Source organism: Cantharellus anzutake (genome assembly GCF_015039405.1).
Source record: "Cantharellus anzutake strain C23 chromosome Unknown EI90scaffold_24, whole genome shotgun sequence".
Lineage (NCBI taxonomy): Eukaryota > Fungi > Basidiomycota > Agaricomycetes > Cantharellales > Hydnaceae > Cantharellus > Cantharellus anzutake.
Window position 1 is genome coordinate 1 of NW_024066974.1, and position 66,313 is coordinate 66,313.

Below are 66,313 nucleotides of genomic sequence, written 5' to 3' on the forward strand. Positions count from 1 at the left end.
CGCCCGCAATATCAATATCTGTACCTGACAGTTCCGAGGACCATCACGTAGATGTTGAAACTATTGATGATGACCCTAATGGAGATACGACTGAGGAAGAAGACATTCCTCCTACACCCGCATCTCACGATTCAGGATCATTTCGTCCTGATACGTCTCCTGTCTGGAATCCATTCGGCGTAGTGGGTACTGGGAACCGAAGGAAGACGAATAATAGTGCCAGCGCGTCGATGGTCACTCCTGGTATGCAGGTGCTGGAAAGATGGGTTTGACAGGGAAGAGCAAGCCTAAGGGTTCTAGTGACAATGGACGTGGTAGGGCTATGTTATCAGAGGTGCGGATGGAGAGCCTCTCACGAGCGAATTCGAAGTGAGCTCGTTATCAGGCACTCGTATGAGCTTGAGGATTTGTTCGAGACTGATGTTGGGCGGACTATGGACATCGATCAGAAGTCGTTGAGAGCAACCCACGTAATCATAACTTATCGATAGAGACCCATGTTCTAAGTCCTGTAATTACACTTGCTGACGGCGGTAAAGGCTTCCAACCACATGTTGTGAGTCTGGAATCAAATGTTCTGCATGCGATGATACAATACGGTACATACGATACAAAAAAAAGTGAATGAGAGGGGTGGCTGCGGGCCAAGAAAGGGCAGAGTTGTTAAATAGGTAGCAAAGAGGAAAGGAGAGCAACAACAGGGGGGGGGGGGGGCGAGAAGAAGACGAAATAATTAAGATAGCCGTACTCGAATTACAGTGCGAAGATCGTCATTACCAGGATCATTGAACTCGGGGCGCCTCTATTTGGATCTGATCCGTACTGCTGAAGACTTATCTTGGCCCCAACGCTACAAACTAAAAGCAATGTGGATATCGTGTCAAGGAAGGTGATAGAGACCTATATAGAAGTCGACATTCAGGTCTGATTAAGGTTAGGTTCTCTCGAGAGGTGGTAGGTTGTGTGTCCTTGATGCGGCACTTTCAGGGGGGATCGTGAGAGGTCGACGCCATGTCAATGCTGGAGAGAAAATGAAAGCTCCCACATACGTCTGAATAACCAATGACTCCCGCCATACAAGAGATGGAAGGTTAGACGTCGCATCGTTCTGCTCGACATTTAGCTGTTAACCTCCGTGATTTACGTCAACACCACAACGGACACATTTCTGCAGCCAACGAAAGTCAGAAGTGTTCACATTACATACATAGAGATCGAATTGACTCACTTTGTCACGGTCCAGGCTAGGCAATGTAAGTTTTTGCATTATGAGAATTCTCGTTGACGATGTCTCTAATGAATGCTTACCAAAGTCCGATGAGTCCACATGGGAAGCAACTAATGGCGAACCGGGGGAGACAGGAGATAGCAGTCATTTAGTTGCGACTCAATGAACTGGATAGGTCCTGATGATGGGGAGCTTACAAGATAGATGCCAATATCCCTGCCATCTTGTACGCAATAATGAATGACTGATCATTGTCGAGTTGAACACTGCTTAGTACTTACTCCATACGAAGTAGCATAATCATGATTACCCCGCGCGCACTTCGCTAAGACTGGCGCAAAAAAATGCAAAATGTCAAAACTTACGCCCGGGGTCTTCCCGTCTACGACCGATGGACTCACTGAGTGCTTGGTAATCTCTTCCTATTTTTACAAGATCTGCATCTGGCAAATCGAGAGGCATAGGTGGGGGGATGACCATTGGGCGCACATGCATCTCATACGCCTCGGGCTGAGTCGTGTATGTGTGTGTTGATGAACGCGGTGAAGGAGCTGTGACAGTGGACACCCTTGCCACAACCCCTGTTATGTCCGTGGGTGATGCCCGTCCTGAAGGCTCTGCCATTTCTCGCCCATACAAGGCGCTAGAGGGGGGCGGTGTAGGATAGGCGCCGAAATGGAGAGGAAGGGAGCTATTAGTTGGTGGAAGAGCAGGGAGAGAGGAGGCCGGAATTGGAGGTCTATAGGTATTCACAGAAGACGATTCAGGTTCGAGATAGGCATAGGCTGGCGGAGGAGGTTCGAGGGGAGTCGGGGTCGAACCTCCCAGCCTTCCAGGAGCCGAGGAAGAAGGCACCACAGTCAGATTCTTTTCTGGTGTGTCTATGATCATTTGAAGTCACCCAGTCAGGAGAGGGGACCAACTGGTGAGGTGTGGACTAGACCGAGAGGGTGAAAAGCAACGGGACGATGGGATGAGAACACAGCCCTAATTGGTATCGGGAATTCAATGCCGAATTGAATTGTCGGATACAAATTATCAGCGCTTACCCTTGGTCTTGACACACACATATCTGCTCCTGAACATATACCCCTTGCGTTCTCATGCGTTATCTCCCCCCACTACTACTTGATTTTCGTTATCTTGTAATTTTCCATCTTGCCTATGTACGTATATTTAGTACACATACACCATCGTTCAATATCGTTACATACGGTATTATCCACAGAATCCGAACGTACCGCCCTCATCTTCAACTCGCGGCTTCACTTTGAAACAACTTGAGTTGGTTTTGACCTCGCGAAGATGCACCCTACTTGCGGCGGAATTAAAGTGCGCTTGCGTGACTCACGATTTCTTTTTGATTCATTGTCAACTCGGTGACCGTCGTGAAGCCTCAAGTGACTCTCAACCAGGTTGCGCAGTTCTCAGCATCTGATTGGCCGTGTTGTGATTGTGATTGTGATTGGGAACTGCGGGACTGCGCCCGGGGTTTTCCCTTTGCTGTGGAACTGCGCCGCTCGTACTATGTAAAAAGTTGATCCATTTTTTCCATTTTCACGTAATTTCAACGCGATCCTTGACGTTTTACATACTCAACGTCCTTATGTAACACCGCCACTCGGGAGCGTCAACTCAATTTTTAATTACGGCAGTTATCACACAACTATGTACCTTATTTGTATATACATATGACTCATCCTGAGGTCTTTGTCTGCTTCCCGAGGTGTTCCTTATCCAGTCAACGTACGATTGTGCGCTGGGTCACAGCCTATCTCACGCTATTGCATGCTATATAGTAGATTGTCTTCAGCGAATTTTGGCGGCTTTCCCTCAAAACTCTGGTGACAGCCCCTTGTCAAAGGGCTGATTAGGGATCCGTCACCCATGCTGCGTTGACTGGTGGATGTCCACTTGGTGAAGTACCCCAAGTCACTTGCTGAAGGCTGTACATCGAGTGGTCTGAACCCCAGCTGAGCGGCAAACCACTCAGTCTGCTCGGGATGCCCCGTGACCTAAGGAGGGTTGGTGCTGTTTGGCCGGTGTGTGGGCACTCTTGATTCGTCTTTGAGTGCGCCGCTCCAGGTGTGCAGAACGAGGCTCTTGGGGATGGCTTTTTTTTTTTTTTCCTGTTTGTTATATCCTGGCGCAGTCTCCGTATGGAAACTAGCCACCATTTGCAATTTAATTTCTCAATCACATGACCGCTTTGTGCTCCAGCCCTTCGCCCCAATACATGCCATGGATGTTATCACCGCCCAGTTCATCAGCCTCAGCATCCATAACTCAGACAATCAAGAAACTATACATGGTGGACAGTTGACAGAACAACAAAAGGCATATATCCTCAAGCTCCAGAGCGTACGTTTTGTCTGAGGTAGCTGAGGTAGTCTAGATTGTGCTGATCCACATCTTGGTAATAGCACCTTACGAAAGAGCACTTGCTTGCCCACGAGCCATGGTCCGGTCATCGGATTCCTCCCGAGTACATCCAGAGCAGGTTCAGCGACCCTCCCGTCATGTTTTTTGGTATTGGCGTCCAGCTAACTACCGAGGACTTGCTTCCCATTGCCCGGACTCTCAATGCACCTATCTCTATCTGTTCCTCAGGAGATAAACTGATACAACTCCTGTCCCTCGTTAGGGACATTCGTCGCACTATTCGTAAGGGGCTCACGTCACATAGGCGAATCGAATCCTGGGAAATCATGTCACCCAGCACGAATATGACGGTAGTGATATGCATAACCGACAATAGCTTGGACAGATTGTCTCACAAGCCTCTGGATGTGGATGATGAGACCCGTCTTCGCACCATCAAGTGGGAAAAACTGCAGATCTCCGCGGAGGCTCTGCATAATCTGACGGGAAGGGAGCCGAAGTGGTACATAGGCGGTATTGGCCACAATATCGAGTGGGATTGTCGCACTGGCCATCACCTGTTTGGCCTGAAGATGTGTTGAAGCCATGAAGTCATTGCAGTGCTGGTTCCCCTTCATGATTCGTTCGCCTTTCCTTTCCTCAGGGCAGTTCGAGCGTGTTCATTCCTTCCTTCCTTAATATGGTAGTCTCTTCCTCTTGTTCTCCGTTTAGCACTCCCTTGCATTCGAGTTTCCAGCCTTTCGCAAGGCGCTCTCCGTTACGGTTACCCTAGACTGACAGAGAGCTGTTGTTGCGCTTGATTTGTTCTAGACACTTTTCTCACTGCCATCAGTTTTAAATCGAATTAATTGTTTCAACGCGTAATGGGACTCGCTAGTGGGATATGGTCGATGGCAAGTGGTGAAGCACCGTTGCGCACATTGTGCATTGAATGTCCCACCACTGAGCTCGGCGTGCTGCATGTGCTTTAGGTGGGAGCTAAGGAGAAATCTGAAACGGAGGACGCGTTCAACGTGAAGACAACATTTTGCATCATGGATAATGTACGTGTCGGTAAAACCCATCTGCACGAGTCCTTAAGTTACCCAAAATGTGGAATAAAGGAGGTCCAAGAAAGGGTCCGGTACAGGTCTGAAGGGGGAGAACGGAGGGAAGAAAATGCAATAGCAAGGAGGGTAAATCTGGCAAGTGCATAAGAACACGCGCCAATGTAGAACACCCATTTTGAAACAGAGGCGATGTAACGGTCCAGTAATCCTGAGCTTACAATGAGGACCGGGACTGCTGCAACGTACACTGCAGAAATTCGCCAGAGCATCATCTCCACACGTGTTGGGAAGGAGAAAAACCATGCAAGACAATGTATTCCGCCGAAGATTATGCCGGCGACCATAAAGATTCCGTCGACGCGCGCCTCATTACCCCTTGCTCTCGGGAAAGCAGGAGATCCTTCATCCCCCGTTTGAGAAGGCTGATTGTTATTGCTTATGGGAGCTGAAGGAGGCTGATTGCCATTGCTGATAGAAGCGGAAGGGCGGCGATTCAGGACTTCAGGAGGGGATTGATTGCCATTGGCTCCGGAAGTGGAAGGATGAGGCCCCTTTGTCACATGGATCGGGAACCGAACGTCGAGGGGTTTGTGCCGCCACAGCATGGATACCGGAACGTTTAGCACCGCGTATGCAAGGGCTGTCGCTTCAAGTTGCGATCTGTGTAGATGGCTGATCCATCGTCCTACATATTGGGCTATGAACCACACTAGTTGGATGGTCGCGAAGGACTTGGTAAACAGGTCCGACTTGCTTTTATCAAGGATTTGTCGCTTTGTCATCACGACGCGCCATTGATCCCCCGGGCCCGAATTCTCTATTATGCCACGGTACTGCTTAAACAAGGTCAAGGGATCGTCCTCGTTCTCCGGAATCACTGGTTTACATTTGGATGGGTCAAAGAACCCTCCCATAACAACAAAATACGAATGAGTCAGTGTCCATCCTTGTGAAAGATAAACAGGTCAGTAGGCCCAATGCGAATTGAAAATTGCTGATATTCGGTGCGCACCTTCAATCAACTTGCATTTTTCCGACATTCTCGACGCATTTAAGTATTCTTCCCATGCGTCATAAGTAACAATCTCCGGTGAAATCAGCGAAACTATCGCATAGCCAATACGGTCTGATCCAGTTTCCTGGGAGGCACGTCGCCGCTCCGGAACATTTGGGTGGGCGGCTAGCCATACACAAGCAAATACAGTTAGCAGGCAGCCGTACACCAGTCCCCACATGGTTCGACAGTTACGGATATGAGTACAAGCTTCGGACACATCCAACGAAGCACCAGTGATATAAAGAGGAAGGGTAGGCGCACCATAGACGCATCGTATCAGTACGAAGCCGATGAGATTCATCGCCATTTTGGGGGGGATGGAGATGAGGGCGCGTCGAAGGTGCGCGGTCTCAATCTGTGAGCTTTATAGTGTAGCGGCATTAGACGATCATGCGCCATCGCCCAACACCTTCCATGAATGGACGAGCGCTTGAAGATCAAACGCAACGTCTTTAGAGAATTGTTGTTGGGGCAGTGAGAGCTTGACGACGAAAGGCACTGCTAGAAGTACTTAGCGCGAGACGGCAAATCGCTCAGACCTAGATTGGCAAGGACAAGGACATTAATGATTAACATGTTCGGAACCCCTTTACTGTGATTGCGGAGGAGTCTTTTGACGATAAAAAGTCCACAGAGTCAATGATCGCCTGTAAGTCTCGAATAAGTGAGGACGAAAGACGAACAAAGGAGGTTGACTGCCAAACATAGTTGAATGGAATTGTAGCAGAGCGAAACGAGGGTTAGGACTTGAGAGCTTCAAAATTCAAAAGCTGCGCTAGATGAATGACGAGGGCAGTGCTGCTCCACAGCCTTTTCCAACACCCGAAAACTGCTGAGCGCCCATTGTTTGCAAATTGGACACGGGCAACAATATTGGCCGCGGGGCACCAATATAACTCCTCCACACCCCCCTTTGCCGTTCAGCATGAGGAATCAGCGTATGTATTCAGCCTGTGCCAGGTTCTACTGGAGCAACCTGGGCACGCACACCCTCAGAGTCGCGCATTTCACCCAATCCACTTGCAGACAGACTCGGCCTAGTTTGTTGTCGCCCCGTGGACTTGCTGTGCAGTGCGGGATTTTAATTACGGAGGCACCTTTGGACTTGGGGTCACTGTCTGATTTGTCCAAGAATTATTCTATTCCACAAGTGTGGAGTCTTGTCTTTACGTACGGATATAGGTCAGTTTCCGAAGAACGTGACCCATTTCCGTGATCACTTCCGTCGCGTTCCCGGAATTCGTGGTGGCTCTTCCCCTTGCAACTACACAATGGTCCTGTCAAGGTAGACTCTTGGAGGGATTCGGCCAATGTTAGGCCAATGTTGACGCAGAGGACCTGCTTTGGAAATTGAATTTCCTGACTGCGCGTCCCTATCTAATTTATGGGCCCAGCCGTAAGCGAGTCTAGCTTCGTTCTTAAGGCAGCCATTGCAGTTCATCAACTGGATCCCCCGCAACTTGGTCGAGACGGTTCTTTCGCTGTCCGAATAGGCACCGCTTTGGTTGTTTGACCTGCCTTGCAGAAACCACGGCTCGCGAAGCGCTTGCACTTCCCGGTGTCGCTACATAAAGCCCCTATATCGACACTTCATGTCCCCACTCTAATGGCAACCCCTCTCATCAGTTTTGTCCTCGCCTGGGAAAGCGTTTACGCTGCGCCAGCCTCGCCCTACTCCCCGCTTAATGCCACCGAATTCTCGTTCAACACTTCAGAGACTTGCTTTGATATCCGGCACTGCCGGACGCCATTCGGGTTGGTCTCCAGCTGCCTCTTGACCGTATTTGCGTGTGTGTGGACTGCGGTTCACCCCCATCTGCCCAGCCAGACGATAACCCTTTTTTGGCACCTTAAATCAAATCGAGCGGGCTTAATGATATTTTCTCTCGTATCTCCGGAGTTTGTTGTGTTTACGGCATGGTTAGAATTCTGCGATGCTTGGAGACTGTCGAAAAAATGCGAAACGATTCAAGGTGTGCTCTTGACATTCCATGGGACGGGACTGCCTGTTTACTTCTCTCAAGGGTGGACACTTACCCATTCTTATTTTACAATTATGGGTGGCTTTACCGACGGAGGGGATGCAATCACTGATCCATCCGACTTTGGTGATTACCCAGGAATAGTCAAGCCGGTTGGCCACGGCACTGATCGACAAGTCGCGGTGACGAAACAAGAAATCCTTGACAAAAGCAAAGGGGATTTCTTCACCAAGTCCATTGTCATCCTTCAGTTACTATGGTTCACCTGTCAGTATGTTGGGCGATGGGCGAGTCATCTGCCCAGGTCACAACTCGAAGTGATGACTCTGGCCTACACCGCCCTAACCATCATAGTTTGTGCCTTATGGTGGCATAAACCCCTCAACCTTCACTTCCCAATCCAAGTAACGAAAGAATCTCATCAACCCCCACCTACACAGGTTGATCAAATGCATCCGGCCCCCCTCGCAGCGAAGATCGTGGAAATAGACCCCCATTGGATCTTTTTAGTCACCGGACTAATCTTCGGAGGAATTCATTGTCTTGCTTGGTCATTTTCATTTCCGACAAGCGGGGAGACACAGTTGTGGCGTAATGGCGCAATAATGATAACAGTAGCCCCTCCCATTTCAACTATTTACACTTTTACTTCCCGCCGCCAACATGGGCTCGGGATACTCGGCGCGTTGAGTTACCGTATGTTCATTTACGGATCGTATTATCTGGTTGCTCGGGTTATCCTCCTTGTCGTTACATTCACCTCTTTGCGTTCGCCTCCCCCGGCTCTATACCAAACCCCGCAGTGGTCTTCTATCATTCCGCATTTTGGGTAGGGGAGTTGTAGATTTATGTGTTCCATTGCTTGGTATCATCGGAATTTTTCTTTCCCTCCGAGAAAATCCCTACCTGGGAGCTGCCCAGCAGATGTGACAACGACATCTAAATATTATTCACTCTCCTGGACGTACTTCCCCGTTGCGATCCGGAAGTAGAGGCTGGGATCCTGCCTATGTTGGGACGCGGTTCACGTTACAATGTTGCTTGCTGAGCTGCTGCTGCAGGAATACAATGTGTTAGATTACTTAGCGTCTAGTCCGCTGCTGCGCTCACCTTTTTTAGTACATTGAATTCTCCGACTGCGTGTCTCTTATCTGTGCGGCTGGCTGGAAGCTCGCCTAACTTCTTTCTTACCGTAGATATTGCAGTTTATCAACTGGAGCCCTCGCAACTTGGTTGAACTTCCCAACGACGGCTTCTCCCCTGTCTGAATAGGCGCAATTTTGATTGTTTGGCCTGCATTGCAGAAACGGCAGTTCGCCAAGCGGGTGCACTGCCTGGTGTCCCTGCACTCAGCATAAAATCCCTAGGCTGGCACTTCATGTCCCCGCTCTATGGCAACCCTTCTCACCAGTTTCTTCCTCACCTGGAAAAGCGTTTATGCTGCGCCAGCCTCTCCCTACTCCCCGCTTAATGCCACCGGATCCTCGTTCAACATTTCAGAGACCTGCGTTGATATTCGCAACTGCCGGACGCAATTCGAGCTGGTCTCTAGTTGCCTCCTGACTGTATTTGCGTGTGTGTGGACTGCGGTTCACCCCCATCTGCCCAGTCAAACAATAACCCTTTTTTGGCACCTTAATGGTATTGTCTCTCTTATCTCCGGAATTTGTTGTTTTTACAGCATGGGTGGAATTCTGCGATGCTTGGAGACTGTCGAAAAAATGCGGAATGATTGAAGGTGTGCTCTGACTTTCCGAGGGATGGGTCTATCTGTTTACTTTTCTTAAGGGTGGACACTTACCCATTCTTGTTTTACAATTATGGGCGGCTTTGCCGACGGAGGGGATGCAATCACTGATCCGTCCGACTTTGGTGATTACCCAGGAATAGTCAAGCCGGTTGGCCACGGCACTGGTCGACAAGTCGCGGTGACGAAACAAGAAATCCTTGACAAAAGTAAAGGGGATTTCTTCACCAAGTCCATTGTCATCCTTCAGTTACTATGGTTCACCTGTCAGTATGTTGAACGGTGGGCGGGCCATCTGCCCAAATCACAACTTGAAGTGATGACTGTGGCCTACGCTGTCCTAACCATCCTAGTTTGTGCCTTGTGGTGGCATAAACCCCTTAACGTTCACTTCCCAATCCAAGTAACGAGACAATCTCATCATCATCCCCTGACTCCCGAAGCCGATCAAACACGTCCGGCCCACCTTGCAGCGAAGATCATGGAAATAGACCCCCATTGGATATTTTTGGTCACTGGCACGATCTTCGGAGGAATTCACTGTCTTGCCTGGTCATTCTCGTTTCCGACAACGGGGGAGAACCGTGCATGGTGGACTTTCGCAGTAAATATAGCAGCAGGTCCCGCCATCTTGTGTGTTTCCATGACGATGGCTAAGACGAATAATATTCCCTCTTCTGCTTCCAACCGCCCACACGCGCTTGGGATGCTCAGCGCATTGAGTCACCGTCTGTTCTGACACACGTCGTGGTATCTGATTTCTCGGGTTGGTCTCCTTATCATTACATTCACCTCTTTGCGTTCGCCTCCCCCGGGCCTATATCAAACCCCAAAGTGGTCCTCTATCATTCCGCATTTTGGGTAGGGAAGTTGCGGGTCATGTGTGTCACTGTGTTTGCATTCATCAAAATCGTTCCCTTTCCTTCTGAAAAATCCCCGGCCCACACTCCACCTGGGGCACAGGTCCTTTTCCTCAATGCGATGCGTACCACTGACGTCCCATAACACTCTGTGACTCCTTACTCCCTTCGGCTTAACCACACCACTTACAATCGCACCAACCAATTCGTTCATGAATTATGGCGTACTAAGGAATGAATGTGGTGATGGATCCAAACAGCACCCACTTCGACTGCTTGCCAAACCTGTGTGTCATTCTGTGGGCCATGCGGCAGCCATGGAACGTGAATCTGCACAGCCTAAAAGCTGCCCACCTATTCTTTATCACGAGTTTGTGGCTGATACTTGAAGGTGCGATTATCGATTCATACTGAGCCGTGTGCCTATCCAATACGTGCATACAAAGGACCATGGTGGGATTCCTTGCCAGCACACATCCCGCTACAACAAACGTCCTAGAATACGTGTACGCCAAATCCACACGCAGGTGCTGGGAAAACTCCACCTAGCCATGGAAGAGCGGTGTCTACCTATCAAACGAAGAACCGAACGAGCTGCGACTGAGTGTAGCGCCAAAGTCTACAAGTGAGCAAATGTATGCAACCGAGCATATAGGTGTTCAAATTTCAATGGATAATTGATTAGAAAGTGCCGGCGGAGAACGGTCACCATGTCATCTCACTGTCCATGATGGTTCACTGCTTCCACTCGCCCCTTGAATGTATCCTTCTGTGCCACATCCACAGCGACGGTAGGTGTGACAGAAAATCAAGTGTAATTCACTCCCAAAGCCCAGATGTGCAAATAAGTAGCATCGATCAAAAGCCACTGGCGGGTGGTGCTGGCTGGTCAGGGCAGATAATGGTAATATCATTGACCGAGAGAACGCAGCATAATCGGCACGAATGAGTGACAATGCCAGTGATGAATCTCGATCCTCTGCCAAGTTACGACCTCCCGCTGCCGTCCCATACCTCGTACTCAGACACCGCCCATACCTTCGCTCCGAGATTCCATCATGGTTCCGACCTCGGACTTTGACTCCACCTTGGCTGACAAAAGACACCACCCCACCCTGACCCATTCATAGTATGCCTGACTAGTGTAGTTTGTGAGAGGAACCAGCGGTTGGGCACTAAAATTGTAGGTACAAGGCAAAGGGTGACGTTCTTGCCCCTTTACAAGCACCGTCCCAAAATAGTCACCTGAATGCTCGGAAGGTACGCATCCGAAAGCCCTGAGTAGAGCCAGGTGCAGAAAAGTAGTAGAGCCAATGATCGGAACCCCCCTTTCCGCCAAGGCTAGAAGAATAGTTGGGACAACGATGACCTATCCGGCAGTTGAGGGACATGAACAAATACCATGTAGTTTGCAAGAAAGGATGTTAAGAACCGCTGCCATTCCTTCAATCAACACAGATATGACTATCACCAATGGAGCAAAGGGGGAAATTGTCAGAATGTGGGCAGATCCACGCGAAGTCATAGAACCAATGGAGGGGGGACATAAGAAGCGAAATACCCACCGAGCTGCATGTTAGTCAATATGGAATGATATCATGGACCAGAAATAGAAGACATAGGATGTACCCCTGTTCCCGGTCACACGGACCTTCGAGAATATCATGCAAAAGGGAGAAAAAAAGAGTGTGCAATATCAACAAGTGATATCAGATTTGGCACATGCATTCACGGACTACCGCGCGCAAGGGCAGACGATCGAGTATTTATGGGCAGATATCGGAACACTACCAAGGGGAGCCTCGACACTCTATCACGGGCAAGAGGCAAGGAAAATACCTGCACAGCAGTGTCACTCTCCACCTAGTGAATTACGTAGTTTGTGCCGCTTGTGCTTACGTGGTCGACTCTTCTGTGGTTTGGACAGTCTCAATTCCCATCCTTCCGTTGTATCCTCGGCTAGGAATTGATATAACACTGTCTCTATTCCACGACAATGTAACCGCAATGCAAATTCGTTCCATTGTGTTCGAACTGCATGACACGCTGTCACCAATACCGCTTCACACCAGGGAGGTTCTTCTGCATGGGTTTTGGGGCAGTTTGGCGTTCCTAACACGATGTCTTGTACCATAACTTGCATGTACATAGCGTCCCCCTCCCCCTCGTGTACCATACTTAATTTCGTTGTACATAACTTCCGATGCTGATTCCTCTGATGTACCATTTGTTCACTGTACATATCATTCAATGCACTTCCGCGTCATCCTTCATTCTTCCGTGAATGCTGTGCAGGTCGTTGCGATGCGAAGCACGCCATGCAAAGTATTGGAGGAAGAGGACAAGCGGCTGAAAGAACTAAACAGGACGACAAAAGTCGAGTGGGAGCAAAAGATGGTGGAAGGAGGCAGCTGGGGGAGATAACGAGAGAATAACCAGATGGATAAGAGTCGAAGCACCATACCGACGGTGACTTATGTAATAGTTGGCACTTATGCAGCGTGACCCCCCGTATGGGCGACTCACCCGTTCTGGGTTCCCAATCCTAAGGCAAATGTTGCTGACTGCAAGCAGATCTATTCCTTTTCGGTCTGTATCCTTAATGACAGATTCGCCCCATCCCCATATGGGGCTTGTGAGCTTGGCCAGATAGTGGCCTGCATCACACGACGTCAGAGGGGTCGTGTTCGGGCTGCTTTGAAACGCAATAACGAGACAGTTGAAAGGTTAAAATAGGGAAATGGCGGAAGAAAGTGATGAGAGGAATGGAATGAGGACCTCTTGCATGGGCATTCAGTCCACGCTATGGAGTGCGGGAAAACCGAGGAAAATACAAATCGCTTGACACCAAAGATGCTACAGTTGAATGAAATGATTCGGAAGTCACAGGGAGCAAGATAAGCGAGGGTCAGGTGGGCACCTTGCACCTGGATGCCGCTTTGCAAAGGGAAATTCATCTTCAAAGGGGTCAGGGATGGTAACCCAGTCTCCAACTATCAACCCATCATCGGCCAGCTGCTTAATGGCTTCTTCATCTTCAGGCAACTTCATTTGCATGGGCGTGAAGTTGTCCACGTTTCGTTCTTGACATAGGTTACACGACGAACGAAAAGACATACAGATTGGCCATAGTCTTCCTTTGTCATCTAGAGGCAAAGTTGAGAAGTAGGAGGGAATGGGGAAAAGAACGATATTTACCTTGGGCCAAGCGACTTGGATAACGGTCTCAGGGCTGAACATCGCTGGGGTCCCTAAGCGTTTACGCTGGTCAAGGACTGACACGACATCCAGACGAACCACAAAAGTCCAGGGGAATCAATGACCTCTGGATGTGCCTTCCTCCACTCCTTGACAGCAGACGGAGTGATGATCCAACCAGATACTTTAAACATCTGTGCGTTGATGGCAAACAAACCACGCAAACAATCATAAGCAGAATGGTGGCTCATAATAAACAGAACCCTCAGGTCTACTCCACGACCCCGCTCCAATGGCGGCCACCTTGTTCACCATTGCATTTGCCGGAATTGCCCACGCGGCATCTATCCCGAACCTACCCGGGCCTCTTCCCCAGAATACAACCAATTTCTCGCTCAATACATCAGATGTGTGCGATAACCTTCGACATCGCCGGACGATGTGGAGTCTCGTATACGGTTGTCTCCTAACTATCTTCGCCTGCGTCCGGACCGCTGTACACCCCCAGGTGCCCCAAGCTACTTGGGACGCTTTATCATCTCGGATATTCATGGTGGCGGTTGTATTCTTTGCGCCAGAAACGACCCATTAGTGCAGCATGGAAAGAATTTCGGGCAGCTTGGAGAATATCGAAAAGTTGTCAAGGCACTGTCGAAGGTGTGCGCGCACCATACATATGTGTTCATTGCATTGAGTCAAATGAAGCCTGATCTATATTTCGTTGTTATGAATGGTTTCTTCGACACCTCCGCGCAAAAATCGGTCATTCCCGGAGAATATGACGAATCCTCTCTTTCCTCGAGTACTACCCTGGCATCATCGAGAAATCAGGGGATTGTAGAAGAGTAGTAATGACCCGGGACGAAATACTTGACAGAAGCAAAGAACCCTTTCGCTAAATTTATCGTTGTCACCCAGCTACTATGGTTTGTAGCCCATTTGCACAGGTCACGACTGGAAGCGATTATGCTTGCATATGGGGTCCTTAGCATCATTGTGTATGGTGGGACAAGCCTCTCAACATCCGTTTTCCAGCGCGTGTGACAAAGGGGGCCCGTTCCGATACTACCGGTACCGCCCCCAGCCCCGAAGCCAAGGTCGAGCAAGACACACCCCAAGCGAAGAACCAGCCAGATTCAACCCCTCCCCCAACGGAGACTATGCCATCAAAACAGCAGTACTTCGCGTTTGTCCTCTTCAGTGGGCACCATTGTTTGGCGTGGTCATTCTAATTTTCGGGGGACTGGGATAGAAATTTGTGGCGTCCAGGCGCAGTGTTTATTGCAGTGACCCCTGTGCCTTTTGTATGGGCCATAAAAGAAGCGGACAAAAGGAATCGTGTTGCCACTGTCTGCTACCTCCTTTCTTTTTCGTACGGCGCTTGCTCAGGGTAACTTGCTTACTTGACCCTTTCGAGCTTCAGTTCTCTTCTCCAAGGACAAGTCTTTCTCGGATTTCTTGGCGATGGGGGCTCAAGGCCACTTTGCTCAACTCAGATTTTCAATTTGAACAACCTCCTACTCCAACAAACGATCGCCTCCACATTATTCATATGGCCTTGTTGGTACATTTTGCAAGGAAGTTCTTTATGTGCGTCACCATCTTCCAGAAAATGAGGTGCCGCGTAAGCGAGTAAGCGAGAGTCATCCCTATCTGTGTAGGTGACCCAGATACTGAATGAATCACAGACGACTTGTGCATTGTCCCGGTTTTCCCCCGGAGTAGTGGAGAGATCTGCACCGCTTTCCATGTGAAAATAACCAGGTCAAGATAGAATTAACTCCGGGCCTCGGGAAATTTCTCCATTCTTCGTGATTTTTGGTGCAATCTGGGAACGGAACATTTTGACGTTCACGCGAATTTCTGGTCATCATCAGGCTGCCCTAGCTTATCTGGATGTGCCTGTACACGAAATTCCGCGTTGTCCAACAATCGTGGAGGTCATTGCATTCAACATAAAAGCGATACGGTAAAACCAGAGCGAAGATGATGAGAGCAATTGGGCGCAGACATCAAACATTGAAAGGCAAGCATTATATAGATGCAACGTTGACGATACAACGCTTCACCAGCCATGCAAAGCGAGCCCTGATATTCAAAAGAGTCCTTAATCGATACAACAGTAACAGAGGAGTTTTTCGTTGGCAATACCGCAGTACCGATTCTAGCTGGGAGTCTGGGGACGACAAGTCACAAGGACTATAACTCTTGTGAATCCCTCGATATGCAATCAACCAACTAGCACTAGCACTAGGACTTCCAAGCAAGAAACAAAGCAGGCCCTTCATCCTCGGATCCAGGTCACAGCAAATATCTAGTGGGTCTGAAACACATCGTATAGGCGTGTGGTGCAATCCCATAAAGGAGACACGGGGGTTAGTCAGGCAGCCACTAGGCGTGCCGCCGGCGTAGCAGTTAGGACCTGTGAGCGATGGTAGCAATGGTACGTAGAGGCCAGAGTCACTAAGCGCCCATCCGGATGCCACATGTCCAGACACTCCCTAGCGATACGGTGCCCCACATTTGTATGTCGAGAAAAGATGGAAATAAGAACGCCCACAAAGAATGTAGTGAGGCATATGTTGGAGAGGTAGCGCAGAAAAAATGAGAAACGCCACGCAAGTGACTGCCACGTGTAAGCGCTATCCGCGTCATCCACTCGCATACCCAGCAGAGCCTCTTAGAGCCAAAGCCAGCTAGCCGCATTGGGCGATGGGGCAGCCTCTGGGCCACAACAAGGTGAGTTCTCATCCCAGAGGTCCTTGCCCCCATAGTCACCTGAATGTTCCAAAGGCACGCATCCGAAAGCCCGGAGTAGAGTCAACTGAAGACTGCTTCCTTGCAGTGCCCATCGAGTGGGGATGCGGAGCACAGAAAAGAATAGACATTCCGCCAATGATCGAAACCTCTTTTTCCACCGAGGTTAGGAAAATAGTTGAGACAACGATGACCTATCCGGCACTGGTCGAGGGACATGAACATATAGCGACGAACTTACCATGCCTAAGAGAAAGCCTAAGTGAGGGAAGGGAGCGTCAAACGCGTGCAAGGTGACCATCCACATGGAAGCGACTCGCTAGTCTAAAGCTGAGCCTCCCAACGATGCTCGCCGAAAGTAGAAGACAGCCACCGGTGAACGCCTTCAAGTGTTAACGTAGCATGAGGCTCGAAACTCTGAGTGCGCTGTTGGATATTGGAGTGCGTACGTGATGGAAAGCCAGCAGCATTTGGAGGTCGAGGACCTGTTGAAGTCCACTCCCACCATCCCAAACCCAAGGGTGGGAGCGTATGTGGCAATCGGGAGGGGCAGCACCGCATAATCACCGTATGTGTGGGTGAGGAGAAGATAGGGGAGTGGGACGGTGTGATCGGAGTGCAAACGAGAGAAATATAGTAGGCACACGAGCCAGCGAGCCAGGCGGAATGCAAGGGACCCAAATGAGAGGCTATGACGTTGTGATGCCACCGGGTATGGATATGTAGACACCCCTTGGATACTAGCGTGTGACATAAGAACATAGAGGGGGCCATGGCGAACACCCACGCAAATTGTGGATTCACAACGTGCGTTAGAATCTCTGTCTACGGTGTTTACAACATGGATCCGTTTCCTGCTGATCAGAGCCTCCCCGTGAAGAAATAGTTAGCCTTGTGAAAGTGCCGCAAGAATCCAAAGAGGTAAGCAACATCTTCTCCTCAAGCAATTGCTGAAAGATCACCAAAATGGACGGAGAGTACTTATGATCTTTCAGTTCTGGTGTGAACATCCGGTTGGCTTTACAAGTTGAGCGATAGCGATCATTGGATATCATGTCGTCGCGAGGGAGAGCAGATGATCAGCGGCGCAGGAACTGTACTGCCACCACCATACCACACCCTAATTAGGCTTCATTCGGTATGAAGAAACAGGTTTCTTTAGCCTGTTTCTTCCAGTTTTTCAATTCAATATTTCTTTCTCATTTTTTCTACCTAAAGAAACACGCAATTTTTGTATTAAGAAACAGGAAGAAATAGACCAAAGAAACCTGTTTCCCCATACCGAACGAAGCCTAACGTCCTCCCCGTGTTCTGTTCTGAAGCCACATCCGCTCCAATGGCCGCCACCTTGTTTACCATTGCATTTACCGGAATTGCCCACGCGGCATCTATCCCGAACCTACCCGGGCCTCTGCCCCAGAACACAACCAACCTCTCGCTCAATACATCAGATGCGTGCGATAACCTTCGACATTGCCGCACGATGTGGAGTCTCATATACGGTTGTCTCCTGACCATCTTCGCCTGCGTCTGGACCGCTGTGCACCCCAAGGTGCCCGAGGCTGCTTGGGACGCTCAATCATCTCGGATATCCATGCAGTCGCTGCATTCCTTGCGCCAGAAATGACCCTTAGTGCAGCATGGAAAGAATTTCGAGCAGCTTGGAGAATATCGAAAAGTTGTCAAGGCACTGTCGAAGGTGTGCGCGCACTCATACATATGTGCTCATTGCATTGATTCTGATCTGTTCATTTTCGCACAAGGATGGACTCATACACACTCATATTTTGTTGTTATGAATGGTTTCTTCGACACCTCCGAGCAAAAATCGGTCATTCCCGGAAAAGATGACGAACCCTCTACTTTCCTCGAGCAATACCCTGGCATCATCGAGAAATCAGGGGATCACAGAAGAGCAGTAACGACCAGGGACGAAATACTCGACAGAAGTAAAGGAGACCCTTTCGCTAAATCTATCGTTGTCGCCCAGCTACTGTGGTTTATCGCCCAATATGTCGGACGATGGGCGGCTCATTTGCACAGGTCACAACTGGAAGCTATGACGCTTGCATATGCGGTCCTTAGCATCATTGTATATATCCTATGGTGGGACAAGCCCCTCAACATCCGTTTCCCAGTGCGTGTGACGAAGGAGACCAGTCCTGATGCTACCACTGCAACCCCCAGCCCCGAAGCCAAGGTCGAGCAGGACACGCCCAAAGTGGAGAACCAGCCAGATTCAACCTCTCCCCCAGCGAGGAGCGCGCCATCAAAGCAGCAGTTTTTCGTGTTTATAATGACTGCCATCATCTTTGGTGGAATACACTGCTTCGCTTGGTCATTCCACTTTCAGACACACGTGGAAATGCTTCTATGGCGGATTTCAGCCATAATCATTACAGTGTGCCCTATCCCTATCATCGTATGCTTAGGATTATCAGACTATTATGACTCCGACATCGCTGCGGCTTGTGGGACACCCGCTTTGATGATTTACACTGCTGCTCGGCTCATCTTGTTTACTCTTACGTTCACCTCTTTGCGTTTGCCTCCTCCCGACTTATACCAGACCGTTCCTTGGTCTTCCTTCCTGCCGCATCTTGGATAGAGGTATGTATCGCCTTTGTCAAATCATACGGGCGCCCAGCGTTGCTCATCGAGGCATACTAATTCAATTTCGATGACCGAAAAATTCTAGGTTTATACACATTGATGCCTCCGACTTCCTCCCATCTTGTAGTAATAGGAGCAAGCGTTGTTTTGTTTTGTTTTGCACTCGTGCTAGTTTGGAATGCAGCGAACTGTGGAACACCGTGAACTTACACAAAGATATACAACAGCTCAATTATCATTATGCCCTGCTACGACAATTGATCGTACAGCGATACTCTGGGACAGGAAATCATCATCCTTCATTGTCTAGCACATAATCGGCCAACCAGCGGGCCTGTGAATCATCATCATCCCCAACGGGATCCGGCCACATTTGAGCGATTTCATCTTCATAGAACGATTCCTGAGGTACGACAATGCTGACAAAGTCCTTAAATTCTTTCTGAATTCCTGCTGTTTCGAGTATGCCGTAGGTCTTAGACCCCGCGCCTCGGGCGGAGATCAAGTGGCGTTTATAAAAGTCCTTTTTGAGCTCTTTGGCTTGAACGTCTGCCTCCAACTCCTTCGAATGTTTTGTATTCTTGGAATCTTGTTCTCTATGCCGGGATAGGCCATCCAAAGCACGCTGGTACTCTTCCGTCAACCGTTTGTATTGGGAGGGCTGAGAATGCTGTGGAGGGGAGTGCTTGATTAACCCGCCTCCTCGGTGCCGGGACTCGGTACCAAGCTCCATCAGCAGGGCGAGATAAGGAAGTGGGTTTTTAGGATCACGGATGATTCCGACAGGTCGCAGATTGCCATTTCGGGCATCAGTATCCCCTTCTTTTGTCTTGTTCTTGACTTGAACGACGAGTCCCGACAGCTGGTCGCAATCGAAAATAGCTCCGGGTTCCACAGAGCCAAAATAAACTGGGCATAAGAAATCGATCGAGGTTTGATTGATGCAGCATTGCAATATGGCACCCCGAGCCCAGAGGTTAGAAAGTAATTTCCTGGGGGGGGGGGGGTGGCCCTCGGTATTAGCAAACATGTGAAGGGAAATGCAAGGAATAGCTACCGAGAAGGCGTTTCAGGTAAGACGTTCTTTGTGGCAGTCCAATGTGTAAAATTGACAAACGCATCACGGAAAGCCGTTTTGAGGCTCTGATCACACCAGTCGTTATTGCCGAAAAGGATTTGGAGGACATCTAACAGGCGAACAGGTTTCAGCAGATTGCGGTGTCTTTTCTTGTCGATTGGGGCCGTAAAGTCGCGTGCGGTGAGGAGAAGGAAGCGAGCAGCAAGTTCACCCATCGATCCCTTTTCGACCAAACCCGCAAGGCACAAATCCGTGCTCAAAGTCTCCAAGACAGAGGATAACCGTTCCTTGGGCGCATGAGGATGGTACAATAACCGTGCAGCGCCCAAAGCTAAAATTGGTTCCGATGGGGAATGAGTGTAAAGAATGGCGTTGCCGGCCGAGAGGCCTGTGAGAAGTCTCATATGATGGGAGACACTCCGCTCGGCCAACTCGGCGGCCCCAGTACTCATCAGAACAATATCGAGACAAAGCCGCTGTGAAAGCACGGCAAATACATGGTTCTTATTCGTGGCATCAAATCCTCCAACGTCAGCAGTGGTGAGCTTGTAAGCTGCAATGTTGATTAGTTCGTCCGAGCCTGACCTGGGCAGCATTGCGCGCCACCTAAGCAGAAGTCAAGTGAGTAGTTGTCCTTGTAATTTGGGGGGGGAAGGGACATACATAGGCCGCCCATATTGGCTGATATGCTCCAGTGTTTCGAAATGACCCATCTTGACGGGAGTGGAATTTTCGGCCTGCTCGCTCGCGTGCTGATCGAAACCAAGAGCAAAGTAGGGGGGCTCTAGTCGTCGTCGTTTCTCTCTGATTCTTGTGGGAAACACTGTGCGATAATAATGAGCCCTAGCCAGGGAACTTATGGTAAACACTCACCGTCTTGAGGACGAGGTGCAAGAGACGTTAATTTCGTCCCCATAAACACATACCACATTCTCACAGAATCGCTTTGGTTTTGCAATAAACCTAACATAAACCAGAGCCACATCCCCAACTCGTGAGCTTCGTCAAAGTATGTGATGCATAGCGGGTCAGGATCGCTTGTAAGAGTTTGGATAAAGCGGATAAGGTTCTCAACAGCCTTCTTCGCATCCTTCTCGTAATAGATCCTGGCCAGCGCGATCGGGCCACCCTTTTCACCTTTAGATTCATCGAGCTTGGGATACTTCCTTGGTTCTACACCGTACTTTTTCTGTAGCTAAACCAATCGTCAATTCCAATAGAGCCAATAGAGAAAGGTCAAGAACAGGATTTACTTCTTTGGCTCGTTCTATCACTCTTTCGAAGAACTTCACCCGAAAACTTCTTATACCCTTGCCCTCCATTCCCTGGTGCCAACGGCCAAGGACCTCTTTCCTTGTGCAATTCCCCTCACCAAGAATACCTTCGAGCGAGGCTAACATGGTCTCATGTGCAGCTGCAAAGAAACCAGCGATACCCGAAACTGCGCCGATGCTCGAGTAATTATGAGTCTTGAGCTCATCAAAATAGTTATACACGGGCCTGTCCGCTAACGGGTAACCTAAACTGCCCGGTGGACGAAGACATATAGGGAGTGTAAAGATTCGTGAACCAACCTAGAGCAAAAAAATGATCATATTTCCTTTCAGGATCGGGGAGGACAAACACACCTCCGTCAGCATTCGTGATTTCCCAGTCCCAGAACTTTGGACAATGGAGATGGATTTAGCATAACGTAGTTCGTTGAGGTTGCTCTCCTCCCGGTCGATTCGGTCAAGATGCCTGATGAAAGAGAGAGGCGCACTGCCAATAAATCGTACACGGTATGCGGCAGCAAGATCTGCCAGTGACGACTCATCAGAATCCTGGAGAACAATGCGATTCTCAGACTCGCCTTTTTCGACCTCGAGCCTGTAAACAGAGATTATACGTAAGTATGGAATGAGGTCGACGCTGAACAAGCGTACTCATTGTAATAGTAATGAAGGAATCTCCCATTGGGTTCTGCGAGTCGTAGTTTCACATACGCTAAATCATCGATTAATGATCATCAGCGCCCGATGGAGTGCTGGTTGGTACGCACCATATCTGATCAAGGGATCCCATTTCCTCTGTCTGAGAGCGTCTGCGATCAGATCCTTACATTCTGTGCGCTCAACATCGCCGAGACTTTCCACGATCGACGCCAGCTTGGTTTCTGGAATGACTTTCACATCCGCCTTTGCCAGGCACATTGAAAGACGGGACAGAATGCCACAAAAGAGTCCACTCCACGCCTTATGGTCTGCCATGCCCTCAGCCTGCTCTAGGGCATGTTCCCAGCATAGATGAGAGTTCTTGCTGAGCTGAATGACCTTTTCTACTTGATCGTCACGTAGTATGGGGCGTCTTTCACCCAATAATGTGGAAGAATATTGAACATCTCCCATCTTCTCGTCCGGGGGCATCGTTGGGCCTAGACAAGACTCCTGGGTTTATGACTTTGTGTGTGTTGACCCTATGAGAGTGAAAGTACGTCCGAACCGTTACGGGAAGTCTCAAACCTAGATGAAAATAGGTATTGGTCTCTAAACCTGGTTGTAATCATTTGTCAAGAGCACACTCCGCTTGTGGAGTAATCCGGAACAGAACCTCTATAGATAGTAAATCGGGAAGTGAATGTCAATTAGTGGCTTCAGCATGTGAGAGAGGCCCTTCATTCAATCGGCTAGCGTGAGAAGCAAATATTCTTAGAAATCAATGTCTTGGCAAGTGTCTACCAAGGCGCATGTCCCGGGAAATTAATTCCCCATATGACATGCAAGTGTAATGCCACTTTGCGGCTTTTCCGGTGATTGGCATTCGGAACTCTAGCTGAAATGGTAGTAATAGTAAGCCTGCGGCGGCAGAGTGTACGAGCATTCTTCCGCGGAGCTATAATTTCGAGCCTGAGCGTTGCAGTGCTGATCGGACCCTGGCAACGTGTCCGCACGCCGACAAGTCCCAGGCCCTGCCATATTCTTCCTTGGTGGAGCGGTAAATGTTGCTTTTGCTTGGCTCAGATTTTTCGAATAACTCTATCTGCTCCAGCAGATGATCCCCTCTCTACTTTCACTAGTATATAGAGGCTGGGCTCTGCAGGCTGCCTAGCTAGCTAGATCGCCTCCTCATTATCGGTATGGTCTCGAAAATCTCTTGGTCCATTGCTCAAGGGGAAAGTTGTCAGAGCATTCATTCCTATTGCCGTACCCACACTGTTATACAGTAACCTACACAGCGTCGAGTGCCACGATGCAACACATAGCCCCCCCGTGCCACGTTCCTGCCATCTTCCTATACTTCTTTTCACAGCACTCCATCCAATCTACAATCAGCATCCTGCTTTTATTTGCACGCCTACATCATTTATCCAGCCCAGACTATTGGCGTACTCCGATGCGAGCGTTACGGAGGGCAAGTCCTTCAATGTCTACTAGTAGGGTGGACGGGGCTACTAGTAGAGTAGAGCCTGCGACGCACAAGGCCCAAGACTAGTTCATTCATTCGATGGCGCGGAGAAGTTGGATGGTGTTCCCTTTTTGTCAATGCACAGTCACGTAAGTAGCATTCCTCAATATCGAAGTTGATTCCAGTGCAACCAAAGATTCGCCGCAGCTCATGGACACACGCACAAATTTCGACAGGCCAGCCATATTCCCCATTAATTCACATCGCGCACTGCTGCTGTGTCCGTATTCCGGATTTCGGACTTGATGCATTGGACATGGAATGGGGCCTTAATACTGTACGATGACTTGGCGTTCTGGTTCTTTCTTGTCTCAAGCCTTTCTGCACAGGAATGATGTCGTATCACGGCGTTCCAGCCTTTTTCCGATTTTGACTCCGTCTCATCCCGTTCTTGCAAGTCCACTCTCACACTGTCTTCATTGAGGCTTTGAACGGGTATTTTGGTCTTTGTTTCAACTCAGCCTCCCAATCTATCATCCGAACTTAATTTGAGCCACTAGATGATCACGGCGACGAACTCACACTACTGAGCTGGCAGTCAACCAATATATATTCACTCAGCCATTGCACATTAGATCTAGCGCTTCCTATATATAGCTCTATTACCTCCAGACTATCTGGCTTGGCCTTAGAAGGAGTGGCCTTCCATGCTGACCCTGCGACGGCGAAGGATGTAGGGAGTTGATGGGTGGCTAGTTAAAAAGGAGGTAGGCAGTGCATTATAATAGACTGTTCTTGTTATGCAGAGCGACGATGCTATGTGTCTACGATTATGTCATCCTAGGTGGGGGATGAAAGACGTCCAGGATATAGTTCGGTAAAGAGCGGCGGGTGGAGATTGCAAAGACGTAAATGTGAGAGTGAACAGGATAATCCGAGCAATAGCATAAAAAAGCATGGAGAGACTTAAAAGGAACTCGCTTGTGCCTTCATCCTTTTCCAGTCTTTCAATGGCCCATGCTGAAGCGCCAGGGCTCACAGTCATAATTATCGCAGATATGCGCCACAAAAGTTTCTCCGCATGCGTCGGAAATAGAAATGACCATGCAAGGCAATGAACCCCACCAAAAATGATACCAGTAACTAAAAATATCCATGTGGGACTTGTCTCCATGAGCTTCGCTGCAGGGGAAGTTGGATTTGACGTGTTCTCTGTTTTGGGCAGTGCTGGATCAGCGACGGCATCGGAATTTGAGGGATTGGGCTCAGTCTCTTCCGTTACATGGATTGGGAAATGGACGTCCAGTGGTTTATGCCACCACAAAGCACAAACAAGGATGCTAAGTGCCGCATAGGCAACAGTCATCGTTTCCAGAAGTGACCTGGGTAGATGGCCTGCCCACCGTCCAACATACTGGGTTGTGAACCACAGTAACTGGAGCACGACAATGGACTTTGCAAAAAAGTTGCCTTTGCTTCTGTCGAGGATCTGCTCCCTACTTACTGCGACCTCTCTGTGATCTCCCGACCTCGCAATTATACCAGGGTATTTCACAAAGAGCGTAGAAGGGTCTTCATTTCCATCTAGCTTCACTGCTTTTCGTTTGGAGGAGTCGAAGAAGCCACCCATAATAACAAAATATGAATGGGTGAATGACCATCCTTGTAAAAAAAATCGATGTTCAGAATTCAACTGAATTGAGTCATTCAGCGCAAACCTTTGATTCCAGCACACCTTGTTGATATTCTCCAAGCTACGGAGAACTCTCTCCATGCAGCCGAAACCAACAGCTCCGGAAAAATCAACATACAAATCATATCAACCTTACGAGAACCCTCCCCAAACGACCAAGCCGAATATTGCTTAGGCACATCTGGATGGATTGCTGTCCACATGCAAGCGATCATCGTAAGGAGGCAGCTGTACACTATGCTCCACATAGTCCGACAGTTACGCAGATCGTTACACGCATCCGAGTAATTTATGGAGAAAGCTGTACTGTTGGGTGGTGGATGTCCACAGATCTGAGGTGTAGGTGCGGCATAGATGCTTTGGGTGAGGATAAAGCTGACGAGAGCGGCTGCCATTGTAACGTAGATGATGCAGGTACAATGACGATTTGGATACCCAGTTTGTGAGTTTTATACCCCCACCGGGACGAGGCAGTGTAGTACTTTGTCAAATACCCGGCTTAGCTGAACAAACGCGCGTTCGTAGGATTCCAAAAAAATTGCAAAAGGATATAGACGCTCTGGGAAGCTGCGCGTCCGATTTTGGATAAGGAACACAATTCATTGACTCTTTAGGAAACAGTAGTGCTTTTGCAATAATTACGTGACCCTTTTGGCTCATCATCCAAATGGGACGTGCAGATTTTTTTTTGTCCCTCAACTGCAAGCCAGCAAATGGAATGGGGCGTTCAGTAAGCAAGGGAACGGTACCAAGGATGTGAGATGTATTCAAGTCGTTCTGTACTTAATTTATCTAGAAAGGTAATGAGAGAGTAAAATCCCAGCGCGCGTGCGTGTGCCCTCTCGGAATGAGTTGCTGAATGTGATATGCACTGGCATGGCCTTGAGTCGAAGTACTTAAGTTTCCAAGGAACCGTCAGAGAGAACTCAAAAGCCACAGGAGTACAATTTGTTCAGTTGATGCGGTGCTTGGAATCCCTTGATGGACCCTGCAACGGTGAAGGATGTAGGGAGTTGATGAGTAGTGCATTTGTGTCTGAATAATAGACTGTTCTTGTTATGCAAAGCTATGGTGTCTACGATCATGTCATCCTAGGTGGGGTATGAAAGATGTCCAGGATATAGTTCGGTAAAGAGTGGGGGGCGGAGACCGCAAGGACGTAAACGTGAGAGTGAACAGGATAATCCGAGCAAAAGGATAAAGAGCCAGGGGGAGACCTCCAAAGAATCCAATTATATCTTCAGCGTATTCCTGTCTTACGTAGCTCCACGCTAAAGAGCCAGGGCCCAGAGTAATAATTATCGCAGATATGCGCCACAAAAGTTTCTCCGCACGCGTCGGAAATGGAAATGACCACGCGAGGCAATGAATACCACCAAAAATGATACCAGTGACTGCGAGTATCCATAAGGAAGTTGTCTCTAGAGTCTCCGCTGGAGGGGAAGTCGGATTGGACGCGTTCTCCATTTTAGGCATCACTTGATCAGCGATGGCTTCGGAATTTTGGGGATCGGGGTGAGTCTCCTCCGTTACAGGGATTGGGAAATGGACATCCAGCGGTTTATGCCACCACAGAGCATAGATGAGGATACTAAGTGCCGCATAGGCAAGAGTCATCGTTTCCAGTTGTGACCTGGGTAGATGACTTGCCCACCGTCCAGCATACTGAGTGGTGAACCACAGTAACTGGAGCACGACAACTGACTTTGCAAGAAAGTCGCCTTTACTTCTGTCGAGGATCTGTTCCCTTGTTATTGCAACCTTTCTATCGTCTCCCGACTTGTGGATTATGCCGGGGTATTTCTCAAACAGAGTACAAGGATCTTCGTTTCCATCTGGCTCCACTACCTCTTGTGTGAAATAGTCGAAGAAGCCACCCATGTTAACAAAATATGAATGGGTGAGTGTCCATCCTTGTGAAAGAATCGACATCAGGTTTCAGAGCTTTTTTGCCATTCGAACACAAACCTTTAATTCCAGCACACTTTTTTGACATTCTCCGAGCCATGGAGAAGTCTTCCCATGCAGCCGCAACAATCATCTCCGGCAAAACTAACGTCAAAATCATTTGAGTGCGGCGGGAACCGGTTTGGGGCGACCAAGCCGAATACTGCTTAGGCACTCCTGGATGCATGGCTGTCCAGACGCAAGCGAATATCGTAAGGAGGCAACTGTACACCATGCTCCACATAGTCTGACAGGTGCGTAGATCGTTACAAGCATCCGAGTAATTTATGGAGAGAGCTGTACTGTTGTTGGGTGGGGGATGTTGACAGATCTGAGGTGCATCAGGTGCAGCATAGATGCTTTGGGTGAGGATAAAGCTGACGAGAGCAGCTGCCATTGTAACGTAGATGATGCAGGTACAATGAAGATTTGGACACCCAGTTTGTGAGTTTTATACCCCCACTGTGTGAGGTCTTAGGGTTGCTCAGCACACAAGGCTGTAAGTGATACAAGATAGTGTATTTTACGGTGGTGTGTAAGCGGTTACCCGGAGGTTCCCGCTTGCCCACGTGACTATCATCAGCAAAAGTCCGTTATGCTCCGGAGCATCAGGAGTGGCTGGAGCATGTGGGAGACAAAACAGCAGATTGGGCACTCCTGGAGCCAATAGTGTTCTCCTGGGAGGGGGTTCAGGAGCGGCTGGGAGTGGTGAGGAGTATGCAATGTGCCAGGAGCAGTGGGAGGAAAATTTTGGTCTCTAAAAGTTGAAAAAAAAAATTTAGGGAAAAAAATCAAAAAAAATTCAGGAACTATAGTGCCTTTAAAGTGCTTTCAGGACATATAATTATTTGCGAAATTGAGGAAGAAATGATGGAGAAAAATGGAAAATACTTTTGGAGACCCGAGAAGTAATGAGAACTGAATTGATGGGAAAGTCTGAAAATTGAATAGGAAAGTGAGGGGAAGCCTTGTAGCATTGTTATTTTCTGCTGTTGTGATTTTTCCTGATTGTTCTTGGTCTCACTCCCAGCTGCTCCTGGACCCTCCCAGGAGCTTTCAGGAGCTTCCAGGAGTATTGAGGAGCAGCTGGGAATGAGACCAAGAAGAATCAGGAAAAATCACAACAGCAGAAAATAACAATGCTACAAGGCTTCCCCTCACTTTCCCATTCAATTTTCAGACTTTCCCTTCAATTCAGTTCTCATTATTTCTTGGGTCCCCGAAAGTATTTTCCATTAGCTGCTCCTGGACCCTCCCAGGAGCTTCCAGGAGTATCCAGGAGTACCCAGGAGCAGCTGGGAGTGAGACCAAGAAGAATCAGGAAAAATTAGAACAGCAGAAAATAACAATGCTACAAGGCTTCCCCTCACTTTCCCATTCAATTTTCAGACTTTCCCATCAATTCAGTTCTCATTATTTCTCGGGTCTCCAAAAGTATTTTCCATTTTTCTCCATCATTTCTTCCTCAATTTCGCAAATAATTATATATCCTGAAAGCACTTCAAAGGCACTACAGTTCCTGAATTTTTTTTGATTTTTTCCCTAATTATTTTTAGAAGTCCCTATTTTTCAAAATTTCCTCATTTCCCTCTATATTCCCCCCTCATTCTCCCCCTCATTCTCCCCCTCATTCTCCCCCTCATTTCCCCCTCATTTCCCCCCTCATTTCCCCCTCATTCTCCCCCATTTCCCCCTCCTCCATATTCTGCAAGTCCGAAAGTGATTAAGTTGCCAGATTAATCATATATCAGGCCATAAATTTTGACTGTGTATTGGTGAGTCTCAGTGTCCTTGATGTATAGTATAGTGTTTGATCTAAATGTTAAGTAGTGTCTTGTTGTGTTAGTCTTGTGGTAGGAGGTATTCATGGGGAGTCTTCCCTCTTTTTTTTTCCTTTTCATTTTCAAATGCTCCAGGAGCTCCCAGAAGCTTCTCACCCCTATACATTTTGAAGCATTAAATTGTATTTACTGGATATGTTTGTGCACAAAGCAATGCTCCATGCCCTCCTGGGAGTGCCCTGGAGTACCTGACCAACTCCGGAGGAAATGAGCTGTTCCTGGACCGGCCAATCTCCTCCTGATTCTCCCAGTGCTCCCCATACTCCGGAGCACTCAGGAGCATAACAATTTTTTGCTGATGATGTGTATCTAATTTACATGTGACTCGGGGTTCGGGGCTATTGCCCTGACATTCTCCCCCCTTGCGTTGCATTTGCGACGCATACAAGGTTGATAGTAAAATAAAACAGGGTTTTTTAATAGTTGATTTACATTGAGTTTGGAATTATCAATGAGTGTTTTGTTATCGCCACTTTAAAGTGGGCGATTTTGTACATGTCGGTGAAAGGAAGAGAGGGGGTTTAAGGAATGAATGAGTGTGGGCCGTTACTTTGAAGTGAACAGCGATACATTGGTATCGCAGGGAGAGAGGAAAGAAATGGTGGAGTTTGTCGAAAATGGATTTCGACCCAAAGGTTGTATGTCTTTGGTGTTCCTCACTTGTTCTGTGAGGGTTCGTGTGTAAGTGGTGTTTACACATGAGTGGTGGTGGATGTGGGTCTTTTGACGGAGTTGAGATTTCCACAATTGTTACTTGCAGTTCCTCGCATACAGTATTGTGTGCGGGGCCTCGAGTTGGGGGAAGGTGTTTTCATGGGCACCTTGATGGCATATTACCGTGTCACTTTCCCTTCTCTCAAGGGTGGGTTCATTGCCCCGGAGGAGGGTTTTCCTCCAGGTTGTTCATCTGGACATCCGATTGCTGCATCAGATGCGATGACGTAGCCTGGGCTACATTGTCAGGCTGTGGGCTCGACGAAGTGGGTGCTCCCTGGGTGGGAGCGGGCTGTTGTGTTCCTGAGCTGCTTGGCTCAGGTGTAGAGTACAGTAGGTCTACCGTTCTTCCCGTGGGGAAGGATGGTCGTTGGGCTGGTTGTCCAGCACAGAGACTTGCATCTCTTTCCCGGTATTTGGAAGCTTTTGCTTCCCGTTCTGCAGTTCTTGTGGCACGTTCCTCAGGAGTCCTGAGTGGTTTGAACTGGGACTTTAAGTAGGCAGCTTTGCCTAGGCTTTCCCAGGAGATTTTCCCCTTATTCTCTGGGGAATTATATTCCTCCACGAGTCTTGCGATACTCGGGAGTCCCAAGAAGTATTTCTCGGTTTCCTTCGCTTTTTCGCGAAGGACTCTGTGTACCTTGCCGCTTTTGAAGGCGGCTTTGGCCTGTTCGTACCAGTGTACGAATTCTTTCCCACTTACGCTTGTCCACCAAGCGTATGCGGCGTCATGCGGTGCTTCTGACCCCACTATTCTCCTCATGGGGAAGTTGGGGTCGATTGTTATGTTGACTGGAGCTTTGACTTTGCCAAACTCGTTGAATTCAGCAGTCTCGTATAGCATGTGGACACTTCCCTGCAGGGTAGCTTGCCCATAGGGTGCTGAGGTACTCAGTGGCCCGCTGCCTCTGGCAGTGGTCCCCATTTTAGGGTCTGCCTACCGCTCTCCCTCTTCCCCTCGACATGGGTTTGCCCCTCTGAGGGCGGGCCCTTATGCAACCTGGACAGGGTTGCCTGCCCACGGGGTGGCGGGATAGTCGGTGCCCCACCCCTTGATGCGCTAGTCCCCATGTGGGGTCGCGCCTCATGAGGCCCGGAACCGTATCCCCTCCCCCTGACCTGGGAGGCCCCCATCATGATGGGTTTGGCAGCGAGGTCTGCCAGTGCGTGTGCCTCTCTGAGCTCGCGTTTCAGTAATTCGATCTCTCTTTTTTGGAGATCAACTTCTCTCTCTGTGTCTTTCAGAGAGTCAAAGATGCCCTCAGCATCTCTTCATGCTCTGTTGTATTTGCGCCTCCAGTGGGTGCAATGGTTGCAGGCGTCTTCTGATGCCCTCGAGTTATCAGACCATGCCTGTTTGGACGGTCTGGATGAGGAGCCGCTGTCGCTCCCTCGTCTCCCTCCTACGAGGGACTTCATCTCTTTCAGCTCCTCACGGAGCTGACCTGTCTGAGCAGCTACCGCTGACGCGATGGCTGATTCCCAGCCTGCATTTGGCTGGGGCGTTGTTGGACCTGGGCCGAATTGGCTAATCCAGGGGTTGATCTGGCCAGGGAAGTTCCCTGGGGAGTATGCCTGGGGCTGCAGCAGCAAATGCTGCCCCTGGAATGGCGCTTGTTGCGCCATCGGTGCAGTTTGCACCACGTATGGTTGGAAGCCTCTTTGGGGAGGCTGGGGGTATGCGGTGCCTGTTAGCAACGCGGATGGTTGTTGGTTCGCAGCACTCATTTGTGCTGCGTGCGTTGTGTAATCCATGGCGCTTATCTGCACCTGGTGTTGTTGTTGTTCCGGGGAGCCTTGCTCCCTGGGTTGTCGTATTTCGATATCTGGCGGTTTGTTTGGATTGAACCGAGGGTTGCCTCCCCCAGAGAATGACATTTCGTCGTTATGTTACTCATGGTGGTGGGAGGGGTTTTCGTTCTTTCATGCGTGGGATTTGCCGCAGTTGTGTGTTCTTTTTGCATGTGAGCCTGTGGTTCACGTGGTCTAGGCGAGTTGCTCGCCTAGCCCATGTGATCTCTAGTACATGGTGTGGCTGTCCGGGCAAGTTACTCGCCCAGAACTTTCCCATGCTCTTGGCTGTGGGCCATCGTCCCTCAGCTTTACTTCCTCCGCCTCCGTTTTTGGGGGCGTAATGATGCCGAGAGTTCCCTGTCTTCTTTGATAGGGAGTTTTTCTGGTTCCCTTTCATTTTGTAAGGTGAGGTACTTGTCCAGGTGGACGAGGTCGTTGCAATTTCCTAGGGGTTCCCATGTGGTGTCCCCTAGTTCCCATTTAACCTTAAACCAGAGTTCGTTGTGAACCCATGCGTGGTTTAGGATTTCGCAAACTACTGCTTTGCGATTGGGGTCTTCCCCAAAGTCGTAGAATATGTTTACTTCCCTATTTGGGAAGATTTCCTGGTCATTCGGCTCGTGGGGTGCGAGCCGGGATACATGGAATCTTGGGTGGATTCCACGTTGTTCAAGTTGTGGTGGCAACTTGAGGACGTAGTTTGACGTTTCTGGAAATGTTTCCAGAATTTCGTAAGGCCCTATGTATAAGGGCTTTAGTTTTCCTGCCCTGCCTTTGGGTAGGTTCAGCTTATCCATGGATAAGTATGCAAGCTCGCCTTTTTTCAAAGGCGGGTCCGGGCATCTTTTCTTATTCACCTGGATTGTTTGAGCAGCGCGATTATGTATTATCGCGTCGTGTGCTGCCATGAGGTTTTCCTTCGCTTTTTGAGCGAAGTCATTTACTCCCAGGTAGTCCGAGAGTGGTGCTGTTAGGCACATCTTTGGCATATGGCCGTAGATTAATTCGAACGGGGCAAATCCTGTCGATGTGTTTGAGCTCGCATTGATCGCAAATTCCGCCATCGACAGTTTTGCTGCCCAGTCGCGTTGGTCTGGTCTAACCATTGCGCGTAGTATTTGTACTACTTTTTGTATCATTCTTTCCACTTGGCCGTCGCCTTGCGGGTGGAATGCAGTTGTGAATTTCAACTGTACACCGAGTATTCGGTGTAGTTCACGCCAGAATTTTGACGTGAATTTTGAGTCTCGATCTGATATGATCGAGTGTGGTAGACCATGGAGTCTTACAACTTCATGAAGAAATACGAATGCTAGTTCTAGTGCGTTCGTTGTTGTTTTTATTGGAATTAGGTGGACGTTAGACGTCAACCTACAGATGATTACCCAGAGGTAATCATATCCCAAGCTTGTTGGGAATGGGCCTGTGAAGTCCATGGCTATTGACGACCATGGTGTCTCCGGGGTCAGGAGTGGGTGGAGCATTCCAGGATTTCTCCTGGTGCTTTTCTTTGTCGTTTGACAAGTTCCGCAAGACCTGCAGAACTTGTGTGTATCCTTTCTCATCGACTTCCACCAAAAGTGTCGACAGAGGGTTTCCACTGTTTTCTTGGATCCTAGGTGTCCAAGTGTTTCATGGATGTTCTCGAGGATTATTCCCCAAATGGACTTCCTTTCGTAGTTCCCTTTCGGGACTACTATTTGGGTTGTTCCTCCTCCAAGTCGGGTTATCAGCCCGTCTTTTACGGAGAAGTTTTTGAAATTCCCCGGGTTCTCTAGGATTTCCCAGTGGATCTGGCTTTTCAAGTATCCAGATTTTATTGCCTCAATGAGGTCTTCTTCTTTGAATTGTTTTCGAAGGTTCTCTTCTGGAGTTATGATTTCTTCCAGATTTTGGGCGCTCCCCCCTAGAGCTTCCTCTAGGGTATTTCTCACACGTATCGCTGCGAGTCTCTTTTTCTCTGAGTTTTTACTCAGGGTACTGCTTAGTAGCAGTTCTTTGTATTCCTCGATTCTGTCGGGGATGACATCTTCTGCATTTTTGTCCAGGTGGATGTCCGCCGACACATAATCATCGAAATGCAGATCCTCGTCCATTGACGAGTCGTAGTATCATGAGAGTGCATCTGCCACTTTATTTTTGTGGCCTTCCACATATTTTATTTCGCAATTGAAGCTTGCGAAAAAGGCTTGCCATCTCAGGTGTCTCCCTGAGTTGTGGTTTTTCGCTTTGAAATATTCCAAAGCTTTGTGGTCCGTGATTACTGTGAATTCACGGCCTCCCATGAGGTCATCTTGCCATCTCATGAGCGCTTCGAGGACACCCAGTGCCTCGAGCTCGTAGGTGAAGTACCTACGTTGTGTGTTGGTGAACTTTTTGGACATGAATGCGGCCAGGCGGCAAGTCTGCCACTTTTCGCCTTGTCCAATTAATGCACCCATGCCCGCTGGGCATGCATCTGTTATGACCCAGACGTGGAGTTTGGTCCTCTCTTCTTCTGAGAGGCTTTCCGGTGGGTTCCACTGGACGGGCTTCAGGATCGGAGCCCTGCATGCTAGACGTTTGATTTCGTCGAAGCATTTCTGGTGGAGTGGTGTCCACCTGAATGTCTGCTTGTTTGAGCAGATTGTTTGCAGTGGTCCTGTGTAACCGCTGACGTTTGGCATGAATATTGATAGATATTCTACCATTCCCAGGAATCTTAGGACTCCTGTGTGGTCTACTGGCTCTCGCCCATTGTGGATTTTTTCCATTTTATCCACTTGAGCGTGGATGCCCTGTTCGTCCACTCGGCTTCCTAGAACGTCTAGGATTGGGGCAAATGGCTGGAATTTTTTCCGGCTTATGTAGAATTTTGCCCCTTTTAGGCGAGTGAATAACCACAATAGTGCTTTATTGTGGTTTTCCACCGAGCTTGTGCTGGTGAATATATCATCGAACCAGACGTGTAGGCATCTGCCTACTTCTCCTTGTAGTTCCCAGGTCAGTGCACGCTGGAAGGTGCAGGGAGCATTGCAGTCTCCTGTCAGAGACGGGATTATTGTCGGAGTCGGAATACTGTCAGAGATCTGGGATGCTGTCAGAGACTGGGAATATTGTTAGAGTCTGGCAGACTGTCAGAAGGCAGATAGAAGACAGATTGGGTTTCTGTCTGAGTTGAGGTCGGAGGTGGTGCAGAGTTCTGTTGGAGCGCGCATGTGGATATGTGGGCGGAAATATGCGGCGCGTCCGGAAGCGCTGTTCAAGGTTAGCAGAGTGGGATCGCGGCCTCAGCGACTCAGGTGGAGCGCTGTGCCCTGAGCTTGATGTTTGGGGGAGATCCCGTATTTACGGATTGACACTCACAGCGGACTTCAAACAAGACTTGCAGGCGGAGCGGACCTGTAGGAGGAGCACGGACTCAGAGGGGGGGAAGCCCCCTTTGCAGAATGAGGGACTCAGACCAGACAGGGGGGTACTCTAGTTGATTTCAGACTAAGGTCCCCGAAAGTATTTACAGGATATAAATAGGCAGGAGGGAAACACAGAAGGACCGGTCAGTCCGGCGCGGAAATAAGTGGGGATTGTCAAACTGAATGAAGGACAAGAGCCCGGGAAATGGGAGGCAATGAACTAAACAAAAGCGGATCAAGTGCCAATATTGACAGGTAATAAGAAGTGCATCAGCACATGGATCAAGTGCCAATATTGGCAAGTTATGCGAATGAATGGATGAACAATATAGGCACTCGGCAAGGAATGAATGGTATGCTGCCGAGTGACAAGATGGCCAGAGAAAAGCGGAGGTCAGCGCGCGGCGCCGATACAAGTCCGCAAATAAGCGGGGTCGGTGCGGTGCCGACACAGGTCCGTGAAGGGACATGGAAATCAGCGCGGTGCTGACAAGTCCGCAACAGAGGGTGGTCCATCAGTGCCGTCACAAACAAGGGCAGCGTGATGGCCAGCAAAGTCGGAGGGGAGTGTTGGCCTGACCACAGGGTGTGGAGGGCAACCAGGAGTGGCAGAGGTCCAGAGGGTGTGGAGGTGGGCAGAGGTACAGATGCAGGTGGAGGTCTGGATGCGGGCAGAAGTCCAGATGCGGGTGGAGGTCTGGATGCAGTGCATGGTTGATAGGGCAGGGGGCCAGACATCGGATTGGGGGCTGGTTAGATTGGGTTTCGGGTCGGCGGATTCGCCTATCGGCATTGATTCGCCGCTGACGGAGCCCCAGGATTTGTCGGTCATGACATCTCCTTGCTGCATCGTGTTCGAGTTGTACGTCCTGTGGGGCATGGAGAATGTTGTCCTATGGATGTCATCTGGATCTACGCGTATTTGTTCGTACGTGTCCGACATATCGATTTTAGATCGGTATGTTGCTCTGGTGACTGATTCCTGGATCAGTCGCATGTCTGGCATTGGTGTGACATTGAGGATCGTGTTTGAGTTACGGTTCCTCGCATCTATTACCATGCGCAAAGATCCATCTGCTTTGCGGATGCACAGTAGCGGGCATGCTCGCTCGCTGTTCGCGGGATACCACCATCCTGCTTTTACATAGCGATCTATTTTGGTCGCTAGTGCTTCCTGCAGTGCTGCAGGACATCTCGGGGTGTTTTCCCGAAATTTCTTGTTCAGATCCTTCAATGGGATTCGATGGTTCACTTCCCTCAGGGGAGGCATTTCTAATGGCGCTGGTGCCATTACGGTTTCAAATTTTTCTCTCCACCACTCCCTGAGTATTTCGAACTCGGGGTTGTTCATGGAGAGACCTTCCAGGTGTGGTACGTCTGGAAGTTCTAGTCCTTCCGGACTAGGATTGGGCCAACCTTCAGGGTATTTTCTTGTGATTACCCTGAGGTGTGTTTCACTCCCGCCTCCCTGTCAGGGGGGCTTCTTTTTTGGTTGTTCTCGGGCTCTTGCTCGAGTTTTCCATCCGTGTGATCTCGTCACACGGTCTTCGCTTATTCCAAGGGTGTCTATGTTGCCCTTGTTCGCCGTTCTCACTTTGTGGGACCGGAAGTCTAAGCTTACCTGGTTTTTGTTTAACCAGGGGGCGCTGAAGATGGCATCGTATCTGTCAATGTTTATTACATCGAAGTAGTGTTTTTCTATGTGGCTGTTGATTTCAATGTCCACGTTGGTTCTGAACAGGATCTGTGATCTTGTTCCTTTCGTCCCCATTTGAAGGACAACTGGGTTCTCCAATTGGAGAATTGGGATGTGGACCACGCAGACAAAGTCCGGCAATAAAGCGTCCGTTTCGGCTCCACTGTCGAATAGTGCATAGGCTTTTATGCCTGCTATTTTTATGTGAGCCATTAACGTTCTCTTCGTTGAGAGCGGTCTGTTTGCGGGGTATTTTCCCGCATCTTTTGAGATGCGGAATTTCGCATCGAACAAGGGGGACTGGGTTTCGATGGACTTTTGGTCCTTCTTCCCTTTGTCCTTGTTTTCCTTGGGTACTTTGGTGTATTTCCCCAAGGCGTCTTTTCTTGGTGCTTCCACCAAGGCTTCGGCGACTTTTTCGTCTGCCGTGATTTCTAACTGGTGTGCTATGGCCAGTTTGATTTTATAATTTATGTCATCGTGGTCGACGACTGACATTGGGCCCATTCTTATGGTCCCAACGTTGACTTCCTCACCCTCTGAGTCGGGTGAGTATTGAGGTCCTTCGTATGGGTCCTCTACTTCGAAGCTTGATGCTTCGGAGTTGCCAGAGTTGTTCTCTGGTTTCTCATCTGATGAGTCTTTCGACTCTTCATCCGTTGAGTTCGTGATTTCCATGGCAGCTATGCGCCTTGGTTTTTCATCGCTCGTTATATTGTGTCTTGGGCAATCTTTCGTTTGCCCTATTTTGCCGCATTTGCCGCAAATTGGAACTGACTTTTGGTCAGTTTTCCTCGAGTTTTTCGAGGGTGTATCCTCTTTCCATCTGGGTTTCGGCTCTTCCGCCTTCTTTCCTGATGGGAGGGCTCTGCCGCAGCTCATGGTTGCCATGGTAGTTGTTTGGGTATAGTAACCTGATTTGTAGGCTGAAGACATCTTCAGCCCGTCGATTATCTCGTCTACACGAGATATTGCTTTTAACATCTCCTTGTTTGAGGAGAAGTCTGCTCTGATTCTATCATGAGCAATCATTTCCCTCTTCCATTCAAGGGGAATGTAGTTTAGGCACCTGGCGTTGAAAGACGCCTGGTCTGGCGGCGTCACCATCTGGGACGCTGCTTTTGACAGTTCTAAGTAGAACTGTTTTAGGCCTTTTTCCGCTTCGTATTTGACATTGCAGTATTTCTTTGTCACATTCAACACGGCGGAGGCTTTGATGAAGGTTCTCATCAATATGTTGAGAACCTCGAGGAACATGCCCTCGTCTCCTCTGAGGAGAGTTTCGTCTCGGAGTCTAATTCCGAGGTCAAATGCGGGTCCCCCTAATCCACGAATCAAGCAGTCCAGGTGGACTTCGTCGAATTGGGGACCTTTGCATCCTCGCGAGGCGAGGAATCCCAGTAGTTCTGTGAACCACTGCCAGAACGATTCCATGTCATTCTCCCCTGACCATTTCTTGTCAGGGAATGCCAGCCCATTCTTTAGGGCTTCTGGTTTCACTCCTTCTGGGTAGGGAGTGAGTATTCTCACTTCGGCCATTCTTATGGCCTTTTCATACCATTTCTCCAGGTACTCTTCCTGCTCCCCTGCCTTTGTGGGGTCGCTGTCCAATGGAGATCTCTCCTTTGGGGGGTTTTTGCTGGGGGAAATCTTCCTTGCAGCGTTTCTTTGGTTTCAGGCGTATTCGCCTGAAGTTGTATTTGTATTCTCTCATTGTTTTGAGAGGGTGTGAATGAGTTGCCTCTCTGTTTGAGAGGTCCATCATAAGTGGACGTTTGGCCGAACCTTTGGTATGTGCCAATTCTCCTTCTAATTTCTGAACGATGCCTTCTTTTGGCATCGTTTTCTCCTATCCTTGGGAGAAGGATCTCCTTAGTGTCTCTGTCGAGTCGCTGATGATATTCCAGTGTGCTTTCACTGGTAGTTCTTTTCGTGAATTTTTCACGAGTTCTATTTATGTCCTGGACCGTGGTCCAGGGGTGTTTATTTGTTTCCTCACTTTTTTGTGAGAAATTTATTTCCTTCAGCAAATCTGTTTGTTTGCTGATTTTTTCAGTCAACGCGTCGATTGCGTTGGCCATTCTTTCTAGAGTTATCTCTAGACGAGCCATGCTATTATGGTTCGTTTCCTCGATCTTTTTTTGGATCGAGTTTATCGCGTTTATTATGCACAATTCCTGGTTTTCCAGGAGGAAGTTTGGTTGGGCGAGCAGCGACTCTCCCCAGTTGACATTTCCGCTTCTGGGGGTTCCAAAATGGGTTCTTGGAGTGAACACTCCACGCTTGCTTTGTTTAGGCGAGGCCGTTGCGGAGGGTGCTTCCCTTTCATAGAGGGGTCTGTTCGCTGGTTTCTCCTTACTTTTACGTAAGGCTTCCTCCGCAAACTCCCTCATTTCAGTTTGCCTCTTCATTATCTCGGAGACCTCCTCCGAAGTTGGTGACCTTGCCTTGTCTGGCATGGTGTGTGGGAGTGTAAACAGCGGAAGTTCTTTTGGAGCTTCCACGCTCTGGGAGATCCTGCTCTCAGGGCGTATTTTCGCGCCTTCTTGGGCTTTCAGCCTGAGAAGAAGTTGATCTTCACTTTCCATCCTCCATTCAGACGGAACCTGGAACAAGTCCAGTAGTTTTTCGGATAGCCATCGCGGGGGCTCTTCCCTTTGTTTCCCTTTGTCTGCCTTTGGGGCTTGACTTGGGGACGTGAGGGGGGACTCCAGGGGATAGTGGGGCCTTGGAGTTTCCTGCGACTCTATCTGATCAGCTTTTTGGGCTGATCGTTCAGCGCTTACGCATTTTTCGTGCAAGTCAATCACCTCGTGAGGAGGTGATGGATCTTCCCCAGCTTGGGTTAGATCGGTATGTTGTGGAGTTCTGGGGGTATTTTGCCCCGCACTTACTCCATGTAAGTTTCTGAAGCCTTCAGGGACCAGCCCTGAGGTGGTTGTTATTGCCGGATCATGTTGATCCTCGTCGTCGTCTGATGATGGCTTTTGGTTTGAATCTCCCTTGATGGGAGATTGCGGTTTCTTTATAAACCGCTCGTTTCTTTTTAGTGTCGCTGCAGATGCGACCTTGCCCTTGCAGGCGTGTTTAGGCGCCATAGGCGCTTCCGAGTCAGATGTTAAGATTATAGAGATGTGGGTTGTGTTGTAAAGCACACCTCAAGCACTTAAAAAAGTGTGAGGTCTTAGGGTTGCTCAGCACACAAGGCCGTAAGTGATACAAGATAGTGTATTTTATGGTGGTGTGTAAGCGGTTACCCGGAGGTTCCCGCTTGCCCACGTGACTATGTGTATCTAATTTACATGTGACTCGGGGTTCGGGGCTATTGCCCTGACACACTGGGACGAGGCAGTGTAGTACTTTATCAAATACCCGGCTTCCAGTGACTAGCTGAACAAATGCGCGTTCCTAGGATTCCAAAAGAATTGCAAAAGGATAAAAAGGATATAGATGCTCTGGGAAGCTGCGTGCCCGATTTTGGATAAGGAACACAATTCGTTGACTATTTAGGAAACAGTAATGTTTTTGCAATAATTATGTGACCCTTTTGGCTCGTCATCCAAATCGGATGCGCAGAGTTTTTTTGTCCCCCCAACTGCAAGCCAGCAAACGGAATGGGGCGTTCAGTAAGCAGGGGAACGGTATCAAGGATGTGAGATGTATTCAAGTCATTCTTCTTTACCTAGAAAGGTAACAAGAGTAAAATCCCATCGCGCCCTCTTGGAATGAGTTGCTGAATGTGATATGCATTAGCATGGCCTTGAGCCGAAGTACTTACATAAATAGGTTTCCAAGGAACCATCAGGGAGAACTCAAAAGCCACAGGAGTACAATTTGTTCAGTTGGTGCGGTGCTAGAAATCCCTTGATGGAGGCGATAAGTCGGCGATACAATTCTAAAATGTAGTCGGTTCGCTGGGGGGGGTGCTGAACCCATCGCACCAAGTTATTGTTGGAGGAACCGTGTGCTATGGGAGGCCGGACGAGTTTCCGTACAGCCACATTCCTACATCCGAGCGAGGAACTCGCCCGGACAGCCACATTCCCGCGGTAGCGTGACTACTTGGTCACAACACCTTTTCTTCTTACTTATTTTGGTTACTTCGGACTTATCCGCGAAGTCCACAAACTATATTCAATCTTTTGAATTAGTTTCCCTTTTCCTCAGTTCTCGCGCATATAGTGAGACTGAGGTTAGTTGTCTTTCTTTCTTTCTTATATCTTATAACTCATTGTATATTACCTTATAGCTTTACTACTAGGTAATATAATAGTTCTCGCGCATATAGTGAGACTGAGCTTTACTACTAGAGCAAGCGGTTATTCCGTTAGTTATCTCAGCAGACTTTCTAGAATCACTCGAGTTAGAAAGGACAGAATAAGAAAGGCAAACTGCCGTTATAACATGGAACATGGGTAATTGCCCAGAGATCGTTCGAGCACCATGAAAACCAGTCCAACCACCGCAAACTGAATCATGACTGACCGATAGAAACCTAAGAGAGAACGCTCCCCAGATGGTGAGACTAGGTAGTGAGGTAGCGTTGACTGATTTTTTTCGGTTTGTGCGTTGTTATACTGGTCAGAGTCTGGGTCGTAATCGGATTTTAAATCTTTCTGCAAAAGGATCATGTCGACCACAACCCAAAGATGAATTAGTGGAGAGAAATTTGAAAGTCGCAGTACTCAGATTCCTAAATAGCTAAGGCATAGTATGGCAGTGCGTTGTACAACATGCCCTGCCGACCGCCTCTTGTTGGAAAGCAGCAGGAGTCAATAGAGGGTCGGCGAAACACGAAACACTCATGCCAGATCACCATCCAGAATGGTGCTGTATCCATTACCACCGAGATAAAACTAGAGCATTGTCTCCATTTCGCAATGCCGAGGTCAGGGAACACCCGCTTGTGGCTGTTCAGTCGTCAAGAGGTTTGATTCAGTGACCACCGTTTTGACTCTTTCTCCGAGGGACCAAGTCTTCGGTCTTGGATTGGCTGTCTTCCTTTTCCCGCGGCAGTAAAGGTCGCTTTTCGCTCAACTCAGATCTTCAATTGACGCTGTGTTTTTTACGCTCTGCAACGATCATTCATATTATGGCATTTCACGAAAAAAATGCGGGCAAAGTTTCTGTGCATGTGCGTCAACGTTCATTCCTATCGCTTGCACCGTTACACCTACACATGACATTCTGGGGTTGGAATAGGGTTACTGGCGGGACAGAGCTTGCGAAGCGCGGGGCCCAAGACTAGTCGTAGTCGACCCATTTCACTAGACCGAGCGTAAGAGAAGCTGGATGGTGCTCCATTTGTCATGTGGCGTTTTCGTGTCTCAATCCTTTGCACAGCGATGGCAAGTCATGGTGTTCGGCTTTTCCGATTTTGGCTCAACTCAGGAGTAACCGTCAGAGGATAAGGATCAGGCCTTTCATGGGAAGCGAATGTATTATTTGCAAATGATCCGCTCGTCATCCTGAATTGCAGAAACTGCAGCCAGCTGGTTCACTATACCGGGGTTTCTCCCGGAGACAGTGGAGGGATCTACGCCATGACCTTCTACTGCTTTCCATGTGAACATAATCAGCCAAGTTTCGAATCTGAGGCACAACCACCCTCGAGTCTGTTACACGAACTCCGGGCTGAGGAGAGTTTCCCCATGGTTCGTAATTCGACAATTGCCGAGGTCATTGCGATCCTTCGTAGCATCTGAGGATAAGCTGGATAAGCCAGTGTTGTTCAATTGAAGACATAAGAAAAAGACGTGGCGCAAGGACTTTGAACGAGAGCAATGACCATGAGGGCACGGACGTACGCAGATATCAAACACGGGAAGCAGTGTACGGATGTGGCAGATATAACGCTTCATTAGACATGTAGCTGATATGGGACCCCAAATGTGAGAAAGAGTCCTAAAGATTGGTCAATCGATACAACACTAGTTATTGAGAACGAATAACTTTTTTATTGGCGATACCGATGCCAACCAGAAGTTCGGCACGTTTGCACAGAGATCAACCCCAGCTCTGATGGGCGCATTGGTGCGTAAGGGACAAATTCGACCAACTAGCACTAGGACTTCCAGGCAGGAAGCGAAGCAAGCCTCTCATGTTCGGAATATCTGAGTTCTCGTGAAAATACCGTGTAGGCGTGCACATGCATGCAATCTTACAAAGAAGGCATCAGATTGGCATTCATTAGGGCATGTGCAATTAAAATGGCTGGTGCAAGTGCATGCATTGGTGCTGAAGCAGTGTCGAGACAGGCTCTAAGTTTAGTTCGCGCAGTGATACAATGGCGAACCCTCACGCAACGGCACCGAGCTACCTTGTGCTTTGGACCGATGGTGATGATCTTTGAGTGATTCAGCGCCCAATACCATTCCATGTAATTGAAATTCGCAATGAGTTCGGTTCTCAATCGTCAAAGCAGATGGCTACGGCGCGGCCGGGCTCCCTCTGCACTACATTCGACCACCCAAAGGAAACAGCTGAATCCATCCGCTCACCGCCCCCACTGCAAACAGGTATCTGCTACGCGAGTCCTCGATGAAGTGTAAATCCCAAGTGATTATTTGTCCCGGTCAGTAAAAAAGCAGAGTGTCATCGAGGGACAAAGATTACTACAGCGAAGCATTCCAGTGGAGACCGTGCAATCACTTTATGCAAAGATAGGACCAAAATGTTCAAAACTCTATGTCACGGAAAATAGGTCGCAGAGGGGAAAGGGACAGCCTGAGCAATATGGGACGAGCACCCGATGAAGGATTTCCCATGTATGGCAAAAGACTACACGCCTCATATGCACTATCGCAAAAATGGACGACGTATCCGTTGCAGCCAGAATTAGCCGCCGCTCCCCAGGTAGTGAGGTTATACTCCCGATGGTATCTGAGCCAAATCAGATCAGAAAAGTGCCCTAGATGTGTTAAGCTACCACGAAATAGAAACGCATTCGAGTACGAGCCTAGGAGGGTTGGAAAAAGGCCTGAGACGTATCCGATGTCCTCCAGACTGTATGATAGCACCGTGATCAGGTCTGATAGTTGGAAACAAGCCGCCCATGATACTGAACACGTTCTTTCCGTCAGCCGTAAGAATTCGAACAGCTGTGTGTTCTAGCTGGTGCCTCCCTGTGATCCCAGTAAGCAAGGAAGAGTTGCGATCCACCAACAATATCGCCTTACTCATTTCCTACAATGCACGTTGTCTTAGGCGGGGGGTCAGCCCATGCAGCCATAACAATCGCCTCCGGCAAAACCAACGTCAAAAATCATTCGAAGGTTACGAGATTCAAATCGGAACAACCAAGCCGAGTATTGCTTAGGCACATCTGGATGGATTGCTGTCCATACGCAAGCGAATATCATAAGGAGGCAGCTGTACACCATGCTCCACATCGTCCTGCAGTTGCGCAGGTCGTCACACGCATCCGAGTGGTTCATGGGGAAAGTTGTACTGTTGGGTGGGGGATGTTGAGAGATAGGTGCAGCATAAATGCCTTGGGTGGGGATAAAGCTGACGAGAGTGGCCGCCATTGTAACGAAGATGATGCAGGTACAATGAAGATTTGGACACCCAGCTTGTGAGCTTTATACCCCAGCGGGACAAGGCAGTACAATGCTTCATTGGACACACGGCTTCCAGTGTCCGAATAAACATATTCGCACATACTGCAAGGCCAGGGGAGCAGGCGATAGAAGCAACGTCGTTGTAGTTGATCGGAGTTCCAATCCGAACCAACTTTGTTGATCAACTAGCCGATAGGATACATGCGATCATAAATGGCCAGAAACTTCTTGAAGGAAGAAACAGCCAGTACTCCATTCGAGCGGGCAGGGACGTTAGGTGAACTGAGGAGGCGACATGCGAGTGCGAGTTGCTCGCGAACAGAGCAAACTAAAAGGGTAATGAGAATGAAATCGCGCCCATGCGATGCGCGCACATTCTCTGAAATGAAATGACGTACTTCCATTCGAAATAATATGCTGCGTGCCTAACATGCACTGGCCTTTGAAGCGAAGTACTTATGTAAGTTCCCAAGGAACTCCGTCAGCAAAAGTCACAGGGTGTGATTTATTAAGTAATGCCATGCTCAAGAATCTCCTACATAACCATCATTCTCCCGTTAGACGCCATCACGCGCTATTGATAGTGCAGTGCACGCTTCTCCTAATTGGAGGCGATAAGTCGGCAATACAATCCCAAAGTGTTGTCGGTTCGCGAGCGCTAAGAGCATCGCGCGCACCCAAACATCTCAGCGGACAGCTTTATAGAATAACTTACATAAGAAAGAACAGAATAAGAAAGGCGAACTACCATTAGGAACGAGGTTAACATGAGATACGGGTAATTCCCCAGAGATCGTCCGAGTACCGCAAAGTCCAACCACCATAAACTGAACGACTGAGCAATAGAAGCCAAAGAGAGAACAATGCTCAGATAGCGAGACTACCGGTAGGTCCGACTGGTTGGTGTCCCACCCAGCGTATGGTATGGAGGCGCTCAGACATATCTGGCGAACTTGCCTAACGCCGAGTTGGGGCGTGTGAGAGCAAAGCAAAAAATTCTGCCAATGTCATCTGAGTATGGAAAAAAGAATCGTAAGCTGGTGCCAAAGGAAAAGGACTGAGGGGTTCGAACAACTCGACTGGTGCCGGACGGGATCCACGTGTGCGATTTTAACTAGAAGACCAACGAAAGCAAGAGCATGCATGTGTATAACTCCACAAATGACGAGAGACGTCGGCGATCGAGAGTCGACGATTGTTAGCGAGCAGACTCTGGACATCCGATGATGGACAGGGTGAATCCATGGCCGGATAGTGCGACGTACGGCAATGGTCCGATTCGGTTGTGATCGTTTGTCCAGCGGATAGAAAACTAACATGGCTACCTTGACGAGCACACTGCCACGCCATCAGGGGTTCAGTGTTTCCTCCCTCGGCTTTTCCCTTTAATATTATTATTTTTTTTTATTTTTTTTTTTGGTGGAACCCCATTAGCTTTCGCGATACATAACATGTATTTGGGGTTTGTGCAGGGAGGTAGAATCCCATGGAGTGTGGAGTGGTTTGAATGCCGGTTTGCCACCACGGGGAAATGCATTACGCACTGGCCGGTTTGGCGCTGTGTGGGGCTCCCGGACTCGGTCACGGAGGGTCCGGTATACCCACTAAAACCCCGGTGCTGTTCAGCCAGTTATCCGGCAGTCTCCCTTCCTCGTGAAGGTTTCCGCTCCAGGTATGCAGGACTAGTTTGGTCGGCAGGGCCTTTCGGCCGTACGTTTTCCGGTTTGTTAGGGCGATGTCTTGTTGGAGTTTATCGTTGAGGCCGGCGCGGAGGGCGTTTTTTATTTCGGTTAGTGTGGTTTGTGGGTGGTCAGGGTTGATGACTCTCCGGCATCTGGCCTTCCAGATTTGCCACGCGCATTCTAGCATTACAATACGGTACAGTCTTGTTTCGCCTTTTCGAAGGTTACCGTTAGTGTTGGATGGATGGATGGATGGATGGATGGATTCATTTTAGAGTGCCTATCGGCATATGCCGTACTATAGTGACTCGGGTGAAAAAAGTGTGGAGAACATAAGGATGTGAAGAAGGAATTTGTTTGACCTAGGAAGTATGAGACATCGAGTAATCAATGGTGTGAAGGAGAATAAAGTGAGATGAAGCAATAACACATAAAGGAGCATGCGACCCCTGCACTGAGATTGAACAACGGGTGAGGGAGAATGGAGGTGGAAAGAGATTGGATAGAGAAAAGGACACGCGACCCCCAGTGTTGGGGTCGCATGTTTTGCTGCTGTGTGCCTATGGTTAAGTCAATGGTTGAGTGCGCGGTTCTTGCGGGTGGGTGAGTTGGAGGGTGCTTTCACGGGTTTATGTCATGGTAGGCTGGTGAATGTTCCAGTGGCAGCAAAAGGCGATGGGTGTTGGTGGCATCTTGCTCATGCTTGTTGAATAAAGGCATGTGGCAGATAGGCCTTTGGTAGAAGGGGTAGTGGAGAGAAATGAAAGTGTTGGGGTGACGGCAGGACTTGAACCTGCATTCCTTGCAGTCAACTTTTTGTCAGCATATGGGGCTATCGTTGGCGCTACCACTATCGCACCTCATCACGAAGAGGTAGTGGAGAGAAAGATGAATCGGAAGGGTGTTGGGGTGATGGCAGGACTTGAACCTGCACTCCTCCGGCCTGCCCATGGACTTATGGAGGCTACCATTGGCGCTACCACGATTGCACCTCACCATCCCAAAAGGTAGTGGAGAAGAGAAAAAGAAGGAAGGGTTGGGGTGACGGTGGGACTTGAACCCACAGTCCTCTGGCCAGTCCCGTCTGGGCTTACGGAGGTCACCATTGGCATTGCCACTATCGCGCTCGTCATCCAAAAAGGTAGTGGTAAGAAGAAAAAGGAAGGGTTGGCTTGACGGCGGGACATGCACCTGCGCTCTTGCATCTCTCCAGCCAGTGTGGCTCTGGGCTTATGGGGTTGCGGTTGATTGGCATTACCATGGTGGCCACGTCATCCTCCCTTCAGATGTAAGAGGCCTAATTAGTTTTAAACAGGGGCACCGTGTGAAGGTTTAGGCCTGTGCCGGGTGTTCGCTGTGGTAGCAGAACTCCCCCTCGACTGACATCCATCGTCGAGGCCCTACCGTTAGTGTTCTTTATTTTAGTTATCGGGGCGGCCATCACATGTGAGGTGTCTAAGGTTGGGGCCATGTGATTTTCCTTTGGTCACACATTGCCTTGGCTGTAGCCCATGCCCATTCTCCGTGGTTGAGGGGGCACTCGAATAAGATATGAGCCATCGATTCTATTTGTTGGCATTGGTCACACTCTCCCCGGTGTTCAAAGCCTGGGATTTTCTTCCAGTATTCGCCGATTTTGAGCTGTGGGTCAGCTTCCAGAGGAAGTTCCGGATCTCAGGTGAGGTTTCCTTGCGGTTCTTCGCTATGGTTTCCCATATTTTGTCTTGTGTGGGGGGGTCATTACTTAGGCTTGCCAGAGTCGATTGGATTCTGGTGATGTTATTGGCTGTTGTTGTTCTTTGATCGGGTATTTTGGCTAATCTGGATCTGCAGATTAGTTTGGTCACTGTGGATTGGTTTAGGGCGCGTAGGCGGGCTCCGCTTGGTATGTGGGGGGGGAGGTTATACAGGTGGGAGGTGTTCTGGGGCTAATTGTGCCCCTATTGCGGCGAGGTTGTCCGCTTCTTCATTTCCGCGGATCCCAGTGTGGCCTTTAAGCCATTCGAATGAGGTGGGGGTGAGTCTACTTCTCAGGGCGCTTACAGTCAATTTAATAAAGTAGCTGTTCTTTGCATAGGCGTAGTCCGAGTCTTCGAGGGTTTCGAGGTTATTGCAGAGGGAGTTGATGCACCATTTTGAGTCGGATTTGATATGGAGGTTGGATGATGGCAGTATGGAGGTGGTGGCATGATGTATGGCAAGTATTTCGGCTATGTTATTGGATTGTGAGTAGCGGGGATTGACTCTTTTGCTGGTGTTCCAGGGATCATTCGGGCCATACCATACACCAAAGCCGGCTGTGGCGTATGTCTCACCATTTTGGGAGCAGGACCCGTCCGTGAATGCCACTTCGTTGTGAGGCTGTTGTGGTCAGGGAGTGGGGTTATTCGGGATAACCGGGGGGGTTCTGCCAAATATTCTGTAGTGGTGGTCGAGCGGGGTGTGGAGTGGGGATGGGGAGAAGATTTTGATGTCTTTTGGGTCCCTGATGGCGTATTGTTTTGCAGTTTCTTCAGGGGGGTGGTCCGGTTGGGAGAGGAGGTGTGAGTCGCTGTAGGGGTTATAGTGGTAGTCAAGGTTGGTGGTTATCTTTATCGCTGTTTGGTAACAGGCTTCTGGGTTTCTGCACCCGGCTTGTCTGTAGGTTGCGCACGGGGGCAGGAACACTTTTTTTTTGTGGGGTTGTGGATTGGGTTTTCTTGGTGGCCGACTTGGGTGATTAGGTCGCCGATACGTGTACACCCATGAGTCGCTCTTAGGCACGATGTAGTTTTCGAGCGGTCATTGATTCGAAGGTTGTCTCCTAGGCCAGGGTGGGCCCAGGCTGGTCGATTGAGCTTGGTGTCCAGGTCGATTGTTGGGTTTTCTAGTCTGAGGTTATACTTGGTTCCGACGTTTAGGGTGTTGCGGAGTTCAGCTGGGATTTTCCTGGAGTGGGACCGGGCGTTAAGGAAGGGTTTTTGGGTGAGGATGTCTGTGATGAAGGGGTATGCTGGGTCCTGGGGCAGTTGGTTTTTTGGGAGGGTGGCTATTAGGATTGCTTCGGCAGTGTCTGAGGCCAGGGGCCTATTGGGGGTTTTGTCGAGGATTTTTTGGAGTTTGATGAGGTGGATTGCCTCGTTCCTATCTTGTAAGTTCAAGACATTTTTGCCGCCTTGGGTTTTTGGTTTGTTCAGTTGATTCATGCTGATTGGGGGGGGGGGGCTTTCGGAGTTCCATATAAACTCTTGTATTCTTTTGTTTAGGTGTTTTTCAACGTTTTTCGGCATTCCCTGGGCACGAGTATGGAATTGTGTCATTCCACCAATGGTCATTTGGATGATCAGGCGCCTGCCCTCAATGGATGGGTGGGTTTTATTCCATTGGGTGGGTGGTTTTTTGTCAGGGCTCACCCGCCTGACCCGGCTCCACCCGGCCCAACCTGACCCGGTACCCCGCCGGTCCACCCCTCCTTACCTCCTCCCCCTTTCCCTTCTTCCCCCTCATCCTCCCCTCCTCAGTTTCTCCTTATCTTACTTCTCCTTTATTCTCTCTTTATTCTACACGGACGACTTTCTCTGTATCAATGTACAACTGACCCATCTGCAGCGCGCCCACCATGTACCCGGCCCGGGCACCTCGGGCGACTTCCCGCTGTGCCCAGCACGCGCGCCTGCACCGGATACCCTCGGGATCTCCCACGGAGACACCCGGGTGGTTACGGCTGTGTGCGAGGGTGACGTGGCACCCGTCATGTGATCCAAGCCGCATGTATATAAACGAACCTGAAGTGGGAACCGAAGAAGTAGCCTTCTTCTCAACTTTCCACTTCAGGTAAGTAGTACAATATTTCTCCTTTAATAATAATAACAACTTTCCACTTCAGTCTAAGTGGCCAGGGACCGCTGTCCCACATCGGGCCTGTCAGTACGCACGCCCGATCCGCCCCCCGCCAGGCTCTCGGTCCCGGACGTTATACCCGGACCCCCTCGACCCCGGACGAGTCCCTGACATTTTTCTACGTTCGTTATGATTGAGGGCCAGGGGTTGTTATGGTCAAGTTTGTTCCCGCATTGGGCCCCTAGGTATCTCATTGTTTGACCATCTTTTAGAATGGTTATTGACTCATCTATGCTTTCGTTACCACAGGGGTTAAGGGTTCTTTCGTTATGGACTCTTTCGCGGAATTCTGGTGAGCCGACTGGGAGGATGACGGTTTTTTCTTGGTTGAACTTTGCACCGGATGCGATGCACCAGCGGTTTAGTGTTGAGAATAGGTCGTGTAGGTCATCGTCTTTGGAGAGGAAGACAGCGGCGTCATCGGCGAAGAGGGATACAATTACTCTTTGTGAGAGGGAGGGGGTATTGATCTCTAGGCCTTTAAGGGAGGGGGATTCTCTGAGGGTGATTGCTAGTGGTTCTATAGCGAAGTTAAAGAGGAGGCAGGATAGGGGGTCGCCTTGGCGGACCCCTCTTGTTATCGGGAATTCTTTGCTGATTACGCTGTTGAGGATCACTTTTGTTTTAGCTTTAGAGTAGAGACTTTTGATTGTTAATGTAAGTTTGGGTGGGATTCCCATGGTTTCCATGACCTTCCAAAGGTAGTTGTGTCGGATGCGGTCATATGCTTTCTCCTGGTCAAAGGCAATAATCGCTCCATCCTGGCCAGTCAGTTCGCATAGGTCAGTCATGCGGTTGACGAGGTCGATCTGGTCAAAGATGCTGCGGTTTTTGATGAAGGCTGCTTGGCATTTATGGATAAGGAGGGGGGCTATGGGGGATAGTTTATTCATGATGGCTGTCGTGATTATTTTGTATTCTGCGTTTAGTACGGTTATGGGTCTATAGTTCTCAATTTCTCTTTTATCTTTTTTCTTGTAGATGGGGCAGAGCCACCCCTCTGAGATGAGAGGGCACGTAGTGCTGTTCTTTTCAATGTCATTTGCTAGGTGAGTAAGGAGTTTTACCACATTAAAGCCTTGGTTTTCATTTTTACGTTTCTTCCATCTGGTGTTTAGGTTCTTGTATAGCTCAGTGGGTATGCCGTTGAGGCCGTTGGGTGACTGGTTTAGGGCCTTTTCTATATCCGTGAGGTTTAGTGGGGTGGCCAAATCAGTGTGGGCTTCCGGTGGAACTAGGTTCCGGATTGCGTTGAGAGAGTCTCTGATGTGGTTGTCTCTCTCTTCTTGGTGGGCAGATAGGTCTCGGTGTTGGACTGCGTTGTAGTGGTTGGCTGCTATGTCTGACATCTCTTCTGAGTTGGAGGTGTAGGCTGGCGGGTTTGAGTCTGGTAGTCTCAGTTCAGGTATAGTATCGTGTGGTTTGTTTTCTTTTCCCCATTTGCACCAGTATTTATTGGTTGTTTCACTGAGGAGTCTTTTGTTTGCTCCGGCGCGTGCTTTTGATTTGGCTTGTTTGAGTTTTTCTATTTCATTTATTCTTTTTGTTAAGTTCTGAATTTGAACCTGTGTCATTTCCATGAGGGTCTCATCAGCCAAGGGTAGTCTTCGTATGGCTTTGTCGCGTCTGTGAGTAAGTCGTTTTATTTCCGAGTTGAGTTTGCCAGCTTTTATTTTGGTGGTTTTTCTAGCTAAGCGGGTCACAGCAAACACAAAGTTTTGGAACACATTCTGGGTCTCGCTGTTGTTTCTGGTTATGTTGTCCAGGGCTTCCTTGCCGATGGACTCAACCTCAGTAAGGAAAGTTTGGTCATTGGTTAGGTACAGGGGAATGGCCCATCGCCCTTTCCCAATCGTGGTGGCATGGTTGTCTCTTAGCTCAACGGATATTAGTTGGTGATCTGCGGTTGATATGTCTGGGCTGGAGATTTCCCATTTATAGGCTTTTCCTCTGATGTCATCAGTCACGTAAATTCTGTCTATTCTGGAGAGGGATGTTCCTGTAGTGTGGCCGAAGGTATAGTTCCTTTCTGGGGCCGGGTGTGATTCTCTCCATCCATTGGCTAGGCTGTTGAGGGAGGTAAGGTCTCGGAGAGCTGTTGTAGTTATGTCCGGGTCTGGGTGGGGGGGAAGTCTGTCAATAGCCTCTTCTACCATGTTGAAGTCCCCTAGCATTATGTCAATGGGGGAGTCTAGGAGTTTTTGGCATAGGTTCTCCCAGAATTGGGAGTTGTCATTGTGGGAGTTTGTCAGGGCATGGGAAAACATTACCGTGACTCGCCGTCGGCGACCGTTAAGGTCCGCTGCTTTGGCGTAACAGCCTGTCAAGGGCGGGGATGACAATCGCGGCGGAAAGGGGTTTTGGCTTCAACGACTCGTTCGTGAGCGTTGCGCTTCGTACTTGATGCGGCCCCGATATTTCAGGAGGCAGGAGGTGCGACTGGATCAGACAGAGAGTGCAGGGGGTAACCCTAGTTGATTTTCGAACTACAGTACGAGGTAGTGTACAACCGGTATTTAAGTATAACGGAATGAATGGAATTAAGTTGCCAGATCTCACGGAGATTGCGGGCGGGGTTAAGAAGAAACGAAAACAAACAAAGAGTGTGGGAGAAGGACAGCTGTGTACGGCCATCAAGAAAAACAAGCGTGATAAAGAAAGACTCGTAGGCCCGTGACGGGCTGTGGAAACAGGTAGTGGTGACGGGGAAGGGTGACGGGCTTGTTCAGGCGGCGTTGGGCGGGCAGTGGGGTTGACGGGGTCAAAGCGGGGGAGGGAGAATGTGTGGGGAGTGATCACCTGACCGTGGGAATTACCGGGTCGTGACAGAGTTGGGGGCATATACAGCTAAGATGTTTATGGAGTGGTTGGGTGGCCATTCTATTTCCATGAGGAGAGCACGGCTGGGTTCAATGACTCTGGTGGTTTTGGGGGGGTCTTGATTATGCTCTTGTTGATTATGATTGCAACTCCGCCAGCACAGGTGTGTTCTTGGTTGATGGAGTGAGCAATTATGTACTCGGAGTTGTAGATGTCATTTAGGTAGTTTTGTTGGTGCTGGTCAGTGTGGGTTTCAGAGAGGCACATGATGCTGTATCCTTCTTTTTTCATTTTTTGCATGAGGGTTGTCCATTTGTGTTTGGTGGTGGGGCTATTTGTGCCTTTGATGTTAAGGGCACCGATTTTTAGTCTGGGGAGGCAATTATGGGTGGTGTCACGACCCGGCAATTCCCACGGTCAGGTGATCACTCCCCACACATTCTCTCTCCCCCACTTCGACCCCGTCAACCCCGCTGCCCACCTGATGCCACCTGAACAAGCCTGTCACCCTTCCCCATCACCACTACCTGTTTCCACAGCCCGTCACAGGCCTACAAGTCTTTCTTTATCATGCTTGTTTTTCTTGACGGCCGTCCTTCTCCCACACTCTTTGTTTGTTTTTGTTTCTTCTTAACCCTGCCCGCAATCTCTGTGAGATCTGGCGACTTAATTCCATTCATTCTGTTATACTTAAATACCGGTTGTACACTACCTTGTACTGTAGTTCGAAAATCAACTAGGGTTACCCCCTGCACTCTCTGTCTGATCCAGTCGCACCTCCTGCCTCCTGAAATATCGGGGCCACATCAAGTATGAGGCGCAACGCTGTAGGAGAAATAATATTCAAAGAATAAAACAATGATCTATCAGAATAGTCAACGAACAGGTGACAAGTTCAGACGTTTAACAGATCTCATGATCTTTATGAGACTGGACAGACATTAGATCATTATAAATTATCTACACCCATGTAGTATGAGATTTAATCTACTACAATCATGCCTAGAACTTGGCATAGGTGTAATATTCAAAGAATATAACCCTACAACAAGAAAATAGCACATAGATGGCAGAATAAGAAGGAACATTGGAAAAGAAATGTGAATATCTCGGGAACCAGTAAACTTTTGACTGTAATCTTTTTACCATCTGAAAGGACTGTTTCTTAACTTTATTCACGGTTTTGTTTCATTCTAAAAGCTTCAAAACTGACGGAGATATCGCTCAAACGGCGAAACACCTTATAATTCATATATATTTATTTGCTAATTCTTACAAAAAGTAATGTGACTCAAGGGAAATATATTGGCGCCCGGAAGTCTGGCGGACCAAATACCATATGATAGAGTATTCCCCGGCGCGGGCGGACAGTTTTTGATCGCATCAGAAGAGGAGAAAATGCTAAAAAACCGGATCTTGTATATTTTCCCATGATTCATCAAAACTTTTTGATTTTAAGCTCAAATAAATAGGAACAAAGGAATGATTGATGATCTGGATCTCGGATCATAAGCATGAAGTGATTCAGAAGTCCACGGATCGGTTAATTAATTGGGAAGGCTCTAGAACATTAGTAATGATGCGACTTCACAAAAAGGGGTCAATTAGAGAACAGTCTAGAAAGTTCCTTTATAGCCGAGTCATTTCTAAAGATAACCGTTCGTAATTAAGGCGGTGTAGAGCATAGCTTCAGCGCTACAAGATCCCGCTAAGATCGGCCCAAAAGACACAGAAATGAATTACTTATTGCTGAGTCATGTCCTAAGTCCATTATTAAGCTTACACAGCCCAAGCCCCTATATCATTCTAGAACTATCTATAATACAAATGTAGCACATGTAACTAGTGCGAGGCGTGGGAGTAGAGAGGCCTCTGAAAAGCATAAAAGGCCGCCGCTTCTGCCCCCTCTCAAACCTCAGGTAGAAATAAAAGTTTAATTCTCCTCACCAGTGGTTGGTTTATTTGCTCCAAAAGATAAAAGCAAATATTAGTTGTTAGCTAATATAAAACTAACACGTCACTCTAAGCGTGAGTTAGGGTCAGTTAGACACAGCTGAACAAAAGTGTCATAGTGAGAATTAGTGAGAATTTGGTGGAGGGACTTCTTAATTGAATAATCTCTCAGCAATACTTGGTTATCACACCACAGGAGAAAAGTGAGCGATCCTGAACCTGCTAGATAACTAGCATGCACTCTAAGCAATAGAAAGAGCAGTTTGGTCACTCCTGTATTGAGTAACATTTATTGCGGAATTATTTTATTAGTAGTTTTCCTTCAGTAAATTATCAGGAAAATCATGTCCTACTGAAAAGTGGTATATCTAGGTGTAATATTGACTAGAAATCATAGTAAAGTCAATATAAAATTTATCCGTAGACGATCTATACGTCAGGTGAGATCGTTGGGGGGTGTTTGTTGTTGTTTAGACAGTGAACAATCATATATTTGGCAACCAAAACACAGTCAGTACGCAAATCAGCACAAACTCTAATATCGTTATTGGACGTAGGAAACTGGTTACATAAGGTGATCCAGCTCTGCTCCTTCAACGCTCACGAACGAGTCGTTGAAGCCGAAACCCCTTTCCGCCGTGATTGTCATCCCTGCCCTTGACAGGCTGTTACGCCAAAGCAGCAGACCTTAACGGTTGCCGACAGCATGTCACAGTAACGTTTTCCCACACCCTGACAGGTGGGTCACCACCTCTTAGATGGAGGGGGGTGTGGGTGGGGGCCATTTTCAGATCCTCTGCCTCTATCCTTGGATGTTTGGAAAATGGTGAAAGCCGGTGGTCCTCCAGGGGCAGAGGGAGGAGGCCATTTACCGGTTGAGTTCGTGCTGGGACCTGATTGGGGGTCCAATGTTTGCTGTTTAAGTTCGCTTTTTTGCTGGCTTTTGTTTGTAAGCTCCTTCCTGGTTGCCGGCCATTGGGAGGAGCAGAGGAGGTGTGGGCAAGTGCGCTTTCCTGTCACCTTGTGGTCCAGTAGATTTGGGCACTCTTGTTTGATGCTGTTTTGTTGTTTTAATTTTATTTTAATTTTATTTTGCTTCATCTCAGGTTATTTTTGGTTAGTTTCATTCATGTGTTGAGTATATTGTGCGGAATATTTTTATATGGGGTTAGACGGGATTGGGGTTACTGGTTTCCATCTAAGCCAGCCGTTAGGCATGGTGTCTTCTGCGTCCCCAGTTGTGTCCTTGGTACCTACTGCGGCCGCATCTTGCCGGGTGGGAGTGGGGTGGGTTATCAGGGTTTGATGCCGGACTAGTGGTGCTTGGGTTGAGTTCACGCCATATATGGTGCTCATGGATTGGGCATACTGCAAAGGTGTGATCCAATCCTTTGCATGTGTGGCAGTATATATGGGAGCCACTAGCTGACCTGTTGTTACTTGTTGGAGTGGCAGATGAGGTTTCTCTGAATAGTTGGACCCACTGGTCGAAGCTAGTGTTCATGTCCCCAGGGGTGGGGTCCGGGACTTCAAAGAATGGGGAGGGGAGGTGGACTTCCCACATTGTTACATTGGAGTCAGAGGTTGGGTTCCTGCGTTCAGACTGGTTGAGCCGGTTCCCGTGGTTGGATGCAGCATAACCGCGGGGTATGACAGTGCAACTGGTTGCTATGTGGTTTATGTCGTCGATGTGTAAGTGTGCCCTTTCCAGGAAGGATCTGAACGTAGATCCCTGGTTAAGGATCTTCTGGGTGATCGCATTTTTGACATCTCCAGTTTCGTTTAGATTAGCTCCGAGGCCGTGCAAGGAGACAACATAGCTGGTGGGCCTGTAGTTGGCAAAGTCGATAGCTATGAAGCAGATTGCGCAACTCATCCATAAGTGGCCTGCGATAAGAGTGTTGATATGTGATGGGTGGAGGCCCTCGATGAGGAAGCCCCAGGGGGTTCCTGTTACGTCTTTGGATTGGGCGATTGGGGGGCGGACTGTTATGTTCGGGCCTGATTGGGGGAAGGCCCTTTTGAGGAAAGTAGCCAAGTTGTTTCTGAATTTTTTGTCACCCTCGGGGCTGTGTTTAGCGTCGAGTGGGTATGCTAGAGCAGTTCTTGGGATGGCCCTCCATTGTTCGAGGCGATCTTCGCTGATGTTTGCAAGGACTCTCGCTGGCTGTGCTCCGTGGGCACGGAAGTTGGCTAGTTCACCTACAAGGCCGATGTAGTTGAAGGTTTCATTGCTGTCATGTGGGCGCTGGGCCGCTGCGGTTACGGGGTCAGGTGCGTCGGCTATGGCTGGGGGGCAGGTATTGCATGGGGGGGTTGGAGGGGAACTTGCTGTTGCGGAAGTCAGGAGATTCGGCACAGTGTGGTTAGGAGGGTTGTTCATGTTTCCTTCACTCTCTGGGGGGGGGGGTGCAAGGTCAGGGCCTTGGATGTTGGCCGAGTCCGGTGATCTGTGGCGTTTGGCTGCTTCGAGGATAGAGGTAATGGATGGGAGTAGTGTGTGAGGGGGCGTGAGTGTGGGCGGGTCCTTGTCAGTGGTAATGGGGGTACTGTGTTGGTGCGCTCCGGCCCAGCCCTCAATCATTGTGTCGTCTCCTCCGTTGGAGCTTAAGGGTGATGGTGAGCGATAGGGGTCACTAAGGTTACTATGGTTGTTTTGCATATTTGCGGCCTGGGGGAACCACTGTAAGTTTTTATGTATGTGGCTTAATTAGTAGGAGGTTGCGGGGAGACACACCGTTGAGGCGTTCTACCACGGGTATGGTTTTGTTTGGGATGAGAGGTATTTCTGTAGTATACTTCGTGGCACCGCCAGCCTAATCCTTGCAGGATTACCTGGGTACTCGGGAACTGTGCAGTTTCCCATCTGGCATACCCAACTCCTAGCCCCTTCCGGATGGGGACCTGACGGTGTATTTGGGCTTAGTGAAGGTTGCCCTGTCGAGGTCCAGGGGTCTTTGCCTGTGTTTTATCCGGATTCTTAGTGGTTCCCCTTGGTTTTATTGAGTTGTGTTACGGTGTTGAGTTTATTGTACTTAGGTGTCATCTCACGCTTGCTAGTTTAACGACGTTGCGGTCGGCCCTTTAATATTATGCTATGGGACTAACGATGCGATCGCACACCTTCGCACACCTGTCAGTTTCGCGTTGATGGATACACTCGTGTAGTCTGACTGAGTCAACGAGAACAACCAGTGGAGAAAACATCTAGGCCTGCGACTCACCTGGATACCTTACGCAAGACATCAGGATCGTCAATGCGGGCTTTGTCCCATTCCCTTCAGCATATCGACAGGATTCCAGATTGTCCTGCACACAGTGCACTGTGCAGGGGCCATGTTGCTGAAATCGATTATCCCTCCAGAATACACATCACTTGCCTGTCAAGCTTCATAATGCATACTCTTGTTCCATCAACGTACTCCAAAAAAATCCCATGCTAGTCAAGTTGTCGATCGTTCCCAGTGCATTATTCATCTCTCCCTGGAACTCCCCGGTTGAAGTTGTTCTGAGCCTTCGTTCAGAAGCTCAACAAAGCTGATCGTTGGTCGCAGCCAAGGTAAAAATATTTCAGAAATTTAGAGGGAAGCATAGCATCGCGAGTGGACAATGCCAAGAGTTTGAATTTTCAAGTGCATTTCCTCCCCAGGAACACAAACAGAGGTCTGTCGTTGACAAGAGATAGAGAGTGGAGCATGACGGAAAGGCTTTGACAGGTAGTGAATACTCCAACGTTTAAAACTACTGCATACTAGTCCAAAGCCACAAGCGATACGCAAGCTGTTTCTCTACAGAAGTGTGGAGATTAAGTTCTAATGAGGTGCCCAGGGGGTAATCGCCAGGCACAAGTTAAGTAGTTCTCCAGAGATATGGAGAAGCCCAAAAACGGCCATAAAAATGCACCAGATGGGGCACAGTCCCAGGGTACTGGTTGGAGCCGGACGACGGAATCGGAAATTGAGAACAAGGGCTCTGGACGGGGAAGGCCAGCATTTTGAAGTCGAGGATTTGTTGAAGTCTACTCCCACCGCCCCAAACCCAAGGGTGCGAGCGCATGTGGTAATAGGGAGGGAGGTACCGCATGATCACCGTTGGTGGGGCGGTGTGATTGGGGCGGAAATGAGAGAAATATAGCAAGCGTATGGCCAGCAAGCCAGGCAGAATGCTAGGGACTCAAATGAGAGGCTATGGCATTGTGATTCCACCGGGTATGAAAGGGTAGATATCTGGCGTTAGGGGTGAATGTGATGAACACAGAGGGAACGTAAGCAAATGATCATGGCGAATGACCACGCAAAACTGCGGACTCACGACGTGTGTTAGAATAAACCGATCATCTGTCTACAGTTTTTAAGACATGGATCCGTTCCCTGTTGATCAGCAGAGGAGTCGGAGAAGTATCAATAAGCAGACGCAAAGGCGATGAAATAGTTGAGACTCTACACTCCCTCAAAACAGTAGTCCCCAGCTCTCTTCAATGGAATGGTTGCCTCAGGCATGTTGGCGGAGGCTACATGGACAGCAACTCAAACCCAACAAAGCCTGTCCTCGCTCCTTCTAACTCTCTAGTAGATATTCCTGGTTTGGGACACAGTGACATTGCGTACAAATTTTTGGATGGCTGTGACAGGACAGTCAGACAAGATGGTAGGACTGCTGGTCTTGTACCACGACCTAGTTTGGCCGGTGCAGTTCGGGTCCATTGTGATGTTGGAAGCGGTGATCATGTTGAGTACACTAGGAGTACAACTAGGAGTACCTAGCTTTATGAACGTGCTGCAAGAACATCCTCTCCTCAGGCGATTACTGGAAGATCACCAAAATGGACAGAGAGCACTTTCGAGGACGATATGATCTTTCGGTCCTGGTGTGAACATATGGTTGGCTTTTGTTGAGCGATAACGAGCATTGTACATTGTCATGAGGGGAACGGACAGAGCAGACAAGTGGTGTAGGATCTCCAGGGAGAACAAAAATACTGCCACCGCCATATCCCAACATGTTTACCCCTTCCTGTGTTCTGTTCTGATGCCACATCTCCACGTCCCCCACCATTTTGCCGGAATTTCCCACGCCACACTGGCATCTTACCTGTGGCACGATGTGGACTCTCATATACATTTGTCTCTTGACCATCTTTGCCTGTGCCTGGACCGCTGTACACCCCAAGGTGCTCCGAGCTACTCAACCATCCCACAGTGGCAGCTGCACAACACCCAGCCAAATTGAATGGGATATCCTGGGACGCTTCCGAATTAATCCTAGTGTGTGCCATAGACCTTTTATACTTTCAAGGCGCTGTCTGGAGACTGGCGCTTGATCAAGAGGAAAATTGGGTGCAGACTTGGAGAACAATTTGAATGTTGGCTGGAGAACGACAAGCTGTTTGACTAGCCTTCAAGTTGGTACACTGTAGCCGACGCCCACTCATTGCATCCTAAGAGTTTTCATGAGAGGTGATTGTGCTTTCAGGATGAGCGATGTGGAGAAACGCTAGGCTCTACTCAGATTGTACCTGCTTCCCACCAACCCGTACCTTGTCTGACTCCAGTGTGCTTGCTAGTTTATATTGAGTGCAAGTAATCACGCTCGTCTCGCTCGTAGTCCTGGGTGTCCTCATACTGGTTCTCTCAAAGTAGCTTGTCTTAATCCGCTCTTTCATTTTGCTGGATGGAGTTTGTGTGTGTGTATGTGTATGTGTAGTTCTAGATATCCGGGGTGCATTGTGGAGGCTAATGCGGAGGATTTTACCATGTGTGCCATCCGCACAGGTGTTGCATTACGTAGTTTTTCCCCCTCTTGCATCTGTGCTACGAGTGTGTTATGAAGTCATAGCCGTTGGAGTCCTGACTACTACGAGTGGGCCGCTGGGAGATGCGTGGCCATATTTGGAACACTGTTTACATCAGTACTTGTACAGGGTCTCGAAATAAATAAAGTACAAAATAAGTGATGCATCCAATCTGGTCTATCCCAATAGAGGTTGGTAACCTACCGATCTGGGGAGTCTCATCCCTTTGTCTGAGTATCTTCCTAACCGTTCCCTTGGGGAGTCTCCACCTGCATGTGTTCGGATGTTATGCCACCGGTTTTCGAAGAAGAACCTTCCAGGGCGTTATCTCTTGGGATCAGGGGTCTATATATATTCGTCTACTGATTTCCTCTTGTATGCTCCGCTCGTGTTCAGGAGGCTAGCAACCCTTAGGCTTCTGTCTTCCTTCTCGAAGAGGTCGGTTAGATTTAGGTCTCCGTCTATGTCTTGCGGTATGTCTCGGTGGGCATCATCATTATAACGGACAGTTCAGCAAGATGAGTTTCCGTGTTCTTCCGCTGCTGAATCTCGGGGCCCCATCTGGGAGGGATCTTTTGTAATGAAGGAATGGCCAGTGCGGAGTGGAATGAAGTTTGCCTTGTGCCACTGGCAGCTGCCAGTCGAAGGCCAGGAGCTCTCACGTACTCCTGCACACATGTATTGGTAATTCCCAGAACCTTAGTGGGCACCGCCATGACCAAGTTCACTATGCATGCCACGATAATATATTGGATACACATTGTGCAGCTGCCGTTATGCTATCCAAGGTGAGGAATAAATGAGGACCAATGTTATAGAGATGGACTAGATTCTTATGGTCTGTGACTGCAAGTAGGTAGGTTGTCTCTGCCCTCCATTATATTTCTCTGTCAAACTCCATGCCAAGCTTTCCCACTGGGTTTTGGTGCTGGCTGGGGGAATTGTTAAGTTTCAAGGGACTTCCCTTGACCATTGAGACTTTGATATTAGATAGAAACCAGTCATATGACATGTAAAGGCAAATGCCGAGGATGTTGTTCATTATCGAATACATAACCCTAAAACCTTGTACCGCAATTGTAACATCCTCACCATTGTGCCACCACTGTAAACTCAACCTGTAACCCTGGAACCATGTCCACCTCCCTATTCCTCCTCTCTATGACAAAACCGCAACGAGGTGGGCATTCCCACGCCCAACCTCCTGCTGCCCACTCCCACCAGTCCACCGGGTGGTCGAGTGGTTACTCCCATCCAACCAGAAGTTCCCTATCAGGAACAGTAACCTATCCCACCTCCTCAGGAGAAGGATACGGTCCAGGCAGCTCCAGGATGCCTGGCCATGCACCCGCGGGTCCCACTTCCCACGGTCACCCACTACCGTGCACTGGTCCACCAGCCCGCTTTCCCCAACAACTCCCGCTACCGGTACGCTCCCATGAGCGCCAAGTCACCGATAGCCACCATCTGGGTGACTCCCTTAGGGAGTCCCAGTATCCCTCACTACCGGTACGCTCCATTGAGCGCCAAGTCACCGCTAGCCACACACTCCCAGCACACCCGCTACCGGCACGCTCCCAGGAGCGCCAAGTCCCCGTTAGCAGACAGCCAGGTGGCTCCCTCAAGGAGCCCACATCATACTCGCTACCGGTACGCTCCCAGGAGCGCCAAGTTACCGTTGGCCGACACACAGGTTACACTGCCAGACACTCATCCCATTCCGCTCTCCCTCCGATGGCTACGCAGTCACCTCCATTAGTGAGCCGAACGGCTCAGGTTGGGTTCCCCGGAACCCATTCCTGTAACAACCAAGGAATTGTTCTGTAAAAATCGGTGGGCACATATCCCAAAGACAGGAACGCAATGACAAGCAAGCTACCCCGAGCAGCGCTATACAAGAAGCAAAGCATACAGTGGCAACACGATTCCCCTTCCCTGCTTCTTTTACGACCCATACAATAGGCATAGGGGTCACTGTGATAACTACGGCACACGCACGCCACAAATATCTGTCCCCGTCCCCCAAAAATTGGAATGACCATGCCAAACAATGGAGCCCACCAAAGAGACGCCAGTGACCCCAAATATCGACCAGGAATCTATCTCCATGATCCTCGCTTTGAGGACTTTGAAGAGATTCGGATTTGCCACAGTCTTGGTTATGGGCAGCACTTGATCGGCATTGGGATCTTCCGTCACATGGATTGAGAGATGCACATCCAGTGGTTTATGCCACCACAACCCATAAGCAAGGATGCTGAGTACTGCGTAAGCGAGAGTTGTTGTTTCAAGCTGTGACCTGTGTATATGAGCCGCCCATCGTCCAATGTATTGAGCGGTGAACCATAGCAACTGGATGGTGACAATAGACTTTGAGAAATGGTCCCCTTTACTTTTGTCAAGGATCTGCTCCTCGTTTATTGCGACCTTCCTGCGATCTCCTGACTTGCCGATTATGCCAGGGTATTTCTCAAAGAGGGCAACAGGATCCTCATCCTTGTCTGGTACCACAGCTTTCTGTTTGGACGGATCGAAGAAACCACCCATAACAACGAAATGTGAATGAGCATGCGTCCATCCTGGTGAAAAATCCAAGTCAGGCTTCAACTGAACTGGGCTAGTTTAACAAACCTTGAATTTCATCACACTTTTTCGATATGCGGCAAGCCATGGAAAAATCATGCCATGCCTCACCAACAGCAAACTCTGGCAAGACCAGTATATTGAGCATCCGGCTTATATGAGAACCCAGTCTCGACCGAGTAGAATTACTTTCCACATCTGGATGAAATGCTGTCCAAATGCAGGCGAACACCGTGAGGAGGCAGCTGTACACCACGCTCCACATTGTTCGGCAATGACGCAGGTCCTCACAGCTCTCCGAGACATTTTGGGGAATGACCGTGTCGTTGAGTGGAGGGTATTGTTGGATAGCCGCAGCGTGAACGCTTTCAGCAAGGATGACACTAATGAAGGCAGCTGCCATTGTAGCGAGGGTAATACAGGTATGCTGGAGATATCTAATGCTAGGCTCTGAACTTTATACTGTAACGGAATATGAATGTTGAATATATGGCTTCTAGTGTCTGCATAACATGGTTCTAAAGGGAGGGTGCAGAGAATCTGGTTATATAATGAATTGTGCATTGCATAAGCAATGATCGTTTACAATCCTGCTCATGCATCTTGGACCATGGTGGAACAAACATCTTGACACTCGGTTCCCAATCTACATGGCTAGCTGTTCTGCTCCGAAGTCGAATTTGAGGGAACTGCTTCCAAAATGGAATAGGTCGAATTGGTTCCAATTTCGTCCTCTGGTTCCTCTGGGAGATGGGTCTGACCAATTTCAACTCAGTGATCTGCCACTGCCCTTGTGGCTGGACCCAAAGCTGCAGATCGCCCTTGCATTGTTGTATTGACGATTCACCAGTATATGGAGCTTGAGAAGGCTCAGGTCAACTTTCAAAAACTGGGTGTTTGCCAATATATCAATATTGTGTTTTGCCACTGAACCCATCTTTGCTTCTGTCACAAACCTCTCGGCACTAAGAGCGTGAGAACGGAGCAGAACGGAGCGAGAGTTGTGAGATCACGAGAAGCGAGGTCACGAGAAGATCACGAGCCACAAGTCACAAGATCACAAGAAGTCAATTCAGGTTGGCGACCTGTGTTGACCAGTTGAAGAATCCGTCTTCACTGGTCAACTCCTTATATACATGAAAACAGGCTAACACATGCAAGGTGAAACAAGAGAGACATCCGAGTCATACAGGTAGTTGCAAAGCTACATGAATTGAGACGGAACTGAAATAGGCAAGACACGTGAGACGTCTGTCGAGTCCACTCCCGCACTCCCGCTCGGGGTTACGGCTAAACTGTAACAGCTTCCGTAGTCACTTGATGTGTCCATTGCACTGGCTCATGTGTCACGAGCCTCTTAGCAGTGTGCGTTATGCGCTCTGACTCATGGCATCTATTTAGTCAAGGACCCGACTCGACCATCTGAATAGGGGTCAAATTTCAATTTGCGTTAAGGTGCAGAAATGTATTTAAATGTCCCAAAATGGTAGCATTGATGTGATGGACTCAATGCCGGAACAACTTCTATTTTTGTACACTCTCATTGTTATCGATCAACATCGCATGCTAGCAGAATGATGCCGATCGGGAAGATGGAAGCCCCATATGAAGAAAGAATTCTGTCTCTCCAGCAGAGTGTGGCACTTTTCCATCCAGGAAGTGAGGCTTGGATGGAAGCAATCATCCGAAACTGGTTTGGATTTGCTTCTCTTCTCCAAGGCCGTGGCAGGTGGAAAACACACTCCACTTGTATAATGGGACAGATGTGTTCCTTGAAGAAATTCAACACTGCTAGCGCTATAGACTTATGTCATGAATTCAACTGAGGTAAACCAGGTGACTGGACAAATGACATAAAATGGACAAGCCTGGTACATCAGCAAAAAATTGTTATGCTCCTGAGTGCTCCAGAGTATGGAGAGCACTGGGAAAATCAGGAGGAGATTGGCCGGTCCAGGAACAGCTCATTTCCTCCAGAGTTGGCCAGGTACTCCAGGGCACTCCCAGGAGGGCATGGAGCATTACTTTGTGCACAAACATATCCAGTAAATACAATTTAAATGCTTCAAAATGTATATGGGTGATGTCATATCCATTCCTGGCCATCAACTTCCGGTCCCTCCGTTCCCTCCGGTCTAACTCCGCTCCTCCTTCACTAACCTCGGAGCTCCCGTATTCCGCAATCCTCTCGGCACCCCTCAATGGTCACCACCCCCTCATTTCAACTTATTACCTACGCCTCCCTAAGTACGGAGCCCCGAAGACTTCCGGACAGCTCCGACATCCGCTAGCGCACCCCCACCTCCGCTGGGCAATACAATCGCCTGCCCTGCAGAGCCCACCTTTGGGCTTATCCCTCCTTTCCGTTTCTGGGTTATCGCCTGCCTTTCCGCTAACCCCGCAACCCGACTCGTCGGTAATATTCAGTCGGCTAATGTTTAACCCCGTTAGCTCCGCTCCATTTGGCTCCACCAATTGCGGACCTGTCTTCGCTGTAACCATATATATATCCCGCTTGTACATAGGTTACACTCCAGTAATAAAATCAACTAGAGTTACCCCCCTTAGGTTCTAATTGCCAGTCAGTAAGTTAGGGCACGGACGTGTCACTAGGCACAGCGCTCTTGGCAGAAGTCGCTGAGGCCGAAGCCCTCCACTACAGAGACATTCCCTCGTCTCGAATCTGGTCTCTGACAGGTGAGAAGCTTCTGGGAGCTCCTGGAGCATTTGAAAATGAAAAGGAAAAAAAGAGGGAAGATTCCCCATGAATACCTCCTACTACAAGACTAACACAACAAGACACTACTTAACATTTAGATCAAACACTATACTATACATCAAGGACACTGAGACTCACCAATACACAGTCAAAATTTATGGCCTGATATATGATTAATCTGGCAACTTAATCACTTTCAGGCTTGCAGAATGTGGAGGAGGGGAAATGAGGGGGGAAATGAGGGGGGAAATGAGGGGGAAATGAGGGGGGAATATAGAGGGAAATGAGGAAGATTTGAAAAATAGGGACTTCTAAAAAGTGAAAAAAATAATTAGGGAAAAAATCAAAAAAAAAAATCAGGAACTGTAGTGCCTTTGAAGTGCTTTCAGGATATATAATTATTTGTGAAATTGAGGAAGAAATGATGGAGAAAAATGGAAAATACTTTCGGAGACCCGAGAAATAATGAGAACTGAATTGATGGGAAAGTCTGAAAATTGAATAGGAAAGTGAGGGGAAGCCTTGTAGTATTGTTATTTTCTGCTGTTCTAATTTTTCCTGATTCTTCTTGGTCTCACTCCCAGCTGCTCCTGGATACTCCTGGAAGCTCCTGGGAGGGTCCAGGAGCAGCTAATGGAAAATACTTTTGGAGACCCAAGAAATAATGAGAACTGAATTGATGGGAAAGTCTGAAAATTGAATAGGAAAGTGAGGGGAAGCCTTGCAGCATTGTTATTTTCTGCTGTTCTGATTTTTCCCGATTCTTCTTGGTCTCATTCCCAGCTGCTCCTCAATACTCCTGGAAGCTCCTGAAAGCTCCTGGGAGGGTCCAGGAGCAGCTGGGAGTGAGACCAAGAACAATCAGGAAAAATCAGAACAGCAGAAAATAACAATGCTACAAGGCTTCCCCTC

The 66,313-nt window shown here is 48.8% G+C and overlaps 15 protein-coding genes across 15 annotated transcripts; 6 read left to right on the plus strand and 9 right to left on the minus strand.

Moving 5' to 3' along the window:
- Positions 1–851: 851 nt before the first annotated feature.
- Positions 852–1,970, minus strand: EI90DRAFT_3058212 (uncharacterized protein). The gene is made up of 7 exons (XM_039060357.1): positions 1,630–1,970; positions 1,510–1,559; positions 1,426–1,451; positions 1,309–1,338; positions 1,229–1,244; positions 1,050–1,168; positions 852–980 (listed from the first exon to the last, which is right to left on the minus strand). The coding sequence occupies exons 1-6, from the start codon at positions 1,850–1,852 to the stop codon at positions 1,127–1,129; spliced, it is 387 nt and encodes a 128-aa protein (XP_038915839.1). The 5' UTR covers positions 1,853–1,970; the 3' UTR covers positions 852–980; positions 1,050–1,126.
- Positions 1,971–3,378: 1,408 nt separating this feature from the next.
- On the plus strand, positions 3,379–4,480 carry EI90DRAFT_2996134 (uncharacterized protein). Its single transcript, XM_039056207.1, has 2 exons — positions 3,379–3,589; positions 3,652–4,480. Exons 1-2 carry the CDS (start codon positions 3,470–3,472, stop codon positions 4,189–4,191), a joined length of 660 nt encoding a protein of 219 aa, XP_038915840.1. The 5' UTR covers positions 3,379–3,469; the 3' UTR covers positions 4,192–4,480.
- Positions 4,481–4,691: 211 nt separating this feature from the next.
- Positions 4,692–6,023, minus strand: EI90DRAFT_3016479 (uncharacterized protein; the record flags this gene model as incomplete). The annotated part of the gene is made up of 2 exons (XM_039056993.1): positions 4,692–5,605; positions 5,672–6,023. The coding sequence occupies 2 exons, from the start codon at positions 6,021–6,023 to the stop codon at positions 4,692–4,694; spliced, it is 1,266 nt and encodes a 421-aa protein (XP_038915841.1).
- A 1,531-nt stretch (positions 6,024–7,554) lies between these two features.
- EI90DRAFT_3058220 (uncharacterized protein) lies at positions 7,555–8,715 on the plus strand. The gene is made up of 2 exons (XM_039060358.1): positions 7,555–7,689; positions 7,741–8,715. Exons 1-2 carry the CDS (start codon positions 7,590–7,592, stop codon positions 8,529–8,531), a joined length of 891 nt encoding a protein of 296 aa, XP_038915842.1. The 5' UTR covers positions 7,555–7,589; the 3' UTR covers positions 8,532–8,715.
- A 175-nt stretch (positions 8,716–8,890) lies between these two features.
- Positions 8,891–9,336, plus strand: EI90DRAFT_3058225 (uncharacterized protein; the record flags this gene model as incomplete). The annotated part of the gene is made up of 1 exon (XM_039060359.1): positions 8,891–9,336. A coding segment is annotated over exon 1 (247 nt), but the record flags the coding sequence as incomplete, so codon positions are not given.
- EI90DRAFT_1055117 (uncharacterized protein) lies at positions 8,935–10,226 on the plus strand. Its single transcript, XM_039051439.1, has 2 exons — positions 8,935–9,436; positions 9,487–10,226. The coding sequence occupies exons 1-2, from the start codon at positions 9,337–9,339 to the stop codon at positions 10,182–10,184; spliced, it is 798 nt and encodes a 265-aa protein (XP_038915844.1). The 5' UTR covers positions 8,935–9,336; the 3' UTR covers positions 10,185–10,226.
- Positions 10,227–12,040: 1,814 nt separating this feature from the next.
- On the minus strand, positions 12,041–12,763 carry EI90DRAFT_3058229 (uncharacterized protein). Its single transcript, XM_039060360.1, has 2 exons — positions 12,205–12,763; positions 12,041–12,144 (listed from the first exon to the last, which is right to left on the minus strand). Exons 1-2 carry the CDS (start codon positions 12,545–12,547, stop codon positions 12,119–12,121), a joined length of 369 nt encoding a protein of 122 aa, XP_038915845.1. The 5' UTR covers positions 12,548–12,763; the 3' UTR covers positions 12,041–12,118.
- Positions 12,764–13,638: 875 nt separating this feature from the next.
- Positions 13,639–14,237, plus strand: EI90DRAFT_1055423 (uncharacterized protein). Its single transcript, XM_039051441.1, has 3 exons — positions 13,639–13,699; positions 13,764–14,160; positions 14,209–14,237. The coding sequence occupies exon 2, from the start codon at positions 13,796–13,798 to the stop codon at positions 14,093–14,095; it is 300 nt and encodes a 99-aa protein (XP_038915846.1). The 5' UTR covers positions 13,639–13,699; positions 13,764–13,795; the 3' UTR covers positions 14,096–14,160; positions 14,209–14,237.
- Positions 14,238–17,386: 3,149 nt separating this feature from the next.
- EI90DRAFT_3058240 (uncharacterized protein) lies at positions 17,387–19,278 on the plus strand. Its single transcript, XM_039060361.1, has 3 exons — positions 17,387–17,959; positions 18,024–18,870; positions 18,959–19,278. Exons 1-2 carry the CDS (start codon positions 17,884–17,886, stop codon positions 18,866–18,868), a joined length of 921 nt encoding a protein of 306 aa, XP_038915847.1. The 5' UTR covers positions 17,387–17,883; the 3' UTR covers positions 18,869–18,870; positions 18,959–19,278.
- Positions 19,103–22,547, minus strand: EI90DRAFT_2996148 (uncharacterized protein). Its single transcript, XM_039056208.1, has 9 exons — positions 21,993–22,547; positions 21,877–21,937; positions 21,804–21,820; positions 21,580–21,749; positions 21,205–21,525; positions 20,825–21,146; positions 20,615–20,774; positions 19,931–20,557; positions 19,103–19,865 (listed from the first exon to the last, which is right to left on the minus strand). Exons 1-9 carry the CDS (start codon positions 22,354–22,356, stop codon positions 19,166–19,168), a joined length of 2,742 nt encoding a protein of 913 aa, XP_038915848.1. The 5' UTR covers positions 22,357–22,547; the 3' UTR covers positions 19,103–19,165.
- A 1,382-nt stretch (positions 22,548–23,929) lies between these two features.
- EI90DRAFT_3154710 (uncharacterized protein) lies at positions 23,930–25,598 on the minus strand. The gene is made up of 3 exons (XM_039065945.1): positions 25,529–25,598; positions 25,054–25,504; positions 23,930–24,997 (listed from the first exon to the last, which is right to left on the minus strand). Exons 2-3 carry the CDS (start codon positions 25,421–25,423, stop codon positions 24,171–24,173), a joined length of 1,197 nt encoding a protein of 398 aa, XP_038915849.1. The 5' UTR covers positions 25,424–25,504; positions 25,529–25,598; the 3' UTR covers positions 23,930–24,170.
- Positions 25,599–26,114: 516 nt separating this feature from the next.
- Positions 26,115–27,372, minus strand: EI90DRAFT_2921046 (uncharacterized protein; the record flags this gene model as incomplete). The annotated part of the gene is made up of 2 exons (XM_039054765.1): positions 26,115–26,941; positions 26,997–27,372. The coding sequence occupies 2 exons, from the start codon at positions 27,370–27,372 to the stop codon at positions 26,115–26,117; spliced, it is 1,203 nt and encodes a 400-aa protein (XP_038915850.1).
- A 16,204-nt stretch (positions 27,373–43,576) lies between these two features.
- EI90DRAFT_1055910 (uncharacterized protein) lies at positions 43,577–44,051 on the minus strand. Its single transcript, XM_039051442.1, has one exon. It carries the CDS (start codon positions 43,939–43,941, stop codon positions 43,627–43,629), a length of 315 nt encoding a protein of 104 aa, XP_038915851.1. The 5' UTR covers positions 43,942–44,051; the 3' UTR covers positions 43,577–43,626.
- Positions 44,052–45,555: 1,504 nt separating this feature from the next.
- Positions 45,556–45,894, minus strand: EI90DRAFT_2920696 (uncharacterized protein; the record flags this gene model as incomplete). Its single annotated transcript, XM_039054756.1, has 1 exon — positions 45,556–45,894. A coding segment is annotated over one exon (339 nt), but the record flags the coding sequence as incomplete, so codon positions are not given.
- Positions 45,895–62,310: 16,416 nt separating this feature from the next.
- On the minus strand, positions 62,311–62,977 carry EI90DRAFT_2887740 (uncharacterized protein; the record flags this gene model as incomplete). The annotated part of the gene is made up of 2 exons (XM_039053974.1): positions 62,311–62,678; positions 62,731–62,977. Coding segments are annotated over 2 exons (615 nt in total), but the record flags the coding sequence as incomplete, so codon positions are not given.
- Between the last annotated feature and the right edge of the window lie 3,336 nt (positions 62,978–66,313).

What these genes read in the sequence shown, in the direction of transcription:
- EI90DRAFT_3058212 (XM_039060357.1), bottom strand. Translation starts at nt 1,852, where the DNA reads ATGGCAGAGCCTTCAGGACGGGCATCACCCACGGACATAACAGGGGTT. An exon ending in ATTATGCTACTTCGTATGGA is followed by an intron (nt 1,452 to 1,509) that starts GTAAGTACTAAG and finishes ATTGCGTACAAG; the next exon opens with ATGGCAGGGATATTGGCATC. An exon ending in GGGATATTGGCATCTATCTT is followed by an intron (nt 1,339 to 1,425) that starts GTAAGCTCCCCA and finishes GTTCGCCATTAG; the next exon opens with TTGCTTCCCATGTGGACTCA.
- EI90DRAFT_3058220 (XM_039060358.1), top strand. Translation starts at nt 7,590, where the DNA reads ATGATATTTTCTCTCGTATCTCCGGAGTTTGTTGTGTTTACGGCATGG. An exon ending in AAAATGCGAAACGATTCAAG is followed by an intron (nt 7,690 to 7,740) that starts GTGTGCTCTTGA and finishes ACTTCTCTCAAG; the next exon opens with GGTGGACACTTACCCATTCT.
- EI90DRAFT_1055910 (XM_039051442.1), bottom strand. Translation starts at nt 43,941, where the DNA reads ATGGCGGCCACTCTCGTCAGCTTTATCCCCACCCAAGGCATTTATGCT.
- EI90DRAFT_1055423 (XM_039051441.1), top strand. Translation starts at nt 13,796, where the DNA reads ATGGCGGCCACCTTGTTCACCATTGCATTTGCCGGAATTGCCCACGCG.
- EI90DRAFT_3058240 (XM_039060361.1), top strand. Translation starts at nt 17,884, where the DNA reads ATGACCCTTAGTGCAGCATGGAAAGAATTTCGAGCAGCTTGGAGAATA. An exon ending in TTGTCAAGGCACTGTCGAAG is followed by an intron (nt 17,960 to 18,023) that starts GTGTGCGCGCAC and finishes TTTTCGCACAAG; the next exon opens with GATGGACTCATACACACTCA.
- EI90DRAFT_2996134 (XM_039056207.1), top strand. Translation starts at nt 3,470, where the DNA reads ATGGATGTTATCACCGCCCAGTTCATCAGCCTCAGCATCCATAACTCA. An exon ending in ATATCCTCAAGCTCCAGAGC is followed by an intron (nt 3,590 to 3,651) that starts GTACGTTTTGTC and finishes TCTTGGTAATAG; the next exon opens with CACCTTACGAAAGAGCACTT.
- EI90DRAFT_3154710 (XM_039065945.1), bottom strand. Translation starts at nt 25,423, where the DNA reads ATGGCAGCCGCTCTCGTCAGCTTTATCCTCACCCAAAGCATCTATGCC. An exon ending in AAGGTGTGCTGGAATCAAAG is followed by an intron (nt 24,998 to 25,053) that starts GTTTGCGCTGAA and finishes TTTTTTTACAAG; the next exon opens with GATGGTCATTCACCCATTCA.
- EI90DRAFT_2996148 (XM_039056208.1), bottom strand. Translation starts at nt 22,356, where the DNA reads ATGCCCCCGGACGAGAAGATGGGAGATGTTCAATATTCTTCCACATTA. An exon ending in GGATCCCTTGATCAGATATG is followed by an intron (nt 21,938 to 21,992) that starts GTGCGTACCAAC and finishes TCGATGATTTAG; the next exon opens with CGTATGTGAAACTACGACTC. An exon ending in TGCACCTCGTCCTCAAGACG is followed by an intron (nt 20,775 to 20,824) that starts GTGAGTGTTTAC and finishes ATTATCGCACAG; the next exon opens with TGTTTCCCACAAGAATCAGA.
- EI90DRAFT_3058229 (XM_039060360.1), bottom strand. Translation starts at nt 12,547, where the DNA reads ATGTACAGTGAACAAATGGTACATCAGAGGAATCAGCATCGGAAGTTA. An exon ending in ACCACAGAAGAGTCGACCAC is followed by an intron (nt 12,145 to 12,204) that starts GTAAGCACAAGC and finishes ACTGCTGTGCAG; the next exon opens with GTATTTTCCTTGCCTCTTGC.
- EI90DRAFT_1055117 (XM_039051439.1), top strand. Translation starts at nt 9,337, where the DNA reads ATGGTATTGTCTCTCTTATCTCCGGAATTTGTTGTTTTTACAGCATGG. An exon ending in AAAATGCGGAATGATTGAAG is followed by an intron (nt 9,437 to 9,486) that starts GTGTGCTCTGAC and finishes ACTTTTCTTAAG; the next exon opens with GGTGGACACTTACCCATTCT.